This window comes from Pelophylax lessonae (assembly GCF_965119305.1).
Source record: "Pelophylax lessonae genome assembly, chromosome: 5".
NCBI classification, from domain to species: Eukaryota; Metazoa; Chordata; class Amphibia; order Anura; family Ranidae; genus Pelophylax; species Pelophylax lessonae.
In genome coordinates this window covers 68,720,013-68,792,101 of record NC_138772.1, presented here as the reverse complement: position 1 = coordinate 68,792,101, position 72,089 = coordinate 68,720,013, and the positions used below count along the sequence as shown (strand labels likewise).

The 72,089-nt window shown below is 44.6% G+C and overlaps 2 protein-coding genes across 2 annotated transcripts in view; one reads left to right on the top strand and one right to left on the bottom strand.

Annotated features, from left to right (window-relative positions):
- ARL5B (ARF like GTPase 5B) overlaps nucleotides 1–18,334 on the bottom strand; it is a 122,945-nt gene extending 104,611 nt beyond the window's left edge. Inside the window, exon 1 of the mRNA XM_082258807.1 lies at nucleotides 18,204–18,334. Within this exon, the coding sequence (XP_082114933.1) occupies nucleotides 18,204–18,249 (46 nt within the window). The 5' untranslated portion in view covers nucleotides 18,250–18,334. The remainder of the gene's footprint in view (nucleotides 1–18,203) is intronic.
- A 4,111-nt stretch (nucleotides 18,335–22,445) lies between these two features.
- NSUN6 (NOP2/Sun RNA methyltransferase 6) lies at nucleotides 22,446–63,336 on the top strand. Its single transcript, XM_082259826.1, has 11 exons — nucleotides 22,446–22,564; nucleotides 24,076–24,231; nucleotides 24,535–24,614; nucleotides 36,924–37,033; nucleotides 41,405–41,558; nucleotides 46,566–46,647; nucleotides 47,948–48,067; nucleotides 48,914–49,058; nucleotides 54,818–54,969; nucleotides 57,216–57,341; nucleotides 62,875–63,336. Exons 1-11 carry the CDS (start codon nucleotides 22,490–22,492, stop codon nucleotides 63,073–63,075), a joined length of 1,401 nt encoding a protein of 466 aa, XP_082115952.1. The 5' UTR covers nucleotides 22,446–22,489; the 3' UTR covers nucleotides 63,076–63,336.
- The last annotated feature ends 8,753 nt before the right edge of the window (nucleotides 63,337–72,089 follow it).

Here is a 72,089-nt window from a genome sequence, read left to right as displayed (position 1 = left end):
ACTCTCAGTAGGAGGATACATGGGGGAGGGGTAGTAGTATTGATGGTGGTACTCTCAGTAGGAGGATACATGGGGGGAGGGGTAGTAGTATAGATGGTGGTACTCTCAGTAGGAGGATACATGGGGGGAGGGGTAGTAGTATAGATGGTGGTACTCTCAGTAGGAGGATATATGGGGGAGGGGTAGTAGTATAGATGGTGGTACTCTCAGTAGGAGGATATATGGGGGGAGGGGTATTAGTATAGATGGCGGTACTCACAGTAGGAGGATATATGGGGGAGGGGTAGTAGTATTGATGGAGGTACTCTCAGTAGGATGATATATGGGGGAGGGGTAGTAGTATAGATGGAGGTACTCTCAGTAGGAGGATATATCGGGGGAGGGGTAGTAGTATTGATGGAGGTACTCTCAGTAGGAGGATACATGGGGGAGGGGTAGTAGTATTGATGGTGGTACTCTCAGTAGGAGGATATATGGGGGGAGGGGTAGTAGTATTGATGGAGGTACTCTCAGTAGGAGGATAAATGGGGGAGGGGTAGTAGTATTGATGGTGGTACTCTCAGTAGAATCTATGGGGGAGGGGAAGTAGTATTAAAGGTGGTACTCTCAGTAGGATGATACATGGGGGAGGGGTAGTAGTATTGATGGAGGTACTCTCAGTAGGAGGATACATGGGGGAGGGGTAGTAGTATTGATGGTGGTACTCTCAGTAGGACCATACATGGGGGGAGGGGTAGTAGTATAGATGGTGGTACTCTCAGTAGGAGGATATATGGGGGAGGGGGTAGTAGTATAGATGGAGGTACTCTCAGTAGGAGGATATATGGGGGGAGGGGTAGTAGTATTGATGGAGGTACTCTCAGTAGGAGGATACATGGGGGAGGGGTAGTAGTATTGATGGTGGTACTCTCAGTAGGAGGATACATGGGGGGAGGGGTAGTAGTATTGATGGAGGTACTCTCAGTAGGAAGATACATGGGGGAGGGGTAGTAGTATTGATGGTGGTACTCTCAGTAGGAGGATACATGGGGGGAGGGGTAGTAGTATAGATGGTGGTACTCTCAGTAGGAGGATACATGGGGGGAGGGGTAGTAGTATTGATGGAGGTACTCTCAGTAGGAGGATATATGGGGGAGGGGTAGTAGTATAGATGGTGGTACTCTCAGTAGGAGGATATATGGGGGGAGGGGTAGTAGTATAGATGGTGGTACTCTCAGTAGGAGGATACATGGGGGGAGGGGTAGTAGTATTGATGGTGGTACTCTCAGTAGGATGATATATGGGGGAGGGGTAGTAGTATAGATGGTGGTACTCTCAGTAGGAGGATACATGGGGGGAGGGGTAGTAGTATAGATGGTGGTACTCTCAGTAGGAGGATACATGGGGGAGGGGTAGTAGTATTGATGGAGGTACTCTCAGTAGGAGGATACATGGGGGAGGGGTAGTAGTATTGATGGTGGTACTCTCAGTAGGACCATACATGGGGGGAGGGGTAGTAGTATAGATGGTGGTACTCTCAGTAGGAGGATACATGGGGGGAGGGGTAGTAGTATAGATGGTGGTACTCTCAGTAGGAGGATACATGGGGGAGGGGTAGTAGTATTGATGGAGGTACTCTCAGTAGGAGGATACATGGGGGAGGGGTAGTAGTATTGATGGAGGTACTCTCAGTAGGAGGATACATGGGGGAGGGGTAGTAGTATTGATGGTGGTACTCTCAGTAGGACCATACATGGGGGGAGGGGTAGTAGTATAGATGGTGGTACTCTCAGTAGGAGGATACATGGGGGGAGGGGTAGTAGTATAGATGGTGGTACTCTCAGTAGGAGGATATATGGGGGAGGGGTAGTAGTATAGATGGTGGTACTCTCAGTAGGAGGATACATGGGGGGAGGGGTAGTAGTATTGATGGTGGTACTCTCAGTAGGATGATATATGGGGGAGGGGTAGTAGTATAGATGGTGGTACTCTCAGTAGGAGGATATATGGGGGAGGGGTAGTAGTATTGATGGTGGTACTCTCAGTAGGAGGATACATGGGGGGAGGGGTAGTAGTATTGATGGAGGTACTCTCAGTAGGAAGATACATGGGGGAGGGGTAGTAGTATTGATGGTGGTACTCTCAGTAGGACCATACATGGGGGGAGGGGTAGTAGTATAGATGGTGGTACTCTCAGTAGGAGGATACATGGGGGGAGGGGTAGTAGTATTGATGGAGGTACTCTCAGTAGGAGGATATATGGGGGAGGGGTAGTAGTATAGATGGTGGTACTCTCAGTAGGAGGATATATGGGGGGAGGGGTAGTAGTATAGATGGTGGTACTCTCAGTAGGAGGATACATGGGGGGAGGGGTAGTAGTATTGATGGTGGTACTCTCAGTAGGATGATATATGGGGGAGGGGTAGTAGTATAGATGGTGGTACTCTCAGTAGGAGGATACATGGGGGGAGGGGTAGTAGTATAGATGGTGGTACTCTCAGTAGGAGGATACATGGGGGAGGGGTAGTAGTATTGACGGAGGTACTCTCAGTAGGAGGATACATGGGGGAGGGGTAGTAGTATTGATGGTGGTACTCTCAGTAGGACCATACATGGGGGGAGGGGTAGTAGTATAGATGGTGGTACTCTCAGTAGGAGGATACATGGGGGGAGGGGTAGTAGTATTGATGGTGGTTCTCTCAGTAGGATGATATATGGGGGAGGGGTAGTAGTATAGATGGTGGTACTCTCAGTAGGAGGATATATGGGGGAGGGGTAGTAGTATTGATGGAGGTACTCTCAGTAGGATGATATATGGGGGAGGGGTAGTAGTATAGATGGAGGTACTCTCAGTAGGAGGATATATGGGGGGAGGGGTAGTAGTATTGATGGAGGTACTCTCAGTAGGAGGATAAATGGGGGAGGGGTAGTAGTATTGATGGTGGTACTCTCAGTAGGAGGATACATGGGGGAGGGGTAGTAGTATTGATGGTGGTACTCTCAGTAGAATCTATGGGGGAGGGGAAGTAGTATTAAAGGTGGTACTCTCAGTAGGAGGATACATGGGGGGAGGGGTAGAAGTATTGATGGTGGTACTCTCAGTAGAATCTATGGGGGAGGGGAAGTAGTATTAAAGGTGGTACTCTCAGTAGGAGGATACATGGGTGGAGGGGTAGTAGTATAGATGGTGGTACTCTCAGTAGGAGGATACATGGGGGGAGGGGTAGTAGTATAGATGGTGGTACTCTCAGTAGGAGGATACATGGGGGGAGGGGTAGTAGTATAGATGGTGGTACTCTCAGTAGGAGGATATATGGGGGAGGGGTAGTAGTATTGATGGAGGTACTCTCAGTAGGAGGATACATGGGGGGAGGGGTAGTAGTATTGATGGTGGTACTCTCAGTAGGATGATATATGGGGGAGGGGTAGTAGTATAGATGGTGGTACTCTCAGTAGGAGGATATATGGGGGAGGGGTAGTAGTATTGATGGAGGTACTCTCAGTAGGATGATATATGGGGGAGGGGTAGTAGTATAGATGGTGGTACTCTCAGTAGGAGGATATATGGGGGAGGGGTAGTAGTATTGATGGTGGTACTCTCAGTAGGAGGATATATGGGGGAGGGGTAGTAGTATAGATGGAGGTACTCTCAGTAGGAGGATATATGGGGGGAGGGGTAGTAGTATTGATGGAGGTACTCTCAGTAGGAGGATACATGGGGGAGGGGTAGTAGTATTGATGGAGGTACTCTCAGTAGGAGGATACATGGGGGGGAGGGGTAGTAGTATTGATGGAGGTACTCTCAGTAGGAGGATACATGGGGGGAGGGGTAGTAGTATTGATGGTGGTACTCTCAGTAGGATGATATATGGGGGAGGGGTAGTAGTATAGATGGTGGTACTCTCAGTAGGAGGATATATGGGGGAGGGGTAGTAGTATTGATGGAGGTACTCTCAGTAGGATGATATATGGGGGAGGGGTAGTAGTATAGATGGTGGTACTCTCAGTAGGAGGATATATGGGGGAGGGGTAGTAGTATTGATGGTGGTACTCTCAGTAGGAGGATATATGGGGGAGGGGTAGTAGTATAGATGGAGGTACTCTCAGTAGGAGGATATATGGGGGGAGGGGTAGTAGTATTGATGGAGGTACTCTCAGTAGGAGGATACATGGGGGAGGGGTAGTAGTATTGATGGTGGTACTCTCAGTAGGAGGATACATGGGGGGGAGGGGTAGTAGTATTGATGGAGGTACTCTCAGTAGGAAGATACATGGGGGAGGGGTAGTAGTATTGATGGTGGTACTCTCAGTAGGATGATACATGGGGGGAGGGGTAGTAGTATAGATGGTGGTACTCTCAGTAGGAGGATATATGGGGGAGGGGTAGTAGTATAGATGGAGGTACTCTCAGTAGGAGGATACATGGGGGAGGGGTAGTAGTATTGATGGAGGTACTCTCAGTAGGAGGATACATGGGGGAGGGGTAGTAGTATTGGTGGTACTCTCAGTAGGAGGATACATGGGGGGAGGGGTAGTAGTATAGATGGTGGTACTCTCAGTAGGAGGATACATGGGGGGAGGGGTAGTAGTATAGATGGTGGTACTCTCAGTAGGAGGATATATGGGGGAGGGGTAGTAGTATAGATGGTGGTACTCTCAGTAGGAGGATATATGGGGGGAGGGGTATTAGTATAGATGGCGGTACTCACAGTAGGAGGATATATGGGGGAGGGGTAGTAGTATTGATGGAGGTACTCTCAGTAGGATGATATATGGGGGAGGGGTAGTAGTATAGATGGAGGTACTCTCAGTAGGAGGATATATCGGGGGAGGGGTAGTAGTATTGATGGAGGTACTCTCAGTAGGAGGATACATGGGGGAGGGGTAGTAGTATTGATGGTGGTACTCTCAGTAGGAGGATATATGGGGGGAGGGGTAGTAGTATTGATGGAGGTACTCTCAGTAGGAGGATAAATGGGGGAGGGGTAGTAGTATTGATGGTGGTACTCTCAGTAGAATCTATGGGGGAGGGGAAGTAGTATTAAAGGTGGTACTCTCAGTAGGATGATACATGGGGGAGGGGTAGTAGTATTGATGGAGGTACTCTCAGTAGGAGGATACATGGGGGAGGGGTAGTAGTATTGATGGTGGTACTCTCAGTAGGACCATACATGGGGGGAGGGGTAGTAGTATAGATGGTGGTACTCTCAGTAGGAGGATATATGGGGGAGGGGGTAGTAGTATAGATGGAGGTACTCTCAGTAGGAGGATATATGGGGGGAGGGGTAGTAGTATTGATGGAGGTACTCTCAGTAGGAGGATACATGGGGGAGGGGTAGTAGTATTGATGGTGGTACTCTCAGTAGGAGGATACATGGGGGGAGGGGTAGTAGTATTGATGGAGGTACTCTCAGTAGGAAGATACATGGGGGAGGGGTAGTAGTATTGATGGTGGTACTCTCAGTAGGAGGATACATGGGGGGAGGGGTAGTAGTATAGATGGTGGTACTCTCAGTAGGAGGATACATGGGGGGAGGGGTAGTAGTATTGATGGAGGTACTCTCAGTAGGAGGATATATGGGGGAGGGGTAGTAGTATAGATGGTGGTACTCTCAGTAGGAGGATATATGGGGGGAGGGGTAGTAGTATAGATGGTGGTACTCTCAGTAGGAGGATACATGGGGGGAGGGGTAGTAGTATTGATGGTGGTACTCTCAGTAGGATGATATATGGGGGAGGGGTAGTAGTATAGATGGTGGTACTCTCAGTAGGAGGATACATGGGGGGAGGGGTAGTAGTATAGATGGTGGTACTCTCAGTAGGAGGATACATGGGGGAGGGGTAGTAGTATTGATGGAGGTACTCTCAGTAGGAGGATACATGGGGGAGGGGTAGTAGTATTGATGGTGGTACTCTCAGTAGAACCATACATGGGGGGAGGGGTAGTAGTATAGATGGTGGTACTCTCAGTAGGAGGATACATGGGGGGAGGGGTAGTAGTATAGATGGTGGTACTCTCAGTAGGAGGATACATGGGGGAGGGGTAGTAGTATTGATGGAGGTACTCTCAGTAGGAGGATACATGGGGGAGGGGTAGTAGTATTGATGGAGGTACTCTCAGTAGGAGGATACATGGGGGAGGGGTAGTAGTATTGATGGTGATACTCTCAGTAGGACCATACATGGGGGGAGGGGTAGTAGTATAGATGGTGGTACTCTCAGTAGGAGGATACATGGGGGGAGGGGTAGTAGTATAGATGGTGGTACTCTCAGTAGGAGGATATATGGGGGAGGGGTAGTAGTATAGATGGTGGTACTCTCAGTAGGAGGATACATGGGGGGAGGGGTAGTAGTATTGATGGTGGTACTCTCAGTAGGATGATATATGGGGGAGGGGTAGTAGTATAGATGGTGGTACTCTCAGTAGGAGGATATATGGGGGAGGGGTAGTAGTATTGATGGTGGTACTCTCAGTAGGAGGATACATGGGGGGAGGGGTAGTAGTATTGATGGAGGTACTCTCAGTAGGAAGATACATGGGGGAGGGGTAGTAGTATTGATGGTGGTACTCTCAGTAGGACCATACATGGGGGGAGGGGTAGTAGTATAGATGGTGGTACTCTCAGTAGGAGGATACATGGGGGGAGGGGTAGTAGTATTGATGGAGGTACTCTCAGTAGGAGGATATATGGGGGAGGGGTAGTAGTATAGATGGTGGTACTCTCAGTAGGAGGATATATGGGGGGAGGGGTAGTAGTATAGATGGTGGTACTCTCAGTAGGAGGATACATGGGGGGAGGGGTAGTAGTATTGATGGTGGTACTCTCAGTAGGATGATATATGGGGGAGGGGTAGTAGTATAGATGGTGGTACTCTCAGTAGGAGGATACATGGGGGGAGGGGTAGTAGTATAGATGGTGGTACTCTCAGTAGGAGGATACATGGGGGAGGGGTAGTAGTATTGACGGAGGTACTCTCAGTAGGAGGATACATGGGGGAGGGGTAGTAGTATTGATGGTGGTACTCTCAGTAGGACCATACATGGGGGGAGGGGTAGTAGTATAGATGGTGGTACTCTCAGTAGGAGGATACATGGGGGGAGGGGTAGTAGTATTGATGGTGGTTCTCTCAGTAGGATGATATATGGGGGAGGGGTAGTAGTATAGATGGTGGTACTCTCAGTAGGAGGATATATGGGGGAGGGGTAGTAGTATTGATGGAGGTACTCTCAGTAGGATGATATATGGGGGAGGGGTAGTAGTATAGATGGAGGTACTCTCAGTAGGAGGATATATGGGGGGAGGGGTAGTAGTATTGATGGAGGTACTCTCAGTAGGAGGATAAATGGGGGAGGGGTAGTAGTATTGATGGTGGTACTCTCAGTAGGAGGATACATGGGGGAGGGGTAGTAGTATTGATGGTGGTACTCTCAGTAGAATCTATGGGGGAGGGGAAGTAGTATTAAAGGTGGTACTCTCAGTAGGAGGATACATGGGGGGAGGGGTAGAAGTATTGATGGTGGTACTCTCAGTAGAATCTATGGGGGAGGGGAAGTAGTATTAAAGGTGGTACTCTCAGTAGGAGGATACATGGGTGGAGGGGTAGTAGTATAGATGGTGGTACTCTCAGTAGGAGGATACATGGGGGGAGGGGTAGTAGTATAGATGGTGGTACTCTCAGTAGGAGGATACATGGGGGGAGGGGTAGTAGTATAGATGGTGGTACTCTCAGTAGGAGGATATATGGGGGAGGGGTAGTAGTATTGATGGAGGTACTCTCAGTAGGAGGATACATGGGGGGAGGGGTAGTAGTATTGATGGTGGTACTCTCAGTAGGATGATATATGGGGGAGGGGTAGTAGTATAGATGGTGGTACTCTCAGTAGGAGGATATATGGGGGAGGGGTAGTAGTATTGATGGAGGTACTCTCAGTAGGATGATATATGGGGGAGGGGTAGTAGTATAGATGGTGGTACTCTCAGTAGGAGGATATATGGGGGAGGGGTAGTAGTATTGATGGTGGTACTCTCAGTAGGAGGATATATGGGGGAGGGGTAGTAGTATAGATGGAGGTACTCTCAGTAGGAGGATATATGGGGGGAGGGGTAGTAGTATTGATGGAGGTACTCTCAGTAGGAGGATACATGGGGGAGGGGTAGTAGTATTGATGGAGGTACTCTCAGTAGGAGGATACATGGGGGGGAGGGGTAGTAGTATTGATGGAGGTACTCTCAGTAGGAGGATACATGGGGGGAGGGGTAGTAGTATTGATGGTGGTACTCTCAGTAGGATGATATATGGGGGAGGGGTAGTAGTATAGATGGTGGTACTCTCAGTAGGAGGATATATGGGGGAGGGGTAGTAGTATTGATGGAGGTACTCTCAGTAGGATGATATATGGGGGAGGGGTAGTAGTATAGATGGTGGTACTCTCAGTAGGAGGATATATGGGGGAGGGGTAGTAGTATTGATGGTGGTACTCTCAGTAGGAGGATATATGGGGGAGGGGTAGTAGTATAGATGGAGGTACTCTCAGTAGGAGGATATATGGGGGGAGGGGTAGTAGTATTGATGGAGGTACTCTCAGTAGGAGGATACATGGGGGAGGGGTAGTAGTATTGATGGTGGTACTCTCAGTAGGAGGATACATGGGGGGGAGGGGTAGTAGTATTGATGGAGGTACTCTCAGTAGGAAGATACATGGGGGAGGGGTAGTAGTATTGATGGTGGTACTCTCAGTAGGACCATACATGGGGGGAGGGGTAGTAGTATAGATGGTGGTACTCTCAGTAGGAGGATACATGGGGGGAGGAGTAGTAGTATAGATGGTGGTACTCTCAGTAGGAGGATATATGGGGGGAGGGGTAGTAGTATAGATGGTGGTACTCTCAGTAGGAGGATACATGGGGGGAGGGGTAGTAGTATTGATGGTGGTACTCTCAGTAGGATGATATATGGGGGAGGGGTAGTAGTATAGATGGTGGTACTCTCAGTAGGATGATACATGGGGGAGGGGTAGTAGTATTGATGGAGGTACTCTCAGTAGGATGATACATGGGGGGAGGGGTAGTAGTATAGATGGTGGTACTCTCAGTAGGAGGATATATGGGGGAGGGGTAGTAGTATTGATGGTGGTACTCTTAGTAGGAGGATACATGGGGGGGAGGGGTAGAAGTATTGATGGTGGTACTCTCAGTAGGAGGATACATGGGGGAGGGGTAGTAGTATAGATGGTGGTACTCTCAGTAGGAAGATACATGGGGGAGGGGTAGTAGTATAGATGGAGGTACTCTCAGTAGGATGATACATGGGGGGAGGGGTAGTAGTATAGATGGTGGTACTCTCAGTAGGATGATACATGGGGGAGGGGTAGAAGTATTGATGGTGGTACTCTCAGTAGGAGGATACATGGGGGAGGGGTAGAAGTATTGATGGTGGTACTCTCAGTAGGATGATACATGGGGGACGGGTAGAAGTATTGATGGTGGTACTCTCAGTAGGAGGATACATGGGGGGAGGGGTAGTAGTATAGATGGTGGTACTCTCAGTAGGAGGATACATGGGGGGAGGGGTAGTAGTATTGATGGTGGTACTCTCAGTAGGATGATATATGGGGGAGGGGTAGTAGTATAGATGGTGGTACTCTCAGTAGGAGGATATATGGGGGAGGGGTAGTAGTATTGATGGTGGTACTCTCAGTAGAATCTATGGGGGAGGGGAAGTAGTATTAAAGGTGGTACTCTCAGTAGGATGATATATGGGGGAGGGGTAGTAGTATTGATGGTGGTACTCTCAGTAGGAGGATACATGGGGGGAGGGGTAGAAGTATTGATGGTGGTACTCTCAGTAGAATCTATGGGGGAGGGGAAGTAGTATTAAAGGTGGTACTCTCAGTAGGAGGATACATGGGGGAGGGGTAGTAGTATAGATGGAGGTACTCTCAGTAGGAGGATATATGGGGGAGGGGTAGTAGTATTGATGGTGGTACTCTCAGGAGGATACATGGGGGGAGGGGTAGTAGTATAGATGGTGGTACTCTCAGTAGGACCATACATGGGGGGAGGGGTAGTAGTATAGATGGTGGTACTCTCAGTAGGAGGATATATGGGGGAGGGGTAGTAGTATAGATGGTGGTACTCTCAGTAGGAGGATATATGGGGGAGGGGTAGTAGTATTGATGGAGGTACTCTCAGTAGGAGGATACATGGGGGGAGGGGTAGTAGTATTGATGGTGGTACTCTCAGTAGGATGATATATGGGGGAGGGGTAGTAGTATAGATGGTGGTACTCTCAGTAGGAGGATATATGGGGGAGGGGTAGTAGTATTGATGGAGGTACTCTCAGTAGGATGATATATGGGGGAGGGGGTAGTAGTATAGATGGAGGTACTCTCAGTAGGAGGATATATGGGGGGAGGGGTAGTAGTATTGATGGAGGTACTCTCAGTAGGAGGATACATGGGGGAGGGGTAGTAGTATTGATGGTGGTACTCTCAGTAGGAGGATACATGGGGGGGAGGGTAGTAGTATTGATGGAGGTTCTCTCAGTAGGAAGATACATGGGGGGAGGGGTAGTAGTATAGATGGAGGTACTCTCAGTAGGAGGATATATGGGGGGAGGGGTAGTAGTATTGATGGAGGTACTCTCAGTAGGAGGATACATGGGGGAGGGGTAGTAGTATTGATGGTGGTACTCTCAGTAGGAGGATACATAGGGGGGAGGGGTAGTAGTATTGATGGAGGTACTCTCAGTAGGAGGATACATGGGGGAGGGGTAGTAGTATTGATGGTGGTACTCTCAGTAGGAGGATACATGGGGGGAGGGGTAGTAGTATAGATGGTGGTACTCTCAGTAGGAGGATACATGGGGGGAGGGGTAGTAGTATAGATGGTGGTACTCTCAGTAGGAGGATATATGGGGGAGGGGTAGTAGTATAGATGGTGGTACTCTCAGTAGGAGGATACATGGGGGGAGGGGTAGTAGTATAGATGGTGGTACTCTCAGTAGGAGGATATATGGGGGAGGGGTAGTAGTATTGATGGAGGTACTCTCAGTAGGAGGATACATGGGGGAGGGGTAGTAGTATTGATGGTGGTACTCTCAGTAGGAGGATACATGGGGGAGGGGTAGTAGTATTGATGGTGGTACTCTCAGTAGAATCTATGGGGGAGGGGAAGTAGTATTAAAGGTGGTACTCTCAGTAGGAGGATACATGGGGGGAGGGGTAGAAGTATTGATGGTGGTACTCTCAGTAGAATCTATGGGGGAGGGGAAGTAGTATTAAAGGTGGTACTCTCAGTAGGAGGGTACATGGGTGGAGGGGTAGTAGTATAGATGGTGGTACTCTCAGTAGGAAGATACATGGGGGAGGGGTAGTAGTATAGATGGTGGTACTCTCAGTAGGATGATACATGGGGGGAGGGGTAGTAGTATAGATGGAGGTACTCTCAGTAGGAGGATACATGGGGGAGGGGTAGTAGTATTGATGGAGGTACTCTCAGTAGGAGGATACATGGGGGGAGGGGTAGTAGTATTGATGGTGGTACTCTCAGTAGGACCATACATGGGGGGAGGGGTAGTAGTATTGATGGTGGTACTCTCAGTAGGAGGATACATGGGGGGAGGGGTAGTAGTATAGATGGAGGTACTCTCAGTAGGAGGATATATGGGGGAGGGGTATTGATGGTGGTACTCTCAGTAGGATGATATATGGGGGAGGGGTAGTAGTATTGATGGTGGTACTCTCAGGAGGATACATGGGGGGAGGGGTAGTAGTATAGATGGTGGTACTCTCAGTAGGACCATACATGGGGGGAGGGGTAGTAGTATAGATGGTGGTACTCTCAGTAGGAGGATACATGGGGGGAGGGGTAGTAGTATAGATGGTGGTACTCTCAGTAGGAGGATACATGGGGGGAGGGGTAGTAGTATAGATGGTGGTACTCTCAGTAGGAGGATATATGGGGGAGGGGTAGTAGTATAGATGGTGGTACTCTCAGTAGGAGGATACATGGGGGGAGGGGTAGTAGTATAGATGGTGGTACTCTCAGTAGGATGATACATGGGGGGAGGGGTAGTAGTATAGATGGTGGTACTCTCAGTAGGATGATACATGGGGGAGGGGTAGTAGTATAGATGGAGGTACTCTCAGTAGGAGGATACATGGGGGAGGGGTAGTAGTATTGATGGAGGTACTCTCAGTAGGAGGATACATGGGGGAGGGGTAGTAGTATTGGTGGTACTCTCAGTAGGAGGATACATGGGGGGAGGGGTAGTAGTATAGATGGTGGTACTCTCAGTAGGAGGATACATGGGGGGAGGGGTAGTAGTATAGATGGTGGTACTCTCAGTAGGAGGATATATGGGGGAGGGGTAGTAGTATAGATGGAGGTACTCTCAGTAGGATGATATATGGGGGGAGGGGTATTAGTATAGATGGCGGTACTCACAGTAGGAGGATATATGGGGGAGGGGTAGTAGTATTGATGGAGGTACTCTCAGTAGGATGATATATGGGGGAGGGGTAGTAGTATAGATGGAGGTACTCTCAGTAGGAGGATATATCGGGGGAGGGGTAGTAGTATTGATGGAGGTACTCTCAGTAGGAGGATACATGGGGGAGGGGTAGTAGTATTGATGGTGGTACTCTCAGTAGGAGGATATATGGGGGGAGGGGTAGTAGTATTGATGGAGGTACTCTCAGTAGGAGGATAAATGGGGGAGGGGTAGTAGTATTGATGGTGGTACTCTCAGTAGAATCTATGGGGGAGGGGAAGTAGTATTAAAGGTGGTACTCTCAGTAGGAGGATACATGGGGGGAGGGGTAGAAGTATTGATGGTGGTACTCTCAGTAGAATCTATGGGGGAGGGGAAGTAGTATTAAAGGTGGTACTCTCAGTAGGAGGATACATGGGTGGAGGGGTAGTAGTATAGATGGTGGTACTCTCAGTATGATGATATATGGGGGAGGGGTAGTAGTATTGATGGAGGTACTCTCAGTAGGATGATATATGGGGGAGGGGGTAGTAGTATAGATGGAGGTACTCTCAGTAGGAGGATATATGGGGGGAGGGGTAGTAGTATTGATGGAGGTACTCTCAGTAGGAGGATACATGGGGGGAGGGGTAGTAGTATTGATGGTGGTACTCTCAGTAGGATGATATATGGGGGAGGGGTAGTAGTATAGATGGTGGTACTCTCAGTAGGAGGATATATGGGGGAGGGGTAGTAGTATTGATGGAGGTACTCTCAGTAGGATGATATATGGGGGAGGGGGTAGTAGTATAGATGGAGGTACTCTCAGTAGGAGGATATATGGGGGGAGGGGTAGTAGTATTGATGGAGGTACTCTCAGTAGGAGGATACATGGGGGAGGGGTAGTAGTATTGATGGTGGTACTCTCAGTAGGAGGATACATGGGGGGGAGGGGTAGTAGTATTGATGGTGGTACTCTCAGTAGGACCATACATGGGGGGAGGGGTAGTAGTATAGATGGTGGTACTCTCAGTAGGAGGATACATGGGGGGAGGGGTAGTAGTATAGATGGTGGTACTCTCAGTAGGAGGATATATGGGGGAGGGGTAGTAGTATAGATGGTGGTACTCTCAGTAGGAGGATATATGGGGGGAGGGGTAGTAGTATAGATGGTGGTACTCTCAGTAGGAGGATACATGGGGGGAGGGGTAGTAGTATTGATGGTGGTACTCTCAGTAGGATGATATATGGGGGAGGGGTAGTAGTATAGATGGTGGTACTCTCAGTAGGAGGATATATGGGGGAGGGGTAGTAGTATTGATGGAGGTACTCTCAGTAGGATGATATATGGGGGAGGGGTAGTAGTATAGATGGAGGTACTCTCAGTAGGAGGATATATGGGGGGAGGGGTAGTAGTATTGATGGAGGTACTCTCAGTAGGAGGATACATGGGGGAGGGGTAGTAGTATTGATGGTGGTACTCTCAGTAGGAGGATACATGGGGGAGGGGTAGTAGTATTGATGGTGGTACTCTCAGTAGAATCTATGGGGGAGGGGAAGTAGTATTAAAGGTGGTACTCTCAGTAGGAGGATACATGGGGGGAGGGGTAGTAGTATAGATGGAGGTACTCTCAGTAGGAGGATATATGGGGGAGGGGTATTGATGGTGGTACTCTCAGTAGGATGATATATGGGGGAGGGGTAGTAGTATTGATGGTGGTACTCTCAGTAGGACCATACATGGGGGGAGGGGTAGTAGTATAGATGGTGGTACTCTCAGTAGGAGGATACATGGGGGGAGGGGTAGTAGTATAGATGGTGGTACTCTCAGTAGGAGGATATATGGGGGAGGGGTAGTAGTATTGATGGAGGTACTCTCAGTAGGAGGATACATGGGGGGAGGGGTAGTAGTATTGATGGTGGTACTCTCAGTAGGATGATATATGGGGGAGGGGTAGTAGTATAGATGGTGGTACTCTCAGTAGGAGGATATATGGGGGAGGGGTAGTAGTATTGATGGAGGTACTCTCAGTAGGATGATATATGGGGGAGGGGGTAGTAGTATAGATGGAGGTACTCTCAGTAGGAGGATATATGGGGGGAGGGGTAGTAGTATTGATGGAGGTACTCTCAGTAGGAGGATACATGGGGGAGGGGTAGTAGTATTGATGGTGGTACTCTCAGTAGGAGGATACATGGGGGGAGGGGTAGTAGTATAGATGGTGGTACTCTCAGTAGGATACATGGGGGAGGGGTAGTAGTATTGATGGAGGTACTCTCAGTAGGAGGATACATGGGGGAGGGGTAGTAGTATTGATGGTGGTACTCTCAGTAGGACCATACATGGGGGGAGGGGTAGTAGTATAGATGGTGGTACTCTCAGTAGGAGGATACATGGGGGGAGGGGTAGTAGTATTGATGGTGGTACTCTCAGTAGGAGGATACATGGGGGGGAGGGGTAGTAGTATTGATGGAGGTACTCTCAGTAGGAAGATACATGGGGGAGGGGTAGTAGTATTGATGGTGTTACTCTCAGTAGGATGATACATGGGGGGGAGGGGTAGTAGTATTGATGGAGGTACTCTCAGTAGGAAGATACATGGGGGAGGGGTAGTAGTATTGATGGTGGTACTCTCAGTAGGACCATACATGGGGGGAGGGGTAGTAGTATAGATGGTGGTACTCTCAGTAGGAGGATACATGGGGGGAGGGGTAGTAGTATAGATGGTGGTACTCTCAGTAGGAGGATACATGGGGGGAGGGGTAGTAGTATTGATGGAGGTACTCTCAGTAGGAGGATATATGGGGGAGGGGTAGTAGTATAGATGGTGGTACTCTCAGTAGGAGGATATATGGGGGGAGGGGTAGTAGTATAGATGGTGGTACTCTCAGTAGGAGGATACATGGGGGGAGGGGTAGTAGTATTGATGGTGGTACTCTCAGTAGGATGATATATGGGGGAGGGGTAGTAGTATAGATGGTGGTACTCTCAGTAGGATGATACATGGGGGAGGGGTAGTAGTATTGATGGTGGTACTCTCAGTAGGAGGATACATGGGGGGAGGGGTAGTAGTATAGATGGTGGTACTCTCAGTAGGATACATGGGGGAGGGGTAGTAGTATTGATGGAGGTACTCTCAGTAGGAGGATACATGGGGGAGGGGTAGTAGTATTGATGGTGGTACTCTCAGTAGGACCATACATGGGGGGAGGGGTAGTAGTATAGATGGTGGTACTCTCAGTAGGAGGATACATGGGGGGAGGGGTAGTAGTATTGATGGTGGTACTCTCAGTAGGAGGATATATGGGGGAGGGGTAGTAGTATAGATGGTGGTACTCTCAGTAGGAGGATATATGGGGGAGGGGTAGTAGTATTGATGGAGGTACTCTCAGTAGGATGATATATGGGGGAGGGGTAGTAGTATTGATGGTGGTACTCTCAGTAGGAGGATATATGGGGGAGGGTTAGTAGTATAGATGGTGGTACTCTCAGTAGGATGATATATGGGGGAGGGGTAGTAGTATAGATGGAGGTACTCTCAGTAGGAGGATATATGGGGGGAGGGGTAGTAGTATTGATGGAGGTACTCTCAGTAGGAGGATATATGGGGGAGGGGTAGTAGTATTGATGGAGGTACTCTCAGTAGGAGGATACATGGGGGAGGGGTAGTAGTATTGATGGTGGTACTCTAAGTAGGAGGATACATGGGGGAGGGGTAGTAGTATTGATGGTGGTACTCTCAGTAGGAGGATACATGGGGGAGGGGTAGTAGTATTGATGGTGGTACTCTCAGTAGGAGGATACATGGGGGAGGGGTAGTAGTATTGATGGTGGTACTCTCAGTAGAATCTATGGGGGAGGGGAAGTAGTATTAAAGGTGGTACTCTCAGTAGGAGGGTACATGGGTGGAGGGGTAGTAGTATAGATGGAGGTACTCTCAGTAGGAGGATATATGGGGGAGAGGTATTGATGGTGGTACTCTCAGTAGGATGATACATGGGGGGAGGGGTAGTAGTATTGATGGTGGTACTCTCAGTAGGACCATATATGGGGGGGAGGGGTAGTAGTATTAATGGTGGTACTCTCAGTAGGAGGATACATGGGGGGAGGGGTAGTAGTATTGATGGTGGTACTCTCAGTAGGAGGATATATGGGGGAGGGGTAGTCGTATAGATGGTGGTACTCTCAGTAGGAGGATATATGGGGGGAGGGGTAGTAGTATAGATGGTGGTACTCTCAGTAGGAGGATACATGGGGGAGGGGTAGTAGTATTGATGGTGGTACTCTCAGTAGGAGGATACATGGGGGGAGGGGTAGTAGTATTGATGGTGGTACTCTCAGTAGGATGATACATGGGGGGAGGGGTAGTAGTATAGATGGAGGTACTCTCAGTAGGATGATACATGGGGGAGGGGTAGTAGTATAGATGGAGGTACTCTCAGTAGGAGGATACATGGGGGAGGGGTAGTAGTATTGATGGAGGTACTCTCAGTAGGAGGATACATGGGGGAGGGGTAGTAGTATTGATGGTGGTACTCTCAGTAGGACCATACATGGGGGGAGGGGTAGTAGTATTGATGGTGGTACTCTCAGTAGGAGGATACATGGGGGGAGGGGTAGTAGTATAGATGGTGGTACTCTCAGTAGGAGGATACATGGGGGAGGGGTAGTAGTATTGATGGTGGTACTCTCAGTAGGAGGATACATGGGGGAGGGGTAGTAGTATTGATGGTGGTACTCTCAGTAGGATGATACATGGGGGGAGGGGTAGTAGTATAGATGGAGGTACTCTCAGTAGGATGATACATGGGGGAGGGGTAGTAGTATAGATGGAGGTACTCTCAGTAGGAGGATACATGGGGGAGGGGTAGTAGTATTGATGGAGGTACTCTCAGTAGGAGGATACATGGGGGAGGGGTAGTAGTATTGATGGTGGTACTCTCAGTAGGACCATACATGGGGGGAGGGGTAGTAGTATTGATGGTGGTACTCTCAGTAGGAGGATACATGGGGGGAGGGGTAGTAGTATAGATGGTGGTACTCTCAGTAGGATGATACATGGGGGAGGGGTAGTAGTATAGATGGTGGTACTCTCAGTAGGAGGATACATGGGGGAGGGGTAGTAGTATAGATGGTGGTACTCTCAGTAGGAGGATACATGGGGGGGAGGGGTAGTAGTATAGATGGTGGTACTCTCAGTAGGATGATACATGGGGGAGGGGTAGTAGTATTGATGGTGGTACTCTCAGTAGAATCTATGGGGGAGGGGTAGTAGTATTGATGGTGGTACTCTCAGTAGGAGGATACATGGGGGGAGGGGTAGAAGTATTGATGGTGGTACTCTCAGTAGGAGGATACATGGGGGAGGGGTAGTAGTATAGATGGTGGTACTCTCAGTAGGAGGATACATGGGGGAGGGGTAGTAGTATAGATGGTGGTACTCTCAGTAGGATGATACATGGGGGAGGGGTAGTAGTATTGATGGTGGTACTCTCAGTAGAATCTATGGGGGAGGGGTAGTAGTATTGATGGTGGTACTCTCAGTAGGAGGATACATGGGGGGAGGGGTAGAAGTATTGATGGTGGTACTCTCAGTAGAATCTATGGGGGAGGGGAAGTAGTATTAAAGGTGGTACTCTCAGTAGGAGGATACATGGGGGGAGGGGTAGTAGTATAGATGGAGGTACTCTCAGTATGATGATATATGGGGGGAGGGGTATTGATGGTGGTACCCGGCTGGCTCCCTCACCTTGGTTACAGAAGAAGTTCCACAGCTTGGCGAAGATGAGTCCCATGGCGGCAGACAGCGGCTCTCCCTCTCACACACACATGATGAGTCCACTGTCCGGGCTCCGTCCGCCCCTCTCACCCTCCAGGGACCGCACAGCCGCCACCGATACTTCTTCTCACCAGCGGTGCCCCTATACAGCCGCGTGCGCGTTCACGCCAAGGCTTTACCTCAGCCGGCGTCTGACGTGCGTGTGACACGTTCAGACGTCACGGACCTTCTGTCTCCTCGCGGTACCATAACGATACCACACACCACCTCGATCAATCATAGGCAGACTCTCCCCACACGCCTACTCCGGTGTGGAACGCATGTTGGAACGCAAAGCGCATGTGCAGTAAGTGTTTATTCCAACGTCACTTCCGTTACACAATCCGATGGGATAGATCATCGATCTCTAGAGTCCCCGATTCCAACTCTATTATGTCTCCACTACCAGGAACTGAGACTCCGCAGTAGCAGAAGTAATTTTGTCTACAATAAAATGGCCGCCGCATTGGACCTGCATACACCAAACTGCAGACACTTTTTATTAAATAAATCTTTATTGATGTGGACAGAGAGACAGGATACATGTGTTACAAGAAGGTAGGATTCGGTGTCAGGAGACGTGGATCGTTCATTGCTGTCCATACATTTATTCTGCAGACTTCATAGAGGTAATATGTCTGATTTCTGGTGTGGGTGGATGTCACCTCTTATTTCCAGGGACAATGTCTGCTTTTGTTGCTTGAAATGTCCCTGATTTCCATACTCAGCATGTCTAGATCAATCCTGTTTGTATATGTCAGTTCTTATCATAATATTATGTGATTGGCTTTTGTTTGCATGTTTGTCTTATTTATTACTGGAGAGCACCATTTAAAATCTTGTCAGTCTCTGGTGCCAAAATCCAGCACATGCCAAAAATGTATAACTAGTTTTTTTTTTTTTGTTAGATCTGATTGGAGGCTCGGTATACGTCTATGGACAGGGGCATGTAAACAAAAGTCTACCTGTTAAAATCTGAAAGGTCTGCAAAAACAAAAACAAAAGGAAAAGTTTTGATGGATCTTATGTAGTCCGTAGTCGGATGTAAACATTTATTTACACCTGCCTGCCCATAGTCTGATCATTTAAGGTCCAGGATGGCAAAAGGGCATTAGACACATCTGTACCATTCAGCCCCCGTTCACACTGCTGCGACTTGTCATGTCATTTCCAAATAGCATGACCATTTGTACCCACAGGCTCTGGAAGGATCCCGACAATAATGTTGTGATCCACCTAGTAAAGTTGCTTGATTGTTAACTGGCTCTCCCTTTCAGTGTGCGGCTGGGAGCTAGAGCCAGCTGCTCCTGTCCCTTCTCCAGACTGGTACTCCAGTACCCTAAGGAGGGGGGGAACAGGGACTGACAGTCACAGCAGAGCAGCCAGGACTAGAAAGTCCATCTTCAGAGTGCTGGAAGAATAGCGATAGCGAAAATGTCAATTAAAGAGCTAAGTTCATGAGATGGCATGTACCTTGTTGGAGGTAACTCATGATAATCCGGCACATTTTACAGTGGAGTTCAGATTTAAAGTTGATTGTACAGAGATTGTTTGGTCAGATTGTTACGTGTATGGTGAGCCTAAGGCTGTGTTCACATATGTCCAGCTGTGGTTTGCAGTCCAGAGTCCGGTGCGTTTCTGTACACTAGTTCAGGTGTGAAATTTTTGCCTGAACTCTCACCTAAACCGGACCCAGAAGGACCCTTTTTAAAACCTCCCAGACAACCGGGTCCATTGAAAGCCGGTCACATTTACATTATGTGCAAATTGGATATGGTTAAAAACGCATCCTATTTGCATATATGTGAACTAGAGCTGCACGATTGATCCTTAAGAAGTCGCGATCTCCATTCAACCTCCCTCACGATCGTAATCTGGCATTTCCATGATTCAGTGGCTGAGAGATAAAGAGAAACATTGTATCATTTGGTTCTTTTAGATCAAAGGGATGAACTTCGGTCTGTAAATGAGGGCCAATTAACCACTTAAAGAGGAAGTAAACTCAGCTTTATTATTCTATTTTTTCAGAATATTTGCATACAACAAAGTATTTTAATGAATTGCACATTGTAACATTATTATAAAACAATTCTCAATTACCTTTTTGTGGAAATATAAAATAGATCTTCTTCCAGGAATCAGCTGCATCATTTTTGCTAATGATTTTGGTCTCCCCTGTGGTCGTCATTTCCGATTCCGCCCTTATTCGTTTCCTCTGCCGAAATCTCGCACATGCGCGATCACTTGCTATTCAAGCCTCTTTCTCGATAACCGTTACTACGTGCTCCGTCGTTCCCAGCTCCCATGACTACAAACCAGGTAATATATATATATATATATATATATAGTGAGCTGCATTGCTGATTCGCTATATATATATATATATATATATATATATATATATATATATATATATATTTTGTTTAGCAGGGACCCTAGAGAATAAAATGGCGATCGTTGCAATTTTTTATGTCACACTGTATTTTTTTTTTTTGTATAATCAATTTTTATTGAGAAAAAGGTGCAGTAACAAACAATGTATCACAGAAACAAGAAACATAAAATAACATAACACCGTAGAAACACACTAATAATAGTGCATAAATGAACGAACAGCATGAACTTGACAATGCACAATAACTATGCATATGAAGAGAGCAACTGGGGGATACGGGATCCCCAAAGTAATGGACAGGGCTGGATCATACCAAAGCGGGCTGAGACAGGTCTCTCCCAGGTCCAGGCATTCGGCCCCACGCGACCCACCCCCCCCCCCCCCCAGGGGTGCAGAGGGAGAGAGAGCCCGCGTCGCCAGTCAAATGTCACACTGCATTTTCGCAGAGGTCTTTCAAAAGCAATTTTTTGGGAAAAAAATACACTTCAATGAATTTAACCACTTTACCGCTGCTCACTGAGCATCTACTGCGGCGAAGTGGCTCGATAACGTCTGATGACGTAGACCTAAGTCGCCAGACATTCCCCTCTTTCGGCGGGGCGCATGCACTGCCGGAGGCTCGCTCCCGCTGTATTCAGTCACAGCGGGAGTCGGGCCAGGGGAGGAGCGGCGGTGATCACCACTGCTCTTCCCCGATCGTCGGGGAATCGAGTGTGGAGATCCGCCCGCTTGTGTAAACAAAGCGGGCGGATCTCCTAAGTGACAGGCTGGCAGCATAGCTGAACCTGCGATCTGTCCTTGTGTCACATAGTCCCCTCCCCCCACACACGTCAGTAAGCACCAGGCATACATTGACCCCTCCCTCTCCAAAAAAAAGGTAACCCCTTCCCTGCCAGTGTCATTTTTACAGTAACAGTGCATATGTATAGCACTGATTACTGTAGTAATGTCACTGGTACCCCCAAAAGTGTAAAAAATGTCAGTCAAGGGTCCGATCTGTCCGCCGCAATATCGCAGTCCCGCAAAAAAAATCGCAGATCGCCGCCATTACTCGTTAAAAAAAAAAAAACTCCAAAAATGACAGAAATCTTTCCCTTAGTAAACGCAATAACTTTTGCGCAAACCAATCAAAATACGCATATTGCGATTTTTTTTTTTTTTTTTTTTTTTTTTTTTTTACCAAAAATATGTAGCAGAAAACAAATTGGCCTAATATGTTAAAAAATTTTGATTTTTACATTTTTTTGGGGGGAATTTCATATAAAAAATGTGAAAAATATTGTTATTTTTTCAAAATTGTCGCTCTTTTTTTCTTTATAGCACAAAAAGTAAAAATTGCACAGGTGATCAAATACCACCAATAGAAAGCTCTGTTTGTGGGAAAAAAGGACGTAAATTTCGTTTGGGTACGGCGTTGCATTAACGCGCAATTGTCAGTTAAAGTCGCACAGTGCCGAATCGCAAAAAGTGGCTCAGACGTAAGACCGCAAAATCCTCTGGTGGTAAAGTGGTTAAAAAAAGCTAAACCGTAAACTAAGCCCAATTTTTTGTATAATGTGAACGATGTTACGCCGAGAAATCTTTATTTCAAGAAAACATAAAAAATGTTGGCGAACCCAGCTTGAAACGAATGATTTCATTGCTTCAGTCAATTGTAAATACACAAACTCCATTGTGATTGAATATTTCTGCTGCTAATTTGTGTGTATGTACATATAGATCTAACATGCATTGTACATACAAATAAAACATGCACTCAGTGTTTCTTCCTATCCTAGGTTATCTTAGCTGCAGTATAAAATGACAATCCATCAAGCATAAAATGTCTGTTTTCCCGAAGATTCTTCTTAAAGGAGAAGTAGAAGATTATCTGCGCAATGTTTATCACAATAAGGAGGTGAGTTCTCTGTTGTTAGAATAACTATGACCTACGATAAAACAATGTGCTGCTCTACCTAATGGCTTCCCCCATTTTTACTACCAATTATAAAAAAAAAATGGAGTAACTTTGGTGTTGTGAGGTCCAAGGACTGCAATATACGTATTCCATATTTATTGTTGGGCTTAGATACACTTTAAGTCATATGTATTCTGTGGACCTCAGGAAAAGCAGCTGCTTTTGTATTCTAATACTAGGACCACGTGGTACTCATACACTGTGGTATGTTCTTATGAGCTCCATATTATCTTCACAGATGCATTCATTGAAAACACTCAACACATCAATGGCCCTATTGCTAGCCTAGAGTAGGGTGTCTCCAAACTATCAAGAACCCGGCTCGCTACAAGAATTTATCCAGCCTTAAGCTAGGGTTAGGTGCATAGATTGAGGATTCAGGTTAGAAGAGACTGCCTATGGTCTCCGCTGATGTGAGAGGGACTCTGATGGGAACCCTAATGTAAGAGGAGAACTGTGGTGGGGACCATGAAGTAGGGAGGGACTCTGATGGGGATGTAAGGGGGACTCTGATGTAAGGGGGACTTTGACTGGAACACAGATGTAAAGGGGCACTCTGATGGGGACCCTAATGTAAAGGGGGCTCTGATGGGGACCCTGATGTAAGGAGGGCTCTGATGGGGGCCCTGATGTGAGGGTGGCTCTGATGTGGACCCTGATGTAAGGGGGGGGGGCTCTGATGGGGACCCTGATGTAAGGAGGGCTCTGATGGGGGCCCTGATGTGAGGGGGGCTCTGATGTGGACCCTGATGTAAGGAGAGGGGGGGCTCTGATGGGGACCCTGATGTAAGGGGGGGCTCTGATGGGGACCCTGATGTAAAGGGGGGGGGGCTCTGATGGCGACCCTGATGTAAGGAAAACTCTGATGGAGACCCTAATGTAAGGGAGACTCTGATGGGGACCCTGAAGTAAGGGAGACTCTGATGGGGACCCTGAAGTAAGGGGAACTCTGATGGGGACCCTGAAGTAAGGGGAACTCTGGTGGGGACCCTGAAGTAAGGGGAACTCTGGGGGGGACCCTGAAGTAAGGGGAACTCTGATGGGGACCCTGAAGTAAGGGGAACTCTGATGGGGAGCCTGATGTAAGGGGGGCTCTGATGGGGAGCCTGATGTAAGGGGGGCTCTGATGGGGAGCCTGATGTAAGGGGGAGCCTGATGTAAGGGGGGCTCTGATGGGGAGCCTGATGTAAGGGGGACTCTGATGGGGAGCCTGATGTTAGGGGCGCTCTGATGGGGACCCTGATATGGACCCTGATGTAAGGGGGACTTTGATGGGAGCTCTGATGTAAGGAGGGACTCAATTAAAAAAAAAAAAACGCGTTCTCCTCCCAAAAATATTTAGTAAAATATACAATGTGATCCTTGAAATGAAAACTGTGGAGACCCCTGCCCTATACAGTGCTATGGGACATGCCTGTGTGACATTTTATGACCCATTTTATATCCTCCAGCTTGTTGCTAGTTTGGGCCTGGATGAAGTGGAAAGAAAATTTGACCGTCTGCAGAGTTGCCTGTCACACCCTCCATCCTTTACCACTGTTAGGGTGAACACGCGGGTGACGTCAGTGGAAGCTACCAAGCAACTTCTCGGTGATGAAATCAAAAAGGTTAGAGATTCTTGTTTTCCCACTTTGCTTTAAAGCTACACTCCAGGCAGATATAAAGGACACAAATAATGCAGCTGTGTAATCAATAATACATCATTACAATACATGAATACATTCTTTTTTTAAATGCATACAGTTTAAGTATCTGAATTTGACTTGGTATTAGAGTTTTGCAATCCCCTGTAAACACAGACAACTGTAAAAACAATACTGAGGTTCTAACCCCTTTTCACTCTATGCAAAACAAAAAAGTTTTTGGTGACGTTCCAGTTTATTAAATGGCACTTTGTTGTTACTTTACAGCAGTTTCCAGGTGACGTTATCCCAATTCATCAGCATCCCAAACTCAAGGACCTTCTATTAATTCCAGTTACTGGACCAAGGTTGGTAATTCATATACTGTATGTTTACATTAAAGCAGGTCTGTACTCAAAAGGTAAAGGTTTGCTATATGGTAGGGAAAATCTAACCGTGTTAAAGAGGAAGTTCCGTTTTTTTTTTTTTTTTCTTCCCTGCAAAGTAGATACATAATGTGCTAGGATGCATCGCATACTACCATGTTATGGGACACCTGCAAATGAAGCTCGCATTGTCCCCGCTGGCGGCCGCATCCATCTTCACCCGTCTTCCTTCCGGGCCTGCGGACTCCGGCTGTATTACTGGCCAGAGCTGCGCGACGTCACTCCTGCGCATGCGCGGGTGCCACCAGTCACGGCACAGGGCTCTGAAGAAACTACAAGGGCATTGTTTCTTCAGAGCGTATGCGCAGATGACGTCATCGGCTGCATGCAATGTAAATATCTTCTAAACAATGCAAGTTTAGGAGATATTTACATTACCTATAGGTAAGCCTATAATAAGATTTACCTATAGGTATAAGTTGTTAAGCTGAACTTCGGGTATTTTTATAATTAACCGGTTGCCGACCGCCGCACGACTATTTACTGCGGCGGTCAGCCCAGGCCAAGCAAAGTGATGTAGGGGTACGTCACTAGCCTGTCACTAGCTTGTGAGCCAATAGTGGGCGGGTGCACGCCCCGACTCGTTCCCTAAGAAGTCAGTGCGTGTGACCGGCGGACCCGATGTCTGCCGGTCACTCGCGATCGTCCACCGTGAGTGCCGGTTCACACTTATGCGATGCGGGAAGGCTGCGAATATGCAGCCTGTTCCCGCATCGCAAACACACCCCTGGCAGTTCACACTGCCATATGCGATATGCTGGGGGTGTCAATGAAATCTTAACGACACCCCCAGTTTGATCGCATATCGCAGTGCGATCTTTACAGTTCGCACAGGATCGGATCGCACATCCGATCCTGATGCGGCTGCAAAAAAGGGTCCTGTGCGTCTTTGCTGCGGGTGCAGTGCGAATTTCAGCCATACAAAGTGTATGGCTAAACTCGCACCGCACAGCCGATCGCATGTAATGAAGGAGCAGTGCGCTCCAACATTACATGCGATCGCCGCAGCCGCACATGTGTGAACCGGCACTGAAGGGAAAAAGGCAGGCGGGTAATGTAAACAAAGCTGCCTGTCATTCTCCCCGATGTAAAAATTGAGATCATACGGTTCTGCAATGTAGGACCGTTGATCTCTGTTCTTACACCAATAGCCATGTCCAATCACAGTTAGAAACACGCCCCTAGGGACACACTTAACCCCTCCTTCCCCAATAAAGTTAACCCCTTCTCTGCCAGTGTCATTTTTACAGTAACAGTGCGTATAGCACTGATTACTGCAGTAATGTCATTGGTAACACCAAAAGTGTCAAAAATGTCAGTCAAGGGTCCAATCTGTCCGCCGCAATGTCGCAGTACCGCAAAAAAAATCGCAGATCACCGCCATTACTTGTTAAAAAAAAACAACAAAAATGACAAAAATCTTTCCCTTAGTTAGTAAACGCAATAACTTTTGCGCAAACCAATCAAAATACGCTTATTGTGATTTTTTTTTTACCAAACATAGGTAGCAGAAAACAAATTGGCCAAAAATTTTTAAAAAATTAGATTTTTACATTTTTTTCGGGGGGGGGGGGGGGATTTCATATAAAAAATTGTGAAAAATATTGTTATTTTTTCAAAATTGTCGCTGTTTTTTTGTTTATAGCGCATGATCAAAAAATCGCACAGGTGATCAAATACCACCAAAAGAAAGCTCTGTTTGTGGGAAAAAAAGGACGTCAAATTCGTTTAGGTACAGCGTCGCACGACCGCGCAATTGTCCGTTAAATTCACACAGTGCCGAATCGCAAAATACCCCCTGGTCAGGAAGGGGGTAAAATCTTCCGGGGCTTAAGTGGTTAATATTTATATAGCACCAACAATTTATGCAGCACTTTACATACAGTACAATCCCATCAGTCCCTGCCCTCATGGAGCTTACAGTCTAGGGCCCCTCACTCACATGCATACACATACTAGAGCCAGCTAGTCTACCAGTATGTCTTTGGAGTGTGGGAGGAAGCCCATGCAATCTCCAGGCATTTATTGTCATGTTTGGGATTCAAACCAGTGACCCTAGGGCTGCCAGATAGAAGTGCTAACCACTATGCCACTGTGCTGCCCATGTAAATCTGCGTGTGTCAGTTTAGCTGCACATATAACTCGCCTTAAAGTGGAACTGAACTGTCCCTCATTGGCACGGCATCTTCTGCTGGGTGCTGGTCTTTGGTCGTCTTCATTGGCTGGCACAGGACGACATCAGTAGCAGCACACAGAGTCCGTTCCAGCGATGTTAGCTGACCTGTGCATGTGCGGCTTAGTTTACATGCTGGAGAAAACAGCAAGCAGGCAGGTGTATTTTTTTGTTGCATTAGAGACATTGCATATCTCTTCTGCAATAAACAGCCTGTCTTCTCACTGTTTTTAGCAGAGGAACTTTACTTCCATTTTGAAACCATGATTAAACCCACAAATTTAAAGCAGAACTAATGTTTTATTGTAAGAAATAGTGAGCAGACGGGGTTTCATTGCAGAAGAGATGTGCACTTGCTGGGTGAAGGCAGCACTGGATCCCTGGGCTGGTAAGTGTCTGTTGCTCTTTAAGCAGATCTCATATTCACATATGCAGTATGTTTAGAAGCCCATATCTATTCCGAACTCTTTTGCTAAAAAACTGAAGTCTCTAGGGGTTACTGCACTAATCTCTCCTATCACAAATTTTGCAATTTTCACATTCAATAAGTTCTATGTTCAGCAACATTTATGCCTCCCAGATCCTTTTTTCCTATGTTTAGATCAGTCATTCTCTACCAAGGTTCCTCCAGAGGTTACTAGGTGTTTCCTGAGCTGTGGCTGATTGACCTCCCATTTTATTGTGCCTGGATAGTTTTGGGTTCAGCACCACTTAGCAGAGCTAGCGGCATGACACCAATTAACTTTTTAGCTGTCTGTAAGGGAAGCATTCTTCCCACTGGCCAACAATGTAAGGAACAATGTCCTCTTAACTCTCAATAAATCGGTTTCTGCAGGGGTTCTCCTGAGACCTGAAAACTATTTCAGGGGTTTATCCACACGCCAAAGTAGTGCAGGAACTTTTTTCAAAGTTGGACCGACTTGTGTGTGACAAGTTAAGACTGCTCTCCTATGGAACCATTGATTTACACGTGTCGTGCTCTCAAAGTCGGAGCATATGTCTCACCAATTTGAACTGGGCCTAATTGAACAAGCTGAAGTTAGAAGCTAATTGGCTGCCGTGCAGAGCTATACCAGATTCGGAGTGCTCCAGTTTTAGTAAATCAACCCCTGTGTTTTATGACAAATGTGGGAGTACTTGTGTGATAAAACAAATCTCTTCTCTCCATTGCTCTGCCTGCTTCAGATCTAATTACAAGACATTTCAGTTTTCATACTACAGGCAGAGGTCTTGCATTAACCTGTGCAATGCGATGCCTCATGCTTGAGCGCAAACAGAACAGAAACAGGCTGCGTGTACAGACCTACAAATGACACCATGAACCTACATGATCAATGCACTTTTTATGCAGGTGATAAACACAAGCTGCAGGTAGGAATGTTTGCTATGCCTTTAAATTCAGCAGGGGATATCTGCCAGCAGGCCCGGACAAGGGGTGGGCAGGAGGGGTTGTTGCCCTGTGCGCAATGGTTTATTGCAGGGATGAGGGATGCCTTGACCCTAAACCTAAGGGAAAGGGGTGGCGCAGGTTGGCATCCTTGCCCTGGGCGCTGGATGACCTTGTCCTGGCACTGTCAGCCAGCTAGTGTTATATACATGCACATATATTTTGGGTTATGAGGTTTCATTCACGTTTATGCAATTCCAAATGGTACAATGTAGTCAGCTACTGCATTGAAAGTTCAGGAAAACAGGACTATTTGTATGGAATGTGAAATGTTACAGAAAATGTGATCGGCATGATGGAAAGGAATTGCTCTGCATTCTAATTGCAATGTTTCATACAACCCGCAGGCAGAGTTTTTTTTTTTTTTTTTTTAAAGGAAGAAATATTCAAAAGCCTTGTAGTTGCAGAGAAACAGAAAAACAAACCGTGACAAGCACAACAACGCTGAATACAAACACATACACGTGTGAATAATCTTTTATTTTGTCTCCCGCAGCAGCAGGATCGCACTCTTCATAATGTAAAGTAAATTATATTTGACAGCGGGAGTAAAGGTAGACATGCGCAGCTCAATTTTCTGTTATTTAGCCCATGGGCTGAATGAGAGAAAACAAATTGAGCCCCCCCCCCCCATGGATGATAACAGCATGATGAGAAATCTTCTCTGGTTACTGTATACAGCAGTGCTGCTGAACAATGACTGCATCTGCTGCCGCTACACTGGCTGCGTGGGCACTGACAGCTCATCACCCATGGAGGGAAGTACAGCAGGGACCAGGGGGAGAAGACAAGGGTGTGTTAGTTCACCTTTTTTCATTTTTTTTCTGAAAAGGTGAACTAATGCTCTAACCACCTGTTGACCACTCACAGTAAATATACTGCCAGCGGGTGGCAGGTACAGGCACAGTTACTTAATTGTAGGTGACCAGCCGCCTTCTGGGTTTGCATGGCCCAGTCGGCCCACGTGGTAAGAAAAAAAAGTTTGATTAGTAAGTAGAAGCAGCACACATTACACATTGTTAGATACACAGTTAACCCCTTGTTTGCTCCTAGATGTTCATCCCTTCCCAGCCATTGTCATTAGCACAGTGTCAGTGTACAGTATTATCACTGTATTAGTGTCAGTGACCCTCCAAGATATTGTCTGTTAGCGGCAGATTTCCCACCACTCTATCACAGTCACACTATAAGTCCCTAATCACCGCCATTACAGTTTAGTGCCTATAGCTGGGTAAATTGCAGTATACAGTGCCTTGCAAAAGTATTCGGCCCCCTTGAACTTTGCGACCTTTTGCCACATTTCAGGCTTCAAACATAAAGATATAAAACTGTCATTTTTTGTGAAGAATCAACAAGTGGGACACAATCATGAAGTGGAACGAAATTTATTGGATATTTCAAACTTTTTTAACAAATAAAAAAACTGAAAAATTGGGTGTGCAAAATGATTCAGCCCCCTTAAGTTAATACTTTGTAGCGCCACCTTTTGCTGCGATTACAGCTGTAAGTCGCTTGGGGTATGTCTCTATCAGTTTTTCACATCGAGAGACTGAAATTTTTGCCCATTCCTCCTTGCAAAACAGCTCGAGCTCAGTGAGGTTGGATGGAGAGCGTTTGTGAACAGTAGTTTTCAGTTCTTTCCACAGATTCTCGATTGGATTCAGGTCTGGACTTTGACTTGGCCATTCTAACACCTGGATATGTTTATTTGTGAACCATTCCATTGTAGATTACTAGATTTTGCTTTATGTTTTGGATCATTGTCTTGTTGGAAGACAAATCTCCGTCCCGGTCTCAGGTCTTTTGCAGACTCCATCAGGTTTTCTTCCAGAATGGTCCTGTATTTGGCTCCATCCATCTTCCCATCAATTTTAACCATCTTCCCTGTCCCTGCTGAAGAAAAGCAGGCCCAAACCATGATGCTGCCACCACCATGTTTAACAGTGGGGATGGTGTGTTCAGGGTGATGAGCTGTGTTGCTTTTACGCCAAACATAACGTTTTGCATTGTTGCCAAAAAGTTCGATTTTTGGTTTCATCTGACCAGAGCACCTTCTTCCACATGTTAGGTGTGTCTCCCAGGTGGCTTGTGGCAAACTTTAAACGGCACTTTTTATGGATATCTTTAAGAAATGGCTTTCTTCTTGCCACTCTTCCATAAAGGCCAGATTTGTGCAGTATACGACTGATTGTTGTCCTATGGACAGAGTCTCCCACCTCAGCTGTAGATCTCTGCAGTTCATCCAGAGTGATCATGGGCCTCTTGGCTGCATCTCTGATCAGTCTTCTCCTTGTATGAGCTGAAAGTTTAGAGGGACGGCCAGGTCTTCGTAGATTTGCAGTGGTCTGATACTCCTTCCATTTCAATACTATCGCTTGCACAGTGCTCATTGGGATGTTTAAAGCTTGGTAAATCTTTTTGTATCCAAATCCGGCTTTAAACTTCTCCACAACAGTATCTCGGACCTGCCTGGTGTGCTCCTTGTTCTTCATGATGCTCTCTGCGCTTTAAACGGACCTCTGAGACTATCACAGTGCAGGTGCATTTATACGGAGACTTGATTACACACAGGTGGATTCTATTTATCATCATTAGTCATTTAGGTCAACATTAGATCATTCAGAGATCCTCACTGAACTTCTGGAGAGAGTTTGCTGCACTGAAAGTAAAGGGGCTGAATAATTTTGCACGCCCAATTTTTCCGTTTTTTATTTGTTAACAAAGTTTGAAATATCCAATAAATTTCGTTCCACTTCATGATTGTGTCCCACTTGTTGTTGATTCTTCACAAAAAATTACAGTTTTATATCTTTATGTTTGAAGCCTGAAATGTGGCAAAAGGTCGCAAAGTTCAAGGGGGCCAAATACTTTCGCAAGGCATTGTATATCCCAAAGTCTGTAGACGCTATAACTTTCACACACACACCAATGAATTTACACTTATTGGGATTTTGTTTTACCAAGAACACATAGCAGAATACATTTTGGCCCACATTTATAAAGAAATTAGATTTCTTTGCTTTTGTATTAGATATGTTTTATAACCTAAAGTAGAAAATATTGTTTTGGTTTTTATTTTTAAACTTTGGGGCGTTTTTTAATTTATATAATAAAAAATAAAAAACCCAGTGGTAATTAAATTCCACAAAAAGAAAGCTCTATTTGTGTAAAAAAAAAAAAAAATGATCTCAAATTCGTTTGCACACAGTGTTGCACGACCGTGCAATGGCCAGTTAAAGTAGCCCAGTGCTGAATAGCAAAAAAAAAATGCTCTGGTCATAAAGGGGTTAAAACCTTCTAGAGGTCAAGTGGTTAAAGGGGAAGTCAACTCGCAGCGCGGTACTCTCTGCATTCACAGCACACTTAGTGTGCATGTGCAGTGACATTGGCTATAGCAGTGGTGGGTATCTACTAATCGGCACAAGTATTTACCATACCTACAGGTAAGACTTATAATAAGGTCACCTGAAGGACAAACTATTTAATTTGGATTTTATGACCGCTTTAAGTACTCACACTGTGTGAGGTGACTGGTGTTTTTGTGCACTAGATCGACACCAGTTGCAGCAAGGGCACATCTGTTTCCTGTTCACACCACAGGGCTGGTGTAATGTGTGGCGCTGTGCAGAAACATACCAATATGCTACATTTCCCCCCCCCAGTGTAGTGGATGGCACTGTAGGTCACCACACATCATACTGCAGTACAGAGTAGAGATCGACCGATTATCGGCAAAGCCGATATATTGAGGGCCGATATGCACTTTCCCTGATATATCGTAATCGGCCACCAAGGTGACCGATATTGCCAATATTTCGGGAAAGTGCTTGGATCGGGGTGATGTCTGCAGCTAGAGGCATCACCCCGGTACCGGCGTCCATAGCAGTCGGCTGTCTTGTAATGACAACCGATGCGGCTGAGAAGCCGCTCAGCTGTCATTACAAGGAGCGGGAGGGGACGTCCCCCCCCCCCTCCCGCCGCCTTCCGCGGCTCGCCCGGGTCTCTCCTCCCACCGGGAGACCTGGGCAACCAGCCTGCATGGCCGCCGAAGACCCGATCAAAGCCGCATTCGGCTTTGATCGGGTCCCCATGCAAAAACCCAAAAGTGATGTCATGACATCACTTCCGAGTACTGGCGCCAGATTTAAAAAAAATTACACCATTCAAAACCTTTTGAATGCTTTTAAATGCAGAGGAGGGGTTTGGGGTCTTTTAGACTCCCTAATCCCTCCACAGGGGTACCTGTCAAATAAAATTTTTTATAAAAAAATTGTTTTTTCTGTGTACGAAAATATCGGCCGATACCGATATGCATTGGCCAAAATATCGGTATCGGCAACGAAAAACCGATATCGGTCGATCACTAGTACAGAGACTTAAAGAGGTTGCAAACCCCCACATATTTTTTTTTTTAACCTGCAAGAGAAACACATAATGAGCTAGTATGCGTCGCATACTAGCTCATTATGAAATACTTACCTCAGAACGAGCCCCCGCCGTGCCGCCCGCTTACCTCTATGATGGGCGACATGTCCAGTCGCCCGTCTTCCGGGATCCCGGCATCTGGCCATCTGATTGGCCGAAGCCGCAGTGACGTCACTCCCGCGCGCGGGAGCCAACGGTCACGGCACGGGGCTCTGAAGGAACGGCACCAGCGGCCGTTCCTTCAGAGCGCATGCGCCAGTGACATCACTGGCTGCATGTAAGGTAAATATCTCCTAAACGGTGCATGTTTAGGAGATATTTACAGTACCTATAGGTAAAAGTGTCAGAGGAGGGTTTACTTCCTCTTTAAAGTGATTGTAAAGTCTCAGTTTTTTTTTCTATTAAGATAACAAACGTATTATACTTACCTCCTCTGTGCAGTTGGATCTGCACAGGGCAGGTCCCTGGCTGGAGCTCCTGCCCCCCTCCTGTCGAGTGCCCCCACAGCAAGCAGCTTGTTATGGGGGCACCTGAGGCGAGCTGCAGCTCTGTGTATCTATTCAGGCATGGAACTGCCATTTGGCCCTGATTAGCTAACTGAGTTTTGACAGAAGCGCCGCAGGGGAGGGCTGGCAGCCTTAGGCCAGGGGGCCAAGTCCAGTCAAGTAGCCCATTAAACCATTGAATCAGCTCACCATCCATGCCCACCTGGTTCTATAACGAATATTGATGTTATGAAGCAAAACAAACATGATGCAATGTGGTAACATAATTTAAGGTTAATAGCCACAAAGGGGGTTTAATAAAAATACATGACATCACATCAGGCGGGGCCTAGGAAGCTCCTGTTGGGCAGAGATCACTCTGCCTGACTCTACCTGCCTGGCCGGGTGCAGGAGCTCATTCTGCACACTCATACCACCCTGCTGCAGCTCTGAAAATATAACATTGTGTAGCGGCGACCGGCAGTTGTATACAGTGTCTGGCCCCTACATTAATCCAGCCCTGAGTATGGCCTTTTTACCTGGCATCAGAGCGGCCTGGGGGGCGATTGCCACGCTGCCCCCCTCCCAGTCCTCCCCTGAGCAGCGGGCGCCATGTGCGCCGCTGCTGTGTCTCAGCCAATCAGGGGAGAAAGTCTCAGACAGCATTCTTGGACATCGCTGGATAGAGAGGGGGCTCAGGTAGGTATAAGGGGCTGAGGGGAGCTGCTGCACACAGGTTTTGTATCTTGATGCAAAGAATGCATTAAGATAAAATAACCTTCTGACTTTACAACCCCTTTAAATGAAGTATAACTTTGTACGCACGAAATAAAGTTAAAAAAAAAAAAACTGTGTGATTTCCTAAAACAGCATATCACATTGTCCCCCTCACCCCCCTGGCAAAATGAACACCCACTGGCATACTAAAATGAAGCATTTTACTGGTGGGTCCTGTGAATGAACCCTAAGGCAGGCCATAAATGGGTCAAATTACAAATTAATTTTCTAAGAAAAATCAGAAATTTCATGCGTTTTGTGATCTGATAGTGCCACTATTGATTTCGAAATTTGACCGACCCAGCCTTCAATTTAACCTCGTGTAGCTACAGAAAAGAAATGTATTGGCTGGGAATCTTCTTCAGGAATTCAACCCATGTATAGCAAGCTTTAGATGCTGGAGTGCACGAGGTACATAGGAAGCAAGAGATTGGGGGGTTCAGGGTTAAGAAACTCAGCAACATCTGCTCCAAAATCAAACATCAGCTTAGGACTGGCACTTTTAAAATGTATTTAAAAATTCTAAATGTGTGGGCAAGGAAGATTGTTTTTATTACAGAAGAGACATGCTACGTCTTTTCTGCAATAAACTATTACCTTCCTCCTCGCAAACTAATACTGAGCTGTGCACGCACGATTCTGGACAATTCTAAAATCTACCTGGGTGCCAGGGTGTATTCTCTCCCTTGCATATATATGCACAGGGGTTATGTCATCACAGCCTGACCAAATAAGATGGCCAACGATCCCCAAAGAGGCCAGCGAGAAGATGTTGCATCACTGGATTGGAGGTGCGTATGGTTCTGCTTTTAACCACTTTAACACTGCATACTGTGCTGCTACTGCGGCACAGTGGCTCGTTATCGTCTGGCGACAGACATTCCCCACTCTCGGCGGCGCGCGCGCGGCGCTGGGGGCTCGCTCCCGCTGTTTTCAGTCACAGCGGGAGTCGGGCCAGGGGAGGAGAGGCAGTGATCACCGCCGCTCTTCCCCGATCATCGGGGATCGAGTGTGGAGATCCGCCCGCTTGTGTAAACAAAGCGGGCGGATCTCCCAAGTGACATTCAGGGACAGATTGCAGGATTCAGCATAGCTGAACCTGCGATCTGTGCCTGTGTCATATAGTCCCCTCCCCCCACATACGTTAGTAAGCACCAGGCATACATTAACACCCCTTGATCACCAATAAAAGTTAACCCCTTCCCTGCCAGTGTCATTTTTACAGTAACAGTGCATATTTATAGCACTGATTACTGTAGTAATGTCACTGGTACTCCCAAAAGTGTCAGAAATGTCAGTCAAGGGTCCGATCTATCTGCCGCAATGTCGCAGTCCCGCAAAAAAAAATCGCAGATCGCCGCCATTACTAGTTAAAAAAAAAACAATAAAAATGACATATGTTAGAGGGGGGATGGGTGCGTTGATAGTGTGTTGAAGCTGCTCCCGGTATTCAGTGCTTGATGAATAAAATGAATTATATTGTGTGGGGTGCGCTAAACAATAATATGTATATGTGAATGAAAATTAACATATATCAAAACTATGAATATACAAAGTATTCGTGAAAATCAATATGTGCAAAAACATAAAAGTTCATAAATGTCCATAAGTAAATAATGCAGGTGAATAAAAATGACAAAAATTTCCCGTAGTTAGTAGCTGCGATAATTTTTGTGCAAACCAATCAAAATACGCTTATCGCGATTTTTTTTTTTTTTTTTTACCAAAAATAGGTAGCAGAAAACAAATTGGCCTAAAATGTTAAAAAAATTTTGATTTTTACATTTTTTTTTGGGGGGGAATTTCATATAAAAAAATGTGAAAAATATTGTTATTTTTTCAAAATTGTCGCTCTTTTATTGTTTATAGCGCAAAATGTAAAAATCGCACAGGTGATCAAATACCACCAAAAGAAAGCTCTATTTTTGGGGGGAAAAAGGACATACATTTAATTTGGGTACAGCGTCGCACGACTGGGCAATTGTCCATTAAAGTAACGCAGTGCCGAATCGCAAAATATGGCCTGGTCAGGAATGGGGTAAAATCTTCCGGTCTTAAAGTGGTTAAAAATACGCTCATTGAGAATATTTTTGTCAAAGACATGTAGCTAAATACATTTTGGCCTAAATATGTAATATATGACAAAAATTGAATATATTGGATATTTTTTAACTGTCAAAGTAGAAAAATATTTTTTCAAAATTGTCGCATTTTTTTATTAAGATCACAAAAAATAAAAATCACACAGATGATCAAATACCACAAAAAGAAAGCTCTGTTTGTGGGAAAAAAAGGACGTAAATTTTGTTTGGGTACGGCGCTGCATGACCGCGCAATTGTCAGTTAAATTCGCACAGTGCCGAATCGCAAAAAGTGGCCTGGACGTAAAGCAGGAAAATCCTCCGGTGGTAAAGTGGTTAAAGGCAAAAAGGTTTTCAGTTTTGGACAGTGGGTCAGATCTTCCGTCACTTTTTTTGTTGCCTGTGTCCTGGCTGGGTAGATTCATCCTCTTTGTCTTGGTGACTACTGTCATCAAATCAGAATGTGTTGGAAAAGTCAAAATTTTAGGGTTGTCAAATCAAGAGCTGAGAATAAATCCTCTAGTGGTGACCAATATCTAATGAGGGATTTTGTTTCACTTTGAGATTTCTTCTCATTTCCTGCTGCATTTGCAAGACAGGAAGCAAAGGAAAATATTCCAAAACAGCAAAAATAACCTAAAAAAGGAGTTTTAACCCATCCCTACACTATCTATTCTAAACAAAAAAATAATGTTTTGGCTATACATACGCTTTTAAATATTAATGGTGGCAGTCTCATAAGCATGCTTGCTGTGCTTTCAGTACAGTGATTGTTTTATGTTTTATTTTTTATTTTAGAGGTTTTTCAATGGCTTAGGTTTATATTTTGAATTCTTTATTTAGGAAGGCACAGAAGGAACATTCGGTCCAAGTCATCGTTGGAGCCCAGTGTGGAAATGCTGTCCTCAGAGGAGCTCATGTGTACGCTGCTGGGATTCTGTCTGCTTCCAAATGTAAGAATGGTGCCGTGTGATACTTCCCAGGGGAAATAGATAATTGCTGAGCACATTTGCGATCGAATTGTGTGCCTACTTCATCTGCCTCTATGAAGCATTCAGAGTCAAACCAACTGAATATACTGTATATAGAATTGCTGGTATGTTGGAGTATCAAGTATGACAGGTGTGCACACAGGTGCCCGTTGCCAATTTGCTCTCCTTTTATTGAGCAATGCAAATTATTTTTTTTAACAATGAATGTTTTAAAAAATGTTTATCCTGGAACATCGCTTGGTGTAGGAAGAAATATGATTGTCTAGTAGAAAAGGTATTCAGTAATTAGCAATACAGGTCTGCTCACCACTATTATCTACACAATTTAGCAACCAATAGAACACAGATGTCAAACACAAGGCCTGTGGGCCAAATGCGGCCCCCCAGGCCATTTCATGTGGCCCTCGCCCCTCTCCTGCAGCTACGGCACCCCCCTTGTCTTTGCCCCCACCTCGTCTTAGCAGTCAGCAGCAGAGAGGACAGAACCCCCATGCCAGATCCTGTGCTTCTCTGTACTGCTGCAGAAAGTCTCATCTTTGCCCATCCCCTTTTCAGCAGTGTACAGCAGAATGGAGGGCAGAACTCCTCCTACAGATCCTGCATCTCTCTGTGCAGCCACAACACCACCTTGTGTCTGCCTCCCCTGGTCGCAGCATTCAGCAGACTCTGTGTACTGACTCCAGCCCTCCTCTGGTCCTCCTCCAGACCTTGCACTTTCTTCTTCCCAGATCCACCCGCATCTTCTTCCTGGCGGTAGCACAAGGAAGGGTGGTGCATTGTGATGTAAGGAAGGGTGGGTGACTCTTTACCTATGATGGCAGGGGGCTCTTGACATCTCATGTAAGGGGGCATGGGGTGCTCTGGACATCTAATCCTACAGATATAACCGGCCCTTTGAGGGCAACCATAATGCTGATGTGGCCCACGATGAAATTGAGTTTGACGCCCCTGCAATAGAAGATTATTTTTAAGGGTAATTAAACCCCCTCAACAGTGTATCAATCAGTTAGTACAATGATTTTAAATGTATACAGTAAGCACACCACATAAGAAAAAATGCTTTAGCAATCAAGTTGTATTAGGCATATACATTGTCTCACAAAAGTGAGTACACCCCTCACATTTTTGTAAATATTTTATTATATCTTTTCATGTGACAACACTGAAGAAATTACACTTTGCTACAATGTAAAGTAGTGAGTGTACAGCTTGTATAACAGTGTAAATTTGCTGTCCCCTCAAAATACCTCAACACACAGCCATTAATATCTAAACCGCTGACAACAAAAGTGAGTGCACCCCTAAAGTCAAAATGTCCAAATTGGGCCCAAAGTGTCATTATTTTTTATGGCCACCAATATTTTCTAGCACTGCCTTAAACCCTCTTGGGCATGGAGTTCACCAGAGCTTCACAGGTTGCCACTGGAGTCCTCTTCCACTCCTCCATGGTGACATCACGTAACTGGGGCATGTTAGAGACCTTGCGCTCCATCTTCTATTTGAAGATGCCCCACAGATGCTCAATAGGGTTTAGGTCTGGAGACATGCTTGGCCAGTCCATCACCTTTACCCTCAGCTTTTTTAGCAAGGCAATGGTCGTCTTGGAGGTGTGTTTGGGGTCGTTATGTTGGAATACTGCCCTGCCGCCAAGTCTCTAAAAGGAGGGGATCATACTCTGCTTCAGTAATTCACAATAAATGTTGGCATTTATGGTTCCCTCAATGAACTGTAGCCCCCCAGTGTCGGCAGCACTCATGCAGCCCCAGACCATGGCACTCCTACCACTGTGCTTGACTGTAGGCAAGACACACTTGTCTTTGTACTCCTCCCCTGGTTGCTGTCACACACGCTTGACACCATCTGAACCAATTAGGTTTATCTTGGTCTCATCAGACCACAGGACATGGTTCCAGTAATCCATGTCCTTAGTCTGCTTGTCTTTAGCAACCTGTTTGCTGGCTTTTTAGTGCATAATCTTTAGAAGAGGCTTCCTTCTGGGACGACAGCCATGCAGACCAATTTGATGCAGTGTTCGGTGTATGGTCTGAGCAGTGACAGGCTGACCCCACACCCCTTCAACCTCTGCTGCAATGCTGGCAGCACTCATACATCTATTTCCCAAAGACAATCTTTTGATATAAGGCTGAGCACTTGCACTCAATACTATGGATGACCCAAACGAGGCCTGTTCTTAGTGGAACCTGTCCTGTTAAACTGTTGTATGGTCTTGGCCACCGTGCTGCAGTTCAGTTTCAGGGTCTTGGCAATCTTCTTATAGCCTAGGCCATCTTTATGTAGAGCAACAATTTTTTTTTTCAGATCCTCAGAGAGTTCTTTGCCATGAGATGCCATGTTGAACTTCCAGTGACCAGTATGTGAGAGCGATAACACCAAATGTAACACACCTGCTCCCCATTCACACCTGAGACCTTGTAACACTCACGAGTCACATGACACCAGGGAGGGAAAATGACTAATTGGGCCCAATTTGGACATTTTTACTTAGGGGTGTAGTCACTTTTGTTGCCAGCAGTTTAGACATTAATGGCTGTGGGTTGAGTTATTTTGAGGGGACAGCACATTTACACTGTTATACAAGTCGTATACTCCCAACTTTACATTGTAGCAAAGTGTAATTTCTTCAGTGTTACATGAAAAGATATAAATATATATATATTATACTGACATACTCTTATAAGAATATATTAGTTTCTAGGCCATCCACCAAAATATTGGACCAATAGACGCATAGGGGGGAGGGGGGGAGCTGGTGAATTGTTGACTTAGGAAGTATTATAACTAACATGCCTATATTTGGGGCATCTGGGCAATGAAGAAATCATATAAAGGTAAGTGCAGAACCCAGTAAGTTCCTGCATTGTACTACAGCAGTCTGTTTAGTAGATTATAGTGGAAATCCAGCTTAAACCTAAGTAGCCTTTAAAGAGCTGCTGATGTTTAATAAACAGACAATCACCTATCCCAGAATCCAGCGCTGTGTTCACCCGAGCTTTTTTTTTTCCACCTGTCCCTGGGGCCAGCATCTTAACTGGGCACCTGGCTGTGACAGCTTGCAGCTTCACACCCGGGTGCCCACTGTGCATGCACGAGCCGCGCTGCGCATTGTGAATGGTTCCGCAGACTTCTGGTACATGTGAAGTGTCCCAGAAAACTGTGGGGAGAGAGGGGGAGGAAAACTTCCCCTCGGATCACCTAGGCGCAAGTCCCCCCCCCCCCCCAAAAAAGTGCCATTTGTAAAAGGGGGGGGAGGCCTTAAAGCGGAACTTTCCCTTTTAGGGAAAGTTCCGCTTTAACTGTCCTGTAACTGTTTGCTTTCAGTTAAGAGAAGGCATTCTCCATTTGGACGAGGTGGAGATCGTGATGCCATTTGCCCCTCCTCACCACCTTGTCAAATCGAAGAGCGCCTTGTATTCCCTGAAATAAAATTCTCGGAGTGGTGGGAGTGCCAATTGAGTGACCCCATTTGTTCATTATACAGGGGGAGCCACTAGTGCAGCACCTGGATTACAGATCTCAATGTGGGCTGGTTCAGACCACAAAAACGCACTCCAGATCCATTCCGGATGGGTTTCTACATGCGAGATTTTAAGGCATTTTTGATGCGTTTCCAGATAGGTTTTTTTTTTTTTCACTGTACTTGGGTCTGGTGCATTTTTGATGCGCTCCAGTGCATTCTGGTGTGTTTTTCTGCATTCCAGTTCAGTCCAGTGCAGGAAAAATGCAGCATGTTCTACTTTTTTTTTTTTTTTTTTTTGTGGAACGGAACATGAAAGCCCTGGAACTGACCGCACTGGTGTGAACTATGCCATTGGAAAGTGCAGAGAAAAATGCACTGGACTGCATGTGGTGTGAATTGGCCCTGTATGTAGCCTGGACTACTACAGTCATCTGCAGCACCCCTCAGGATATCCGTTATGGATAATTACATCAAGCCAAACTGGACAAATTTAAAATTTTCTCCTTCTGTATTAGATTGTAAGCTTTCATGAGCAGGGCCCCCAAACCTGTAAAGCGCCGCACAAACTGTTAGCGCTATATAAATAATGTATAATAATAGAGAGAACACCTGGAGTTCCACTTTAACCTACAATCCACCTATGAGCTCACCTTTCATCTTTCTAGTACAGTTGAAAAAGTTGCTGGTTGCATTGGAGAACACAGTTTATTATGACGTACTTCTGTCATATAGCAGAATGGTGGCATTATGGTTCTCCTACGTTTTAGAGTTTCTTGGTGCATTTAATTTATACAATGAAATGTTGGGAGAGGTCCATAGTTATGGTTGTTTAGTATTTTTATTTTTGCCTGCAGGGATGAAGGCCGGTGATGAGGTGTCTGTGTTCTCTGACATCGAAGGGAAATGTAGACGGGGCGCAGTGGAATTTGATGGTGCCAAAGTTTTTATTGGCAATGGAATAGCAGAACTGAGCCGCTCAGACATCTTCTGTACAAACAGCCCTATAAAGTAAGTAAAACCAATGCAGATCCTATATAAAAGCTGGGTATGTATTAGAGCTGCACAATCTCGATTTAACCCCCCCTCGCTATCTTAATCCGGCATTTCCACAATTCATGAAACAGTGCAGAACCATTCTCTGCTCACAGCTGTCAAAGAAAAAAAAAAAGTAGCTGGCAGAGTTTATCACAACATTGCTCAGCGCTGAGAGATAAGGAGAAACATTGTATCATTTGGTTCTTTTAGATCAAAGGGATGAACTTCGGTCTGTAAATGAGGGGCGGGGGCAGTTTAACCACTTAAAGACTAAGCCTTTTTCTGACATTTGTTGCTTACAAGTTGAAATCAGTATTTTTTGCTAGAAAATTACTTGAACCCCCAAACATTATATATATTTTTTTAGACTAAAATGGCGGTTGTTGCAATATTTTATGTCTCACTGTATTTGCGCAGCGGTCTTTCAAACACAATTTTTTTGGGAAAAAATACACTTCAATAAAATTCAAGTTAAAAGTTAAAAAAAAAGTTAAAAAAAAACTAAACAGTAAAGTTAGCCCAATTTTTTTGTATAATATGAAAGATGATGTTACCCCGAGAATCGTAAGCGAATCGTGATCTTTAGTTTAATCACTGAGCCCAGGTCGGCTCCCCTGGGTCCAGCAACGTAGACCTGACACTGGACTCCTAGTGATCTCGGCGGCGCGTTTAGACACAGCGGGTGTCGGGCCAGAGGAGGAGAGGCGGCGATTGCCGTCTCTCTTCCCCGATCTTCGGGGAAAGTGTGAGAAGATCCGCCTGCTTGTGTAAACAAAGCAGGCAAATCTTCTCAGTGACAGACAGGGAGAGATCACAGGATTCAGAATAGCTGAACCTACGATCTCTGTCTGTCACAGAACCCCCTCCCCCCACACACGTCAGTAAGCATGAGGCATATATTTAACCCCTTGATCACCAACAGTGTTAACCCCTTCCCTGCCAGCGTCATTATTACAGTAACAGTGTATATTTTTAGCACTGATTACTGTAGTAATGTCACTGGTCCCCCCAAAAGTATCAAATGTCAGTTAGGGGTCCGATCTGTCCGCCGCAATGTTGCATTCCCGCAAAACAAAAAATTGCAGATCGCCGCCATTACTAGTAAAAAAAACCCAATAAAAATGACATAAATTTTTCCTGTACTTAGTAAAATCGATAACTTTTGCACAAACCAATCAAAATATGCTTATTGCTATTATGCTTATTTTGTTTTTACCAAAAATATGTAGCAGAAAACACATTGGCCTAAAATGTTAAAAAAAATTTGATTTTTTTCAATTTTTTTGGGGGGGGGGGAATTTTTTTTTTTTCTTTTCAGAATTTTCGCTCTTTTTTTGTTTATAGCGTAAAAATTTAAAATCGCACAGGTGATCAAATACCCCCAAAAGAAAGCTCTATTTGTGGGGAAAAAAAAAAGGATGTAAATTTCGTTTGGTTACAGCGTCGCACGACTACGCAATTGTCTGTTAAAGTAATGCAGTGCCAAAATGCAAAATATGGCCTGGTCAGGAAGGGGGTAAAATCTTCCGGTCTTAAAGTGGATAAAAATACGCTCATTGAGAATTTTTTTTGTCAAAGACATGTAGCTAAATAAATTTTGGCCTAAATATATGACAAAAATTGAATATTTTGGATATTTTTTAACAGTCAAAGTAACAGTCAATGTACATTTTTTGTAAAATTTTCGCTCTTTTTTTATTAATATCGCAAAAAAAAAAACCCGCAGAGGTGATCAAATACCACCAAAAGAAAGCTCTGTGGGGGGATAAAAAGGACTTCAATTTTGTTTGGGTACAGCATTGCATGACTGCGCAATTGTGAGTTAAAGTTGCCAAGATGAAAAATGTTGCCTGGTGATTGAGCAGCAAAATCTTCCGGGGCTAAAATGGTTAAGCAAAGAAATCATAATCATACGGAAAGTATTCAGACCCCCTTAAATTTTTCACTCTTTGTTATATTGCAGCCATTTGCTAAAATCATTTAAGTTCATTCTTCTTCCTCATGAATGTACACATAGCACCCCATACTGACAGAAAAACACAGAATTGTTGACATTGTTGCAGATTTATTAAAAAAGAAAAACTGAAATATCACATGGTCCTAAGTATTCAGACCCTTTGCTGTGACACTCATATATTTAACTCAGGTGCTTTCCATTTCTTCTGATCATCCTTGAGATGGTTCTACACCTTCATTTGAGTCCAGCTGTGTTTGATTATACTGATTGGACTTGATTAAGAAAGGCACACACCTGTCTATATAAGACCTTCCAGATCACAATGCATGTCAGAGCAAATGAGAATCATGAGGTCAAAGGAACTGCCTGAAGAGCTCAGTGACAGAATTGTGGCAAGGCACGGATCTGGCCAAGGTTACAAAAAGATTTCTGCTGCACTTAAGGTTCCTAAGAGCACAGTGGCCTCCATAATCCTCAAATGGAAGACGTTTGGGACGACCAGAACCCTTCCTAGAGCTGGCCGTCCGGCCAAACTGAGCTATCGGGGGAGAAGAGCCTTGGTGAGAGAGGTAAAGAAGAACCCAAAGATCACTGTGGCTGAGCTCCAGAGATGCAGTCAGGAGATGGGAGAAAGTTGTAGAAAGTCAACCATCACTGCAGCCCTCCACCAGTCGGGGCTTTATGGCAGAGTGGCCCGACGGAAGCCTCTCCTCAGTGTAAGACACATGAAAGCCCGCATGGAGTTTGCTAAAAAAACACCTGAAGGACTCCAAGATGGTGAGAAATAAGATTCTCTGGTCTGATGAGACCAAAATAGAACTTTTTGGCCTTAATTCTAAGTGTTATGTGTGGAGAAAACCAGGCACTGCTCATCACCTGTCCAATACAGTCCCAACAGTGAAGCATGGTGGTGGCAGCATCATGCTGTGGGGGTGTTTTTCAGCTGCAGGGACAGGACGACTGGTTGCAATCGAGGGAAAGATGAATGCGGCCAAGTACAGGGATATCCTGGACAAAAACCTTCTCCAGAGTACTCTGGACCTCAGACTGGGCCGAAGGTTTACCTTCCAACAAGACAATGACCCTAAGCACACAGCTAAAATAACGAAGGAGTGGCTTCACAACAACTCCGTGACTGTTCTTGAATGGCCCAGCCAGAGCCCTGACTTAAACCCAATTGAGCATCTCTGGAGAGACCTAAAAATGGCTGTCCACCAACGTTTACCATCCAACCTGACAGAACTGGAGAGGATCTGCAAGGAGGAATGGCAGAGGATCCCCAAATCCAGGTGTGAAAGACTTGTTGCATCTTTCCCAAAAAGACTCCTGGCTGTATTAGATCAAAAGGGGGCTTCTACTAAATACTGAGCAAAGGGTCTGAATACTTAGGACCATGTGATATTTCAGTTTTTCTTTTTTAATTAATCTGCAACAATGTCAACAATTCTGTGTTTTTCTGTCAGTATGGGGTGCTATGTGTACATTCATGATGAAGAAGAATGAACTTAAATGATTTTAGCAAATGGCTGCAATATAACAAAGAGTGAAAAATTTAAGGGGGTCTGAATACTTTCCGTACCCACTGTATGTTATCTACATAGCAACTAGTCAAATGTTCAACAGATTTCATTGTACATCTCTACGGATAAGTTTAGACATGAAGTTGGATGGGAAGGGGGGGGGGGGGGGCGGTAATAATATGCAGTTGAACTTGAGTTTTTCACAGTGAGACACAGATGGCAAAAAGATACACTTCAAAAGAACATTTTTACTGTTGTCTGTGTTACTGTTGGAGAGATTTTCTCCCGCTTCTTGTCCTGGCGACAACCTTTACCAGACGTGAAGTGAAGGATTCTTTCTCCAACAGAGCATATGGTTGCAGTAAAATCTGATCGAGGTTCTAATCCTTCCCTGCTCTATCCCCAAAAAAAAAAAAAAAGCGAGAGAAAAGGTTGGGGTATAGATGACATAAAACAGCAGTTACCCTTTAAAATAAATCTAAAGGTAGAGTTTAATTTTAATTAAGTTTAGGGCCAATTCACACTGGTCCGCAGTCAAATGGCAGAGCAGCCAGAGCAATTCAGCGCTCTCGTTGCTCTGTGTTGCCGGTGTTCCGTTAAAAAACCCTACCCGTGAAAATTCCCTACCGTGAGGGTATGTCAGGCATCAGCTGAGCCGCTTCCCAGTGCGCATGCGCGGTCAGTAAATGATCTCGGCTTCCGTGAAAAAACCCTACCCTCGTTCCCCGGAGGGTACAAAAAAATGAAAAAGTGCCTCCTAATGGGAGAAAATGTGTATATATATTAATCGAAATGGAATGATAAAAAAATATATATATTTATATATTTTAAATATTCCTCCATTAGGAGACACTTTTAACATTTTCCTCGACCTGCCGGGGAACGAGGGTAGGGTATTTTCACGGGAAGCCGACATCAGTTGCTAACCCAATGCTTTAAGCACTGGGAACAAGGGTAGGGTTATTCCACGGGAAGCTGTTGTAACGTTAAAAAAACTCTACCCCGTGAAAATTCCCTACCCTCGTTACTTCCGGTATGAGACGATCATTTACTACCTGAGCATGTGCAGTGGGAAGCGGCTCAGCTGATGCATGACGTACGTGCACAGGAAGTGATGAGGGTAGGGATTTTTCACGGGGTCGGGTTTTTTAACGTTACACCAGCTGGCTAGGGGGCAGTGCAGTGCACGATTCAGCGCATGCACCACTCCATTTTTTTTTGTTTTGTGCAAGTTTTATTTGAAGTGTACAAAATGTACACTTCATTCACTGCAATGTTGAACGGTGTGATGCGCTGCCTGACATTGCAGTGAGGTTTGGTCCAGTGCACTGCAATAAAAAGCAGCACTAGGTTGGGTTGTAGTGTGAATGGGACGCATAGGAAACAGTGTGTCCCTGCTGTGACAGCTGTTTTACCATTCAGTAAAACATCCGTCACTGCATATAGTGTGAATTGGCAATAATAATGAACACTTCTTCATATTAACGCTTTCTTTTATTATAGGGGGAAAGGCATTAGAATGACCAAACCGGTGTATTCCAGTCCATCCTTTGACAATATGCTGCCTGGATATGTATTCTTGCAGGTATATCAGAGTGAGAACACTAACCGCTTTATTCTGTAAAGCAGAGCAAAGTGCAGGGAGGACACACTGAGTGTAGTATCCTAGAACAACCAATCAGAATAATGGCATCATTAAAAAAATGTATATAGCTTGGCAAGCCATCTGCAACAAGGTAGTAATGCTCCTTACTGTGATATCCTTCATTATTCCCTTGCACTTTCATCTCATTTTTTTGTCTTGGGGACTGCACAGGTTTACCCACTCATTATCGGTTAGGTAGTTGTCATTATTACTGTGCTAACATACAGAAGAGTAGTGTGGGCTCTGCCTCCCTTTTTTACCTGTGTCTTGCTGCTAGCGTGAAGTTAACCCATTCTGTTTAAAATGGAAATGAAAGGCAAAAAATTTGTATATAGAGATAATAAAAAAAATTATAATACCTTTTTTTTCCCCCCTTTTTTATAAGTGATTACATTCCCTCTGTTCTCGGCTGCCTAAGAGCTTGAGATGAGAAACAGCAGCACATATCAGAAATATGAAATGTCAGGGGTAACAAAGACGGCCATGCACCCATAGACTTCTTCCATTCAGCTTGGGGACTGTAAAAGAAATCCACACTATACAGCATGGATAGATGAATTCTGACAGCAAGCACCACCCGCTGTCAGATAACCTAGAAGTAGATGCATCTAATTGGATGCAGGAACTTTTTGGCTTACAATTTCCCACCCAGCTCCTTTTGATTTTTCAATTTAATGAGATTTGGAAAAGGTGGTTTATGATGCAACATAGTGCGTTTTATGGCGCCATAGAGTTCAAAGTGAGCACAATAATTTAATTATTTAAAGGAGAAGTAGGGCCAAAGCTCTTTTGGCCCGACTTCTCCTGGGGGGTCACAGAAGTGCATTTTATTCTGCACTCCTGTGACCCATTTTCAGCCGACAGCTGGCCAAAGCCTGGGATGTAAAGGCATGAAGACCACAGTACATAAGAAATAAAAAATGAACATTAATAACGAGATTGTAAAATAACCATCAGCTGTTCCTAAACTAAAGATTCCCAAAACATTATCTACTGTAAATAATTATGGAGATGTGGACGTGTGGCTTTCCTGTCTGGGTGGCTCCTGCTCAGCTAGTGGAGGGAAGTGTGTGAATACAATCCCATAAATCATAGAAAATAAAATTGTAAATGCCCCTCAAGTCATATATCTGAAAATTCTGGGTAGGGTATGGGGAAGGAGGGTGAAAAAAACAGCTTACAAGAGAAAACCATCCATCTTTATAATCTGTAGTGTCTCTGTCTTTGATTTTACTTTTAGAATTTACCATCTGCTGTTGTCAGCCATGTTTTGAGCCCTCAGCCCGGGGAACGGGTGTTAGATATGTGTGCAGCTCCTGGAGGAAAGACCACTCACATTGCTTCCCTTATGAATGATGAGGTAAGGAAAACACTCACATTGCTTCCCTTATGAATGATGAGGTAAGGAAAACACTCACATTGCTTCCCTTATGAATGATGAGGTAAGAAAAACACTCACATTGCTTCCCTTATGAATGATGAGGTAAGGAAAAACTCCTCTCCTCCACACAAAACTACCATTGGTCTATCGGCAGAAAGCAGGGATGAGGTGATATTACCCGACTGACCCAAAAATTTGCTTCAGGTCCAGGTTTTGTTTGTATTGAAGTGCATTGCCTGCCCATTCAATGGAAATGAGCCACTTTAACGTTGGCACACATTAACGTTGGCACATGTGCATTAAAGGCTAAATTCAACTTTTTTTTTTGTCTAAAATCCAACTCCCCTATGTACCAATAAATTGCAGGAAAGAAATTCGCTCAACTCCCCCATCAACATTTATTTTTTCCTTCTCCCTCCCCAATCTCTTTTTCGCTATGTAAATGAACACTGCTATGTTTCACAGTTTGGTTTCAGTGCCTACATTGGCCATTAAGATGACCTTCTGGGTCCTAGGGCCTGATGTATAGTCCTCAAGTGGTTATAGATATGGTTGCTCCTTTGGTGTACTACTAATTTGCCATAAAAAACGTTCTCTATCTTTTCATGTCCTATTTTTTATTTGTACAAGAGATTTTTTACTTGCACTGTTCTGACTCCTGGTATTTGGTTATTTCTGTGAGCCTTATACTGTGCTTGACACCTCTGTATTCATATTCTTGTACTAGGTTTTCAGTGTGTTTGTACTTCTTTACTGCATGTCTTTGAAAACGAATAAAACATATTAAACATAAATATTACAATTGTTAAGTATTTGCATTCCCAGGGAGAAGTCATTGCTATGGACAAGATAGCCAACAAAGTGGAGAAAATAAAACATAATGCTTCACTGCTGCAACTCAAATGTATCCAGGCCTACTGCTTCAACAGCACCAAGGCTGTGTTACGTGAGCCCAAGGGGCTGGAACCAGGTAAGAAGTCAGTGAGAAGTGGGGCATTGCCTTTAAATTGGCCTTAGAGAAAGGGATGCATGGTTAGATCCATTCTATGTAGATGGAAGTTTGTAGACACCTGACTATTGTAGCTACTGTACATGAGCTTGCTTGGGCATTCCATTGCAAAACCATGGGCAATACTGTGGAGCTGTGATCCACACCCCTTTTGCAGCTATAACAGCCTCCACTCTTCTGAAAGACTAGATTTAGAGTGTTCATGAAAGAGACAAAAAGTTTGGGACTTTGTATGAGACATATAGTAAGGAAGTCTCCATCCCTGGATCAATATGAAAACATGGGGGAAGAAATTGGGACTTTAATTGAGGCAAAATGGTGTTGGAAGTTTAATCATGGTTAAAAACCATATGTTTATTAAATAATAACAAATAGAAAGAAAACATATATTGATGGCAACATCCATATGCACCACCACATGTATAACACCCAGCAGTACAATAGACAATCAAGGTAAAATAGTACATAATATAATCATATGGATACATAATTGAAGCCCATTTGGTAATAACAGAGACATAACATATTCCAGAGTTGACATCTAATACTGTTTATACAAGCATATCGTAGAGCATAGCAGTGTGCCATCGTGATAGCAACTAGTAAAGTATGGTCAAATTCAGATGCATCATAAGGCCCTACGCGTTTCGTGATCATCATCACTTCTTCAGGGGCGAATGCATCATAGATCTAAAATGAAACATGTAAGAATAAATGATAGGTCCACACTTAGGGGAAAGGGGGAGATAACAGGGTAACCAGAGAGGGAACAAGTGAACCCTTTCTATGTAGTACTTACATAGCCACTGTATATGGGACGGCATCCCCTCTTTTGTGACGGGTTACCGTCCCATATACAGTGGCTATGTAAGTACTACACAGAGAGGGTTCACTTGTTCCCTCTCTGGTTACCCTGTTATCTCCCCCTTTCCCTTAAGTGTGGACCTATCATTTATTCTTACATGTTTCATTTTAGATCTATGATGCATTCGCCCCTGAAGAAGTGATGATGATCACGAAACGCGTAGGGCCTTATGATGCATCTGAATTTGACCATACTTTACTAGTTGCTATCACGATGGCACACTGCTATGCTCTACGATATGCATGTATAAACAGCATTAGATGTCAACTCTGGAATATGTTATGTCTCTGTTATTACCAAATGGGCTTCAATTATGTATCCCTATGATTATATTATGTACTATTTTACCTTGATTGTCTATTGTACTGCTGGGTGTTATACATGTGGTGGTGCATATGGATGTTGCCATCGATATGTTTTCTTTCTATTTGTTATTATTTAATGAACATATGGTTTTTAACCATGATTAAACTTCCAACGCCATTTTGCCTCAATTAAAGTCCCAATTTTTTTCCCCCATGTTTTCATAGATTTAGAGTGTGTCTATGAGAATATGTTCCCATTCAGCAAAACCAAGTAAAACAATTGTGGGATTGGGTGTTGATGTTGGGTGGGAAGACCTGCCTTGCAATCCTTTGTTCCAGTTCATCCCAGTTGTTGGGTGTTTAACAAAACTGAGGTCAGGGCACTGTGTAGGATACTTGAGTTTCTCCTCACCAAACTGGTCAAATCATGTCTTTGTGGAGCTGGCTTCCTAAAGAGGGGCACTGTCATGCTGGAACAGAAAAGGGCCTTCCACCCGTTGTTACTACACACCATCACTTTTACATGAATACTTTCCAAATAATACCGACTGCTGCTGGCGATGCCAGGAGGAGCAGGGGACAATGCTACATATTTTCTGGTCCTGCCCTAGACTCAGCCATTATTAGGAAGAGGTTCATTAAGTTTTCCAAAAGTTTACTGACCTGAAAGATTCGGCTTCCTTTCTCCTTCATGTCTCAAACACACCTGTAAAAATTTATAAGAGGTCTGTACTCCGCCATCTCCTTAATCCTGCTAAATCATGCATTCCTCTCACCTGGAAAAGCTCTCTGTTGCCGACCATTGGTCTTTGGCTTAATAAGGTTGAAGAGATGAACCATATGGAAGACTTTGGTTCTCTCCACGCAGCATTAGCTAGAGGTGTACACCAAAACCTGGACATCGTTGACATCCTGTTTGTCTACTCTGAGGAGGGTAACGCCCCTATTTGAGGCAGGCTCCACCAGTTGAAGTTGCTGGTGATTCTCTCCCTCCAGACATCTCCACTCCCTTTCCCTCTCACCCACGCATCCTTTTTTTTATCCCTTTTTCCTTTTCTATATCCATGCTTTAACTTTTTCTCCTTTTCCCTTCATTTTACTTTTAACATTCTAAAACTCGGGTCGTGCTCTTGTTTTACATATGCACTTTTTTGCTATTATATGTTTTATATTGCCTTTACTAAATGGGATCCATCTCTGGTTTTCATTTGGTTCTGTACTTTTGTAATCGGTCTGCCAAACCTGCATATGTTTTGGATTTCATTTTGCTATCTTGTACTTTAGACCTCCTTATTCGTTGCCTATGATTGCACTCTGTACCATAGTGTATTTCAAGTAACTTTTATATCGTTATCTGGAAGTATTGGATGCCACCTTTTTCGATTAAATTAAGAATTTGTAAAAAATAAATAAATAAAGAAAAGGGCCTTCCACTAACTGTTAGCACACAGCAGGGGACTTCAAGAAAAGGAGAATCAGGGCTGCTTTGTGCAAAACCTTGACACAGAGAAGATACGTTTGGCATGTTTGTTATTTTAAAAAAAATAAAATGCCATCCATTAAAATCACTTGAAGGTAGAGCTGCACGTTTACTCGTTAAAAAAATTGCGTTCTCGTTTCAAACTCCCTCACGATCTTAATCCGGCATTTCCATGATTCATGTAACAGTTCAGAGCAGTTCCAAGCTCACAGCTATTAAAGAAAAAAAAAACAGCTAGCAAAGTCTATTACAACATTTCTCAGTGCTGAGAGCGAAAGAGAAACATTGTATCATTTGGTTCTTTTAGATCAAAGGGATGAACTTCTGTCTATAAATTAGGTCAGATATCCTTTCTCTGACATTTGTTGCTATTTAAAAATCAGTATTTTTTGGTAAAAAATTACGTAGAACCCACAAAAAAAAAAAAAAAAAAATATATATATATATATATATATATATAATATAGTAAAACCTTGGATTGTGAGCATAATTCGTTCCGGAATCATGCTTGTAATCCAAGCACTCGTATATCAAATTGAATTTCCCCATAAGAAATAATAGAAACTCAGATGATTCGTTCCACAACCATTTATTCATAAGTCCTTCAGTTTATTGTCCATATAAAAAGATTATAGCAATGTGTTGTGTAACCATAAAATGTCCATCCACAAATGGCGCTTCCATAAGGGGATTAGAAGCAGAATCCAGCAGGAGCTACAGAGTATAAATGGAGAAGAGAGGAGCCTCTAAGTGTAGCAATATGGTTACATTTAATGAAGGTTCAATATTTATCAACTCGCATGGTTGATGATTGAAAGAAGCACATCTAAGCATACAGGCATCCGGGGTAAAGCTGTCCACATGGACCATCCTCTGCACCGCCGGCTTTCACCGCCATCAGTCTGCAGTCGTGACCTGGAAGGCTACTCTGCAGTAGAGCGATCTGAAAGCGAGGCTTGAAGCACTTGTGGAGTGCAGTGTGGAAGGGATAACATCGATGACGGTGCGGAGGATGGTCCATGTGGACAGCTTTACCCCGGATGCCTCCATACTTAGATGTGCCTGTTTTATTCATCAACCATGTGAGTTGCTAAATGTTGAACCTTCATTAAATGTAACCATATTGCTACACTTAGAGGCACCTCTCTTCTCTTTTATACTCAGTTGTGACAAGAGGATACTTGTATATCAAGACATCGCTTGTTTATCAAGTCAAAATTTATAAAAACAATTTTGCTTTCCTTCCAAAATGCTCATAAACCAAGTTACTCTCAATTCAAGGTTTTACTATATATATATATATTTTAGCAGAGACCCTAGAGAATAAAATGGTGATTGTTGCAATATTTTATATCGCACTGTATTTGCGCAGCACTAGCAGTCCTTCAAACACAATTTTTTGGGAAAAAAAACACTTCAGTGAATTTAAAAAAAAAAAAAACTAAACCGCAAAGTTAGCCCAATTGTTTTGTATAATGTGAAAGATGATGTTACGCCGAGAATCGTGAACTTTATTTTAACCACTTGCTGACTGCCGCACGACTATATACTGCGGCAGTCAGCCTCTCCTGGGCAAAGTGACGTAGGGGTATGTCATTTGCCCACGAGCCTGTAGGGGGTGAGCTCCAGCCCCCGCTCGTTCCCTGCCATCCCCGCTCCGATGTCCGCTGGGCCACTCGCGATCTCCCTCAGGAGAGGGAGAAAGACAGACGGCTGTTGTAAACACAGCCGTCTGTCATTCTCCCTTAGATCATCACAGAGGCTATGCGATCCTGCTATGTAGGATCGTATGTCTCTGTGATGATCTAACAAGCCACGCCCGCTAACAGGTATGGGCCATACACACTTTAAGATTTTCTGAAGACTTTTTCCTTTAGATTTACCAAAACCAGATAATATGAGGTCAAACCTAAACACTTTCATTTAGTATGCAATCTGGCAGGCCCTTGCACTACATAGAAAAGGTAAATCTGAAGGAAAAAGTCTTCAGAAAATCTTAGTGTGTATGGCCCTTTAGAATCACGCCCCTAGGGACACACTTAACCCCTTGATCACCAATAAAGTTAACCCCTTCCCTGCAAGTGTCATTTTGACAGTAAAAGTGCATATGTATAGCACTGATTACTGTAGTAATGTCACTGGTACTCCCAAAAGTGTCAAAAATGTCAGTCAGGGGTCCGATCTGTCCGCCGCAATGTCGCAGTCCCGCAAAAAAAAAAATCGCAGATCGCCGCCATTACTAGTTTAAAAAAAAACAATAAAAATGACATAAATTTTTCCCGTAGTTAGTAAACGCAATAACTTTTGCGCAAACCTATCAAAATACGCTTTTTGCAAATTTTTTTTTTTTTTACCAAACATATGTAGCATAAAACAAATTGGCCGAAAATGTTAAAAAATGTAGATTTTTGCATATTTTTTTTTGGGAATTTCATATAAAAAATGTGAAAAATATTGCTATTTTTGCAAAAGTGTCGCTCTTTTTTTGTTTATAGCGCATGATCAAAAAAGCGCAGAGGTGATCAAATACCACCAAAAGAAAGCTCTGTTTGTGGGGAAAAAAAGGACGTCAAATTCGTTTAGGTACAACGTCGCACAACCGCCCAATTGTCCGTTAAAGTCACGCAGTGCCGAATCGCAAAATAGGCCCTGGTCAGGAAGGGGGAAAAATCTTCCGGGGCTTAAGTGGTTAAGCAAAAAAATTGTGATTCTCATTTTATCCAGAATCGTGCAACTCTACTTTAGATCCATTTCCCGTTGCAGGCTGACAATGCTAAGGCACTACATTAAAATTAACATCCACTTTATCAGCCTGCTGTGTACGCTCCTTTAGTTGGCTGTTATATACAGTCTAACAGCCAACACTTGCTATGACACTGGGATTCCCCATGTGATTATGGTGGCAGACCCCACCATTTTCCTTCACTGCAATGATCTATCTCTGTATTAAAGAAAAAGAGGAAGGTAAAATTTTGACTTGAACTATGCTAAAAACCCCTTGAATGCTTGTATTGAAGGGTATACAGTAGTTTGCGTTGTTTTTCTTTAATGCTAGACATTTATTTTCCAGGTCCTGGCCCTCCATACTGTCCAGAGTCATTTGACCGCATTCTCTTGGATGCTCCTTGCAGCGGAATGGGGCAGAGGCCTAATATGGCTTGTCCACTATCCCTAAAAGAACTCACTTCTTATCAGCCTCTGCAGCGCAAACTTTTAAACACGGTAAGGGCCCCTGTAGGAATAATTGCCGTATCATTAGTGAACTGGAAGGGAATGTCTTTTGAGCTTCAGGTATATCTTACTACCAGTGACACCCTTGCAGGCTGCACATTGCCGGTAGGCATTGCACCATCCTGTTATGAATGGTTATCCTGGATGTTATTGAAAGGGGCAGTAAACCAAGGAATTTAATAAAGGTCATAGAAAATATGTAAAAGTTTTATACAATAAATCCCTTATTTGTGGTGAAGATATCTGTGTGAGATCTCAGTGTGGGTCTGTGAGGCCTTGGCACCAATAGGGGAAATAGGCACTGCTAAGAGTTATGCCTCGTACATACGTTCAGATAATCGTGAGAAAAAACTCGCTTTCGACCTGGTCGCACGATAATCTGATCGTTAGTACACAGCTTTCGACAGCGGATCACAACAGTTCGTCCAACAAAATCCGAAGGGACAAACAGGAAAACTTCTGTCGTACGATAGCCTAGCGAACGACAATCGTGTAATCAGTACAGTATGCGTCCGCTGAAGATCGTTCGACAAAGACTGCGCATGATCGGAAACACCGAAATAACCCGGAAGGGGATTGGAGAATGTAAACAATGGTGTTACGACCCAACAATAATATTGCAGCAAACAAACGATTAAACGCGGGGAAGAAAATCACGGATATGCCTCTACAATACGAACGGAAGAGGTGTGTCAGATACAGGGGTAACGCGCATGTGACGTATGTGACATCACTTTCCAATACGTAGCTACGCATTCAGGTTGCTTTCACACAATCGTACGACAGAAATCATATGGTTAGTACACATGGTTGAATTCAACATTTTGTAGCATGCAACATTACTCGAACGATACGTCGTACGATTATCTGAACGTGTGTACGAAGCATTAAACTGGAAATTACTGTAGGTTATAGAGTTGAGGTCTGACATGTTAAAAACCTTCCAAGAGGAATCCCTTCTATCCTTGAGCCCCCATGCTTTATAATTACATTTTCAAGATGTCTTCCTTTTCTGCTACTTCTGCTGGGCAGTCCTAGATGATGCAGAGAGTAGCCAAAGTAGACTTTCTGCCCAATATTCCTGCAGAATAACACTGTCAACCATCAACTTTCCCTGGCCCTTTAAGATTAATGAAACGCTGCAGCAGCGTCATCAGGGTGGTGCATGGGATTCCTCAGTTATGTGCTCACTATGATTGGATGTCAAAGTGATCACGTAACTTGGAGCCTGTTCTACCACCTCTCAATTTTTGCTAGGTGATTGTGCGTTGTCATTGACCGCGTTATCACGGTGCTGGAAATACCCAAATTAGCCATTTGCCAGCACAAAAGAGGTATACATGTTTGTGGCAGTACATTTCTGTGCTGCCATATACATGCGTACAGCTGTGGGGAAGGGGTTAAAGGGGCTGTCTGTCTGCTGGTCATCTCTTTTCACAATTTCCTGGATTCCCTGCATGCTTTGCAGCTTCTCTTCTGCTGTTTACTTTCCAATTCTAAGGACTACATATCCCATGGTACCTTGCAGCCTGTAAGCAGTGAGAATTCAAGGAAGTAAATGTGTGGGGATCTTCACAAAGTAAATTTACAAACTTCAGGATCATTCAGATTAAAGTGGTTTTAAACCCACCTTGAGAACTTTTACCTAAGCCTTTATTAAGGCTTACCTATAGGTACTGTAAATATCTCTTAAACTTGCACCGTTTAGAAGATATTTACATTGCATGCAGCCGATTATGTCATCGGCACATCTGCTCCTAAGAAATGGCCGCCCGTGCCGTTTCTTCAGAGCCCTGTGCCGGGATCGGCGGTTCCTGTGCGCATGCGTGGGATTGACGTCACGCGCCTCTGGCCAGCAATATAGTCGAAGATGGATGCGGCCGCCAGCTTGGACAACATGGGCTTTGTTTGCAGGTAAGTGTCAGATAATGTGCTAGTATGCGATGCATACTAGCACATTATGCATTTACTTTGCAGGGGGGAAAAAAACAGGAAGAGTTTATTTCCTCTTTAATAGGAGTGGGTTAGAAATAACTGAAATACAATGCAGAAATTAATATAATGATTAAGTTTGTACCATAGATACACGTTAAGGCTTGTTTAGCCTACAATGGCAGCTTATGTAGGACATGAAGTTGCAATGCAAAATTACAAAGAATATCCATTATCTCAGTGACAGTGCGGATCTTTTCAATGCTGTGTTCTTTTCTCAGGACTTTCACTTTTTTCCCCATTAGGCAGTTGAGTTGTTGAAACCTGGAGGGACGCTGGTTTACAGCACATGTACTATAACTTTAGCTGAAAATGAAGAACAGGTTGCCTGGGCTCTGAAGACGTTTCCCTGCCTCCAGCTTGAAATGCAGGTAATGGAAATGCGGCATTGTGTGTTCTGCCTTTTTTCTAACCATACCAGCGAATGACTGACTGCTTTTCACATTTTTAGTCAGCCTATGGGGATAGGAGTATGGTAACTCACCTAGGAGATCACTGACATAGTACAAGCATGCAGCCAGTGAAGTCTGAAAAGTCTCAACTTCCATCTTGTGTGTCCATGGGAAAATGCAGCTTGTTCTGTACATTTAGCTTGCATTATAGGTCAGGATCGCTGCTACGCCTAAGCCGCTCAGGTGAATAAATGATACGGAGCGCCCCAAATCTACGTGTCTCCACCAAACCATACACCCTGGTAAATTTCGCCCTCGCCCACCGGGGCATAGTCATAGGATGCTGACTAAGACCCCAGTGGTTGGTGCCAAATGCATCAGGGTGTATTGTTTGGAGGAGATGTGTATGTTATGGGCTCACCCTATTGTTACCTAGGCTGGTCGAGAGTAGCGGCGATCCTTTCCTCTTTACATTTACTACCCCCCTAGATAGATATCAGGACAAGCCTGCACCCCATGTTCTGGGACGCAGAGATATGAATATACCTCTACTTTTAGCAGCGCCAAGAACAATATAACCGGTTGCATTACGGGGTCAATTTGAGATATTTCTAAGATCATTCACAGTTCATTGACAGGTACATTTGTTCTGCAGTTGATCTAATTCTAAGCTGCATCGTTTTATTTTAAGCTGCTTTTGCATTCCTATTGACTTGAATGGTAAGAGAAGCAGGTATGATGGCAGCAAAAAAAAAGCTCATCAGCACAGTCCCTAACAGCCCTGAAATCAGTACATTAAAGTAGAACAATAGGCAAAACTTCTTTTTTTTTCATTTTGGATGGAGTAAGGGAGGGTTATAACCCCTGTCAGATTTTGTTTCGCCATCTGTGTCCCATTGCAGAGATTTCTCTTCACTTCCTGTCCCATAGCCAAACAGGAAGTGAGAGGAAATCCCTTGAGGACCCCCAGGTCACCAGAATTAGTGTCACCATTGGAAGATTTCCCCTATATTACTTCTCTGGGGAGAACCCAAAATGTGGGATTTTCTTTTACTTTCACTTTCAATAATAATGATAAACAGGACAAAAAAGAAAGACACAGACAGCAATAAAAACTGACAAGCATTCTAACCCCTCTGCACTCCAAAACTAGAAATAAAAGTGTTGCCTTTTAGTTATATTTTAATCTCTTTGCTGCTATACCAGATTTTGCATTTTACAAATGCCTAATAAAACACACATTAAAGTGTTACTAAACCCAGGAGCCTGCATTTACTATATCTGCAGGAAAAAACTTACCAGGAAAGGTTAAAGGACCTTAACATGTATAGCTTGGAAGAAAGAAGAGACAGAGGGGATATGATGGAAACTTTTAAATACATAAAGGGAATCAACTCGGTAAAGGAGGAGAGCATATTTAAAAGAAGAAAAACTACCACAAGAGGACACAGTTTTAAATTAGAGGGGCAAAGGTTTAAAAGTAATATGAGGAAGTATTACTTTACTGAGAAAGTAGTGGATGCATGGAATAACCTTCCTGCAGAAGTGGTAGCTGCAAATACAGTGAAGGAGTTTAAGCATGCATGGGATAGGCATAAGGCTATCCTTCATATAAGATAGGGCCAGGGACTATTCATAGGATTCAGATATATTGGGCAGACTAGATGGGCCAAATGGTTCTTATCTGCCGACACATTCTATGTTTCTATGGTCTCCCACCGTGCGCAGAACTTGGCAATTATTTTAGCAAATATAAACTGCTAAATACCTTTTCTCATCAGCAGTATATACTGTAGCAGCCCTGTGACTTCTACCAGTGTCCAGGCAAGCACTGGTTAAAGCTTGTAGGAGGAGTTTTCATGCTCCTCTGACTGTCCTATGAGGCTGCAGGACCCCTGACCCTCTGTCTGGACAGTGCTAATTGGCCCTGTGCAGATCACATGTACCCCCCCCCCCCCCGAAAAATAAAAACTCTAGCAATACACCCCAAACTGAGCATGTGCAGAGTGACACAATTATAACCTTGCAGCCAGCAGGTGAAACCCGCAGCACAGTAAGCGGTCATCCACACCCAGAGTGTTTGGATGAAAATAATCCTAGTGGTGGGAGAAGCTCTACAAGAAAAGGAAGATTGGCGTTGTAGTCATTGGGACTGAAAAATATTATTATTGTACTGCATTGTAATAGGCTTTTCCTTGGTCTTTGGGTTTTCTGTTTTGCTTTTCTTTTAGCGACAGAATCGCTATAAATCTATAAGGGAGGAGACGGTGTTAAGTTAGTAGATCAATGTTTAAAATTGTGTATGCTTGTATAACAAAAATAAAAGGAAGATACTGAAAATTGTAAATTTAGTTTTATTAACTCATTACTATAAGCTGAAGAATGCCTTGAAATATTTTCTTACACCTTAAGTCCCAGGTCACATTGGTGCAATGCAGGAAACCCTGCGATTCAGTGCCCGGTTCCTGAATTGCACCTGATTCGTACAGTGATTCACATGGAGATCTGTGAACTGCTGGGGGTGTCAATGTAAAGTTAATGACACCCCAGATCAGTTCGTAGATCGCGAACACTTATGTGATCTGATTTGAGTGCAGACCAAAAAAAGGGTCCTGCACTATTTTTTGATGCAATTCCAAGCATACAGTTTGTATGGCTGAAATCGCATCGCACAGACATCGTATGTGATCTGCACAGCAATGTAGTGCAAATCACATGCGATGTCTGGCATCACACTAGTGTGAGCCACCCTTAATGTGTCTGAAGATACTTAAAGCGGAGTTCCACCCAAAAGTGGAACTTCCGCTTTAGGTATTCTAACCCCCTGACATGCCACATTTGGCATGTCATTTTTTTTTGGGGGGGGGGGGGGGAGCGGGTACCTAGTTTTGACAGGTACCCGCTCCCACTTCCGCTTGGAGCGCCGCTGCGCCCTGAACGGAAGTTCTCCTCTCCCCCTCCCTCCCTGCAATCTTCTGGAACAGGTCAGAGGTCCCAGAAGATTGCCGGCCAATCAAGACGCGCAGCGCGACTCGCGCATGCGCAGTGGGTACCCGGCTGTGAAGCCGCAAACTGTCACACCCGGGTGCCCACAGCAGTGATGCCGGCGCCGCCGAGACCAGAGGGAGAAGATCGAGGCTTCGGGCGGCCGCATCGCTGAACCGTTGGACAGGTGAGTGAAAAGGCTAGAACTCCGCTTTAAGGTGGAACTAAACCCTCCTATCATTTTCAGCCAAGAAAGCTGCCATCTATGCCTCTGTTTGATCTTCAGCTGCCATGATGCTGCACATGTGATCAGTTATGACACCAGCCATTTAATGGTTTGACAGTTTGGTTGAGGACACAACCAATGTGACAGTTACATTCCCGGCACATGCCAGGAAAGTAACTGTTTTTTTTAAACTGTTAAATCAAAGGGTTTGTTTTACCTTTAGGTTGGTCATACATGGCTCGAATTTTGGCAGATTCAGCAAGAAACGGCCACAATTCAAACTGTGGGTGGACCTGTTGGCACCCCCTGCTACAAAATCTCCATGAAAACATGCTGTGGCTGGCAAGCAATAGCAGGCAGTGCAGTGCTATTTAGCATGGATGAAGAATCAATTGAGAAATCTCCATGTGTTGAGGAATTGTGGACCACTCACCCAGGACAAGCCGTAAAGTGTAAAATGTTGGTAGGGTCAGGAGGATACAGCAGAATGTAGAATCCTTCAGAGGGAAAGGACGGTCGTTGAGGGGCCGTTCACACCTTTGTACTGTGCTAACGCATGAACATTATACGGCACTTTACTCTGCGTTACATTACCACTTACCGACCAGCTGCAGATATACGGCGTCAGATCGGCAGGTTCCCGTGAAACGCCGTACCCATGATCGCGCGCCCATTCGCCAGCGGGTAAGCTGATCTGCACCCGCGATCGCTCCCCGTGGAGACAGAAACACAGCAGACCGTTGTTCTGTCAGCAGCAGACCGTTGTTCTGTCAGCAATCAACACAGGGCTCCTGTGTTCCTCCTATTTAGGAACACAGGTCCCTGTGTTGAAGCCATGAGCCCACCCCCCACCACACAGTTAGAAAACACCCCCTAGGCATACATTTAACCCTTCGATCTTCCCTAGTGTTAACTTCTTCCCTGCTATTGTCGTTGGTACAGTAACAGCACATATTTTTAGCACTGATTACTGTAGTAATTTCACTGGTCCCCCCAATATTGTCAGTTAGGTGTCCGATCTGTCCGCCGAAATGTCGCAGTCCCACTAAAAATCTCTGATCGCAGCCATTAACATTAAAAAATTTAAAATTTAAAAATGACACAAATCTTTACCCTAGTTTTCAAACGCGATAACTTTTGCGTAAACCAATCAAAATACGCTTGTTGGGATTTTCCTACCAAAAATATGTAACGGAAAAAAAATTGGCCAAAAATTATGAAAAAATTGGATTTTTAATTTTTTTTTATTGGGAATGTTATATAGCAGAAAGTGAAAAATATTGTTTTTTTTTTATAATTGTCTCTTTTTTTGTTTATAGTGCAAAAAATAAAAATCGCACAGGTGATCAAATACCACCAAAAGAAAGCTCTTTTTGGGGAAAAAAAGGACGTCAATTTTATTTGGGTACAGCGCCACATTGTCAGTTAAAATAAGGCAGTGCCGAATCACAAAAAATGGCCTGGTCATTAGGGGGGAAATCTTTCGGGTCCAGAAGTGGTTAAAGTAAAACTATCAGCAAAACTTTTTTTTTTTTCTTCTTTTAAAATAGAGCAAGGGAGGGTTATAACCCTGTCACTTTTTTGTTTCTCCATCTGTGTCCTATTGGGGAGATTTCCCTTCACTTCCTGTCCCATAGTCAAACAGGAAGTGAGAGGAAATCCCTGCAAATAAGGGAATTTCTTGAGGACCCCCAGGTCACCAAAGCTAGTGTCCCCATTGGAAGATTTCCCCTCTATTACTTTTTTGGGGACAATTCAAAATTTGGGATTTTCTTTTACTTTCAATGATAATGGTAAACAAGACAAACAGAGAGGGTGAGTCTCCTTACCGGGGCCACAGACAGCAATAAAAACTGTCAGGTGTTCTAATCCCTCTCAACTCAGTCCAAAACTAAAAAAAAAAAATTTTGCCTTTAGTTATACTTTAAGACATTACATTAGCGCTGCCCATCAACATTACTATTAAGATAGCAATACCAGTGAGCTAACCGTACGGGTCCAGCACTATTTTTATACTTTCTGCAACCATTGTATTTGAATGGACTACCTAAAGCACCAAAATAAGATGCATGTACTATTTTAATTTTTTTGTAGTGCACATCTGCTGGCAAGGGGAATTGGGCTGCCATCAATGTGCATAATGATGGTGTAAATGGGTCCTAAATATAAGGCCGTGATAAGCACACAGGAGATATGTTTTTTAAAAAGTTAGTAACAGCCCAGATAGAGATTATATCAATTTCTTACATGTATATCAGAGCTTTTAATATTATTATTAATATTTTTTTTTTTAACCAACAGGAGCCACACATAGGAGGAGACGGCATGCCCGGTGCTGGGTTGTCCCTGGACCAGTTGAAACTTCTACAGCGGTTTGACCCGTCGGCCACTGAAATACGTGACGTTGATGCAACCAAGTTAAAGTTGGATGAGGACCTTGTGGCACTCGCAAACTCTGACACCATTGGCTTCTTCATAGCCAAATTCCTCAAAAAGTCCTGACCTATATTTTTATATTTTGGAGACGTTTTGCAGAGGGAAGTGATTGGATCTTCAGGTGGCGGACTCATTAGACTTCACTGTTACCATGACAACAAATTAATATTTGTCACCATGGAAGCAGACTGTCTGCCAGCTGTTCATGTTGCAGCCAGCCACTGCAGCGACGAGTTAAAGAGTAACCCGGGGGATTTCGGATGTATTTTTATTTATTTATTTTTCAGCATATGCTGATAACTGCCAGCCAATGATGGTTCAAAGAGTAAACTCAACCTGTGCTCTGTATACCTACCGTCCCAGTATTTAGGAAAGATGAAAACACCACAGTGCCCAGTGCCTGGGGGGGGCAGTTGCCGGACCCAGGAGCTGTCACATGGGGGAAGGAGAGGGAGTGTGTATAGCTCTGAGCAATACATGGGTGTTTTCAGGGATTGAGCTGCAGATCAGGGCTGTGGGGAAGCATGGGAAAGTTAAGTATAGGGTCTTTTGTCACCGGCCTCTGTTGGTGTCAGAGCTTCATCTCTCCACTAGTGACATCAAAATAGTAGAAATGTAGGCGCCAACAAGTTCGGACATCCTCCTATAGAGTTAAAATGTCAATCTGGGGAACATCCTATATAAAGTCCATAAATGAGAAGCATGTGATCCTGAAAGTGCGTGCACCAGGGCAGCCTCTTCTAATGAGCAGAAGCAGAATCTCTATGTAGAACATGAAAAACACGGAGAAACACCTCTTTGTGCACATTTGTTAAAAAAAAAAAAAAAAAACTTTTAATAAAGAATAAAAATGACAATTTACATAGTAAGATTGCCTAGGTAATTCCAGTGCAAGTTTTCCTCTCCCACTCCCTCCCGTCACAGGTCCCAAAAGACTGCCGAACCATGCAGGAGGCGGGGCACAATTGGCGTGTGCGCAGTGGGCACCCGGCTGTGAAGCCATAAGCGGTCACAGCCGGCTGCCCACAGTTAAGATGCCAACACTGGGGAGAAGGGATAGCTCGGGGGAGCACATTGCTGCATCGTGTGACAGGCGAGTGTGTTTAATAAAAGTCAGCAGCTACAGTTGTGCAGCTGCTGACTTTTAATAAATACAAAAACTACTGGAGCTCCTCTTTAAAGTACCATCCAGCTCTAGTTTGTAAATGTTGAACACAAATCCTAATGGGATTGCTGATTGCCACTTTAAACATGCTGCTAGCAGGCTTCAACACTTCTTGAAGCCTGTTGAAAGTCTGCTAGCAGCTTGTTTAAAGTGGCAATCAGCACTCCCATTAGGATCTATGTTCAACATTTACGAACTGGAGCTCAATGATACCTTAAAAGCTTCAACAAAGCTTTCTGAAAGCATTGCAAATGCTTTGTGTCATAACTTGCTGCTCACACAACTCTTTTATACAAGCTGAAACCCATATGAAGCAGGCCTGAACATAAATAGATACACTTCACGTCAACCTCCCTGCAAGCATGTGCATTTTAGCTGCACTATATTCTGGGCAATTAATGGAGGTCTACAGACATAAAATTAGGTCTCACTATGGATAATAGTATTTCTACAATATAAAGAAGAAAGGTGAAAGTAAAAAACCACTACAGACAATCTGCCAGTAAACCAATAATGCTCAGTTCACACCTATGTGTTTTTAAGTGCTTTTTGCAGAAACACACTACAGTCCATTTAACATGTTTTCCTATGAGACACGTTCAACTCTCTGCTTTTTTCAGCCGCTGCATTTTGGGAAAGGGTTTTTAAATGCAAAACTGTGTGTTTTTGGTTCAATAGACTTCCATTGATAGGCTGCAGAAAAGCATGTCGTGCGTTTTTGCAGCAATATTACTGCAATCTTGTAGCGATTTGCATTTTTTCATCTACCAACAACAATGCCAAAATAAAAACAAAAGCATTAAAAACACAAAATGCATCAAAAAATGCAGTAAAAACACAAAATGATCTGCAAAATGTACTGCAGAAATGGATCAAAAGCAAACTGTATGGGTGTGAAACAAGTCAGGAAACACTGCAGTTCTGTCCATATCAATGTTCACTGCGTGTACTTTTTAATGAGAGTTTTTTTAGTCCAGAAAACGGAAAATTGTATACTCCCTTTCCGTAATTTTCCTTTTCTGGCGCATCTTCATGGCAGCACATACTGAGTTGTAACTCCGCCCCCACAACCTGATAGGACTGGTTAGCTATAAGTTCCAAAGAGGGGCCCACTGCAGTATTCTCTGTATCTATCACCAAAAAAATGGGTGTGCGACTGTGTGCTGCCACGAAGATGCGCTAGGAAAGGAAAATTACAGAAAGGTGAGCATACAATTTTCCGTTTTCTTGTCGCACCATGACAGCAGACACTGGGAAATAAGTCTCTTTACGGGTGGGTGCTTATAACCTATATATTTTATTCACAAGAAATGGCAGAATTAGCCTGAATAAAAGCTCTTCCAAACTCGACCGTAGTCAATTGTGCGGGATCTACTGTGTAGTATGCCATGAATGTTGTTCTCGACGACTAGATTGCTGCCTTGCATATCGTCTCAGGAGAAACCCTGCAATACGCTTGAGGTGGACACTGCCCTGGTAGAGCGAGCCTTTACCCTGTCCGATATTGGAAGGTGCTGTAGGCTTTCTTGATGGTATTTATCAGCCATGATACTATTTTACGTGAAGACACTGCTTGGCCTCTTCTGGCGCCGTGAGGGGTAACCAAGAGGTTCTCCGTTCTTCTGAACAAGTCAGTAACTGCTAAGTATGAAGTAATAGTTGTTTTTATATCTAGAGGGTGTGGGTCCTCTTGTGTAGTAAGAAATGCTGAGAGATTGATTTCTGGATTGAAGTGGAAGGCAGATGTTACTTTGGGTAAGAATTGATCCTCAGGCCTTAGTACCACTCTATCTGGGAAGACGATCAGGTGTACTTCTTTTATCAAAAGGGCTTGCAACTCCGATATACTCTTTTTGCCAAAGTTATGACAATCAGGAATGTTATTTTTAGCGTTAAATCCCACAGGGATATTGACTCTTTAGAGAAGAAAGGAGATTTTGACAATGCTTCTAGAACTATGGAGAGGTCCCATGTAGGAAATGTTGGCTTTCTTCGCAGTTTCATTTTTAAACACGATCTTAGAAATTGAATGATGAGGGGATCCAAGGCCCATTTCATTCCCATCATGGCGGATAACACAGGGACTTGGACCTTAATCGTGCTAGAGGCTAGACCTTTGTCTAGACCTGTTTGAAGAAACTCAAGAATTTGTGACACTGTGGGTGCCAATGGATCTCATGGCTGTTGTGCGAGTGTAATAAACTTGTCCCACTCTCTATTGTAGGTTTTATTGTTTTTTTCTTTCTGGCTTGTTGCAAAGTGGTCACTACCTTAAGTGAACATCCTTGATTAGTAACCTATCCCTTTCGATTTCCAAGCCATCAGGTGTAGTCTTTCTGGTGTTGAGTGCAGGAATTGGCCATGTGAAAGCCGATCTGGTGTCACTGGAAGGGATAAGGGGTCTTCTACACTGAGCTGTAGAATGGTTGTAAACCATGGCCTCCTCAGCCAGTATGGCATTACTGCAATAACAGTTGATGTAGACCTTCTGGGCCTGGCCAGAAATCTCTTTATTAGGGGTATTGGAGGGAAAATATATCCCAGCCGAAGTCCCAGGGTTCCTGTAGGCAGTCTATCCCCGCCGTAGCAGTGCCCCACTTCTGTGTCAGGAGAGCGAAGGCTAGGACTCAATGACCACTTGTTCGAGGTGACATTTCTGCTCAGATCGACGGCTAGTTGGTTCTGTGCTGCTGGAACATATACTGCCTTCAGGTCCGTCCGATGCACTTGTGCCCAGTCTAAAATGGGACGTACTTCCTTCATTAATTGTGTGACTTTTGGTGCCACCCTGTCTCCGTATGTAAGTTACCGCCACTTTATTGTTCAAGCATAGTAGTACTCTTTCCTCCCCAAATCGATGGACTGAACGCTAGTCCACCAGCATACCGACTGTTTCACCGTTTCGCTGATGAGGATTGTTTAAAGCATTGCTGCGCCATTCCACTGTGTCAAAAAGGAATTTTGAAATGTCCTCATGTGCCATTGGACCCAATCAATCATTGGGAAAGTGGCTGACACAGAACCCAAAATGCTCAGACATGCCCTTGCTGGTAGGTAAGTGGTGGCCATCAATTTTTTTATTCTGCAAATTAGGCGAATCCATCTTCTCCAGAGGAAGTTCCACCCTGTTGGAGCTGGTATCCAATTTTGCCCCCAAAAAGATAATTTTCTGAGTTGGTTTGAGGTTGCTTTTCCTCTAGTTTATTAACCAACCGAGTTGCTGAAGAGTGGATATTAGTATCTGCTGATGGTGAAAGAGAGTTTGGTGGTTGTTGGCTAGAAGGAGTATGTTGTCGAGATAGTGGTGTACTCTCAACCCTTTTTCCCTCAAATGCGCTACTACTGGTAGTAGTAGTAGTAGAATCTTCATAAAAGTTCTGGGTGCGGTTGATATTCCAAACAGTAAACTTTGTAATTGAAAGTGATGATGGTTTACCACGAAGCGAAGGTATTTTTGAAAGGTAGGATGTATACGGATGTGCAGATAGGCGTCGGACAAATCAACTGACGGCATCCAATCTCCTGCATTTATTGCCAAAAAAAAATCGATTGCAGACTCTCTCATTTTGAAGGGTTCTACTAGAATTTTCTTGTTGAGTTTTTTCAGATCCAGAACTGGTCGTAAATCTCCCATCTTTTTTCTCACCAGAAAAAGCAGAGAGAAAAACCCTCTTCCTTTCTGAACAAGTGGGACCTCCACTATCGCATGTTTGAGTAGTAATTCCAGGACATATTTGGTCAGTTATTTTTTATTTTGTAGGGACAGTGGGAGTCTGGTAGGTTGAAAATGGTCCCTGGGGGCTCGATATTTGTATGTCTGCTTGTGACCCATCTGGATAGTGGATAATGTCCACGGATCCTTTATGTGGTCCACCCAAACCTGCGTAAATGACTTTAGTTTGGCTCCAACTACTGCAGGCTGGGCGGGCGCACCTTCAAAAGGATTTCTGTTGATCCCCTGCGATGGAAAATTTTGATTTTGTATCCTCAAAAAGGAAGATTGGGGATTTCTCCAATTAGGTTTCAATTCTTTTCCTGGTCTATATGACCTTGCCTCTCTATATATCTCTGGAAGATTGCATCTGAAGGGTTGAGTCTTATTACTTCGGTCTCCTATAGGAGGGAATGAGACCCAACTTTATTGCCTGTGACCTTTTGAGATGTCAAGCTTAGAGCCAAACAAATTTTGTTCCATCATAAGGTATCCTGCACCAGTTGGTCTTAGAAGCTGCATCTGCGACACAAGGCTTTTGCCATTGGGCTCTTCTTGAAATAACCAAGGCCAGCATGGCTCTTGATGAGGATCTTATTATATCCACCGATGCTTGTGCCACAAAGTCACCTGCTAGGGTGAGCTCTTGCAGAGCGGTCACTATTTTCTCTTGCTCTGCCCCTTTCAAAAGTCGTTTTTCGACGTTGGATGTCCAGCTAGCAATTGCTCTTCCCACTGCTGCCAGGGCGCTCGCTGGTCTACAGGCACCGCCTGGTCTATATGACCTTGCCTCTCTATATCTCTCTGGAAGATTGCATCTGCAGGGTTGAGTCTTTTTTGTTACTTCGGTCTTCTATCAGAGGGAATGAGACCCAACTTTATTGCCTGTGACCTTTTGAGATGGGCAAGTCAAGCTTAGAGCCAAACAAATTTTGTTCCATCATAAGGTATCCTGCACCAGTTGGTCTTGGAAGCTGCATCTGTGACCCAAGGCTTTAGCCATAGTGCTCTTCTTGAAATAACCAAGGCCAGCATGGCTCTTGACGAGGATCTTATTATATCCACTGATCCTTCTGCCACAAAGTCACCTGCTAGGGTGAGCTCTTGAAGAGCGGCCATTATTTTCTCTTGCTCTGCCCCTTTCAAAAGTCGTTTTTCGACGTTGGATGTCCAGCTAGCAATTGCTCTTCCCACTGCTGCCAGGGCACTCGCTGGTCTACAGGCACCGCCTGCCACTGAGTAGGCTTTTTTTTTAAGCTCAAGGTCAATCTTGCGATCAAGAACGCCCCTGAAGCTTACTGCGTCTTCAATTGGCAGGGTCACATGCCTAGCCAGACGGATTAGGGATGCGTTCACTACTGGTGCAGAGAGAAGTGGGTTTACCTTTGGCTCTTTTAGTGGATATAATTTTGCTAGCCTGCTGTTAAGGCTAGACTTCTTTTCTGGTTTTAGCCACTGGTCTTTTATCAAATCCTCCAGTTAGTCAATGAAAGGGAAGGTTTCTGGCTCCTTCTTTAGATTTGGGAAGTATACGTTCGGAGCTTGCAGGGTGCTTTCTTTGATTCCTCCCAACCGATCGCCTCATTTACTGATTTTGTGAATGGGTCTATTAGCGCTAAATCAAAGCCAGTGGCTGTTTGCATTTCCTCCTCAATGAATCTTCAGAGATTGGAGGTAGATGTGGGACAGTCGCTGAAGTGCTCTGAGCTGGTCTATCCACTTCTGTGGCTGATATCGGACACTTCCCTGCCATCTGCTTTCTTCTCCCTGGTTGCCTCTTCAAAGCATGTGCAACATACCAGCTTGTCAGGAAGAGCTGGCGCCCCACATACCCAGCAAGTGTTGGCTGGCGGGCAGTGATCGGTGGGCTGAAGACGACTTTCTATGTAAATAATCATGTGAAGAGGATCTTGACTGACTTCTAGAACGTCTATGTCCTGATGGAAAACATTCCCTTCTTCTGGAGTGAGATGATCTTGAAGACCTGATAGGGCTATTTGGATAAGATAGTATTAGTGGGATGGCTCTCTTTTTCACATCTTCAATACCTACCAAAACAGCGCCCCTTACCTTGCAGGCTGAGGATGGTCTCCTTGGGCAGCGACCTCCGCCATGAGTAAAGGATAGTGAGCACCTATATAAAGATAAATATCGGTGACACCCATGCTAATGTGTGCTAGGTAGTGAGCAGAAAAAAATAATAGTAGGCAAATAAGGATAACTTACCAGGAGGAGACAAGGTTCTGGCAGCAATACAAAGCAGAGTAATATCACCCTGAGCGATATGGGGCTAAGCCACCTAAGCAATTTTTTTTGTGGGACTGCGACATTGCGGCGGACAGATCGGACCCTTGATTGACATTTTTGACACTTTTGGGGTTACCAGTGACATTACTGCAGTAATCAGTGCTATACATATGCACTGTTACTGTAAAAATGACACTGGCAGGGAAGGGGTTAACTGTATTGGAGAGGGAGGGGTTAAGTGTGTCCTAGGGGCGTGCTTCTAACTGTGATGGGACATGTCTCCTATTGTAAAAACAGAGATCAACGGTTCTACATAGTAGAACCGTCTGATCTCCATTTTTACACAGGGGAGAATGACAGGCGGCTTGTTTACATAAGCCGCCCGCCTTTCTCCCGCTCTACCGACGATCGTAGTGTGACCGGCGGACATCGGGTCCGCCGGTCACACGCGCGGACTCCTCTGTGAACGAGCCGGGGCGGGCGCGCGCTCGCCCGCTATTGGCTCAAAAGCTGGTGACAGGCTAGCGACGTAGATCTACATCACTCTGCCTGGCCGGGGCTGACTGCTGCAGTAAATATACTGTGCGCAGTCGGCAAGTGGTTAACTGCTTCCCGACCGCCCGCCGCAGTTATACGGCGGCAGGCAGCCTCTCCTGGGCGAATTGCCATAGCAGTATGTCGCTCGTTCTCAGGAGGCTTTCAGCGGGGAAGCTGATGCAGCAGGCAGGCGGCTTTCAGCGGGGAAGCTGATGCAGCAGGCAGGCGGCTCCGATTGCCGCCTGACACCCGCAATCGTTCCCTGCTGAGAGAGAAGAACGGTCAGCTGTTGTAAACACAGCTGACCATTCTCCCTGATCATAGAGCCCATGTGATCCTTCTATAGAGGATCACATTTTGCTATGGTCATTTCAGAAGCCAACCCCCCCCCCCCCCCCCCCCCCACAGTTAGAATCACTCCCCTAGGCTCCCATTTAACCCATAATGTTAACCCTTTCCCTGCCAGTGTCATTACTACAGTAACAGTGCAAATTTTTAGCACTGATTACTGGAGTAGTGACACTGATCCCCCCAAAAGTGTCAAAAATGTCATTTAGGGGTCCTATCTGTCCGCCGCAATGTTGCAGTCCCTCAAAAAAATCGCAGATCGCCGCCATTACTAGTAAGAAACAAAAAAACAAAAATGACATAAATCTTTCCCGTAGTTAGTAGATGCCATAACTTTTGCGCAAACCAATCAAAATACGCTTATTGCGATTTTTTTTTTTTATACCAAAAATATGTAGAAAATAAATTGGCCTAAAATGTTAAATTTTTGATTTTTTTGATTTTTTTTTTTTTTTTTTTTTTTGGGAATGTCATAGCAGAATGTGAAAAATATATACTGAATATATATATGTTTTTCAAAATTGTCGCTATTTTTTTTGTTTATAGCGCGAAAAATAAAAATCGCACAGGTGATCAATTACCACCAAAAGAAAGCTCTATTTGTGGGAAAAAAGGACGCCAATTTTATTTGGGTACGTACGACCGCGCAATTGTCCCTTAAAATAACGCAGTGTCGAATCGCAAAATAGGGCCTGGTCAGGAAGGGGGCAAATCCTTCTGGTCTTAAAGTGGTTAAAAAATATTGTTGCTTACCATTTTACTTACTCCTTTCTTGCGTTCCCTATCTATATAATGGTATTGAAAGGCCAGTGGAGTTATGTTTGCAATAATTAAAGAATATATAAACCCAGCATTTTATATTCTTGCTGTACCATGCAGTTGTTGAAAGTATCCTGTTCCTCTGCTTTCCTATTAAAAACTGACCACACTAAGGATGAGAATACACCTTCCCAGCCTGCCTGTCTACACATGAGGATTTGTCCCAAGCCCACCACACTCATGCACAGGAGGTGTTTAAACATCGCACCTCCTGGATGCCTGCCAGCCCGTTATACCTCCCTCCCTAAGCAT

Coding starts and splice junctions, on each gene's coding strand:
- NSUN6 (XM_082259826.1), top strand. CDS start 22,490: ATGTCTGTTTTCCCGAAGATTCTTCTTAAAGGAGAAGTAGAAGATTAT. Junction 22,565..24,075: donor ATGTTTATCACAATAAGGAG/GTGAGTTCTCTG, acceptor TATATCCTCCAG/CTTGTTGCTAGTTTGGGCCT. Junction 49,059..54,817: donor GCCCAAGGGGCTGGAACCAG/GTAAGAAGTCAG, acceptor TTTATTTTCCAG/GTCCTGGCCCTCCATACTGT.